Consider the following 70,573-nt stretch of genomic DNA (forward strand, 5'->3'; position numbering starts at 1 on the left):
GGAATCATATTAATATTTACCTCGTAAGATATTCAGGATTAACAGAAAAAATTCCATGTAAGACATTGAGAGCACTTCCCATCACCAGGCTTTGCACAGGAAATCCTAGGAAAGTGTGAATGATTCTGGTTCACTTGCGGGCAAACAGCCATTTCTGCACCGAGAAGTCCTGCAGTGAGGCGGACGGACTGTGCTCACTGTGCACCGAGGCTGGACAAGCGCGCCGCTGCCCGCTTCCCGGTCCAAGCCCACCCGAAGGCGCCCAGGCCGCCCAGAGCCCGCGACCCCTGCGCGGCTACGGCCGCTCCCAGCTCAGGGCGCGCAGCCCGGAGGGCGGGCCCGTTGCCTAGGAGATGCGAGCTCCGCGCTACGGACGCGCGCTTCCGGGAGAACGTGCTTGCGCAGCTCCCGACAGCCAATCAGAGGGCGGGGCGCGCGTTCAAACCGCTGGTCGGCGGCGGAGGCGTGAGCGGCGCGGGAAGGCCTGGGGCCTGCTAGGTGGGTTACGCGAGGTAGGGGTTGTGGCCTGGGGCGGTGCGTCGGTGCGGGCGGCGGCGGCGGGGCGGGGGCCGAGCGGCTCGGGAGTCCAGGCGGGGCGGGGCAGGGGTCCCACAGGGGGACGGGGCGGGGGTCCCGCAGGAGGGACAAGGGGCGGGACCGGGCCTCGCCCTTCGCGCCGCTGCCTCCGCCGGGGCCGCCTTCGGGGCGCGTCGCTGTCCCGGTCCCGGCGTGACCGCTGAGAACCGGTCCCGGAGTCTGGGCACCATTTCCCTCCGGTCTCACAGCGACCCCCCCCCCCCCCGCCAAAACAAAGAGCCATCTCGCTCCGTGTAAGTAGCAGCAGGTTTTCAGTTGCGGTTGAAGGTCCGCAATCTCTCTCTTTTTTTTTTTTTTTTTTTTTTTGCGGTGCGCGGGCCTCTCACTGTTGCGGCCTCTCCCGTTGCGGAGCACAGGCTCCGGACGCGCAGGCTCACAGGCCATGGCTCACGGGCCCAGCGGCTCCGCGGCACGTGGGATCCTCCCGGACCGGGGCACGAACCCGCGTCCGCTGCATCGGCAGGCGGACTCTCAACCACGGCGCCACCAGGGAAGCCTCGCAATCTTTTCTTGACTTTGTATTTGCTTCCGTAACAGGAAGATTCCCTGCTTTTAGTTAAAAGGTGACGGGAGATGCTTAGGTCCTGGCGAAGTTTCCGGTAATGATTGTTAGTGATTTAGAACTTTCAAAGGCTTCCTTGAAAGTGAACCTCTGTTATTTTGTTCCTCCAGAGCCGTAATCTCTGGGGTCGACCTTAAAAATACAACAGCCAGTTGCTGGATTAGCGGGAAGAGTCTATGTGGGAGCAGCAGAGAACTGCAGCTCAGGGCGAGCTCGCTGGAGCAGAAAGGGTGGACCAGCCCAGAGCAGAGGAGAGGGGCTTGTCTGTCCCGGCACCTCCCAGGTAGTGTGGGCTCCGTGAGACCACCCATGGAGTCACAGGAATATTTTGTTTCATATAAAAGTTATATTTGTGCTATACTGTAGCCTATGAAGTGTGCAATAGTATTGTGTCTAAAAAAACAATGTATATACCTTCATTTAAAACACTTTAATGGTAAAAATGCTAACCATCATCAGAGCCTTCAGTGCGTCCTAGTAGTACCATCAGAGACCGCGGATCACAGATCACCATAACAAGTAGGGCGCTAATGAAAAAGTTTGAAATATCGTGAGAATTGCCAAAACGTGACGCAACATGAAGTGAGCCGATACAGTTGGGAAAGAGGCTCTGATTTGCTGATGCAGGGTTGCCGCAAATCTTTAGTTTGTAAAAAGCGCAGTATCTGTGGGGCAGCAAAGCGCCTAAGACAGGTCTGCCTGTGTGGAGAAAAGGAGGGAATTGAACGACAGTCCAAGTGGTGACCACCTCCCAGTGGCCGAGCTGCGTATTTTCTCATTGGCTGGGCGGTTGCTATAGGCGACGAGGAAACCTTTCGTTTTGCTCTGGGATGTGAAGTAGCTTCTTCCTGTAGAGTCTGTAAAACATGGCAAGGGATAAAGCATGAGAGCTGCTCTTTAGATCCCCCAGTTCTATTTTAAATTAGGTTTCCTTTATTTACTTTCACAATGAAATATGTGTCAACGATCAGGTGTCATTTTACAAGTTAGAACCAGGCATGCAAATGTAAAGACTTGTTTACATCAGTGTAACCAGTTTGATTCGGCCTTGACTAGAAGCCAGACCTCTGAGCTGTCAGTGCAGTTCTCTTTTCTCTTAAACATGAATGCTGGATCGCTACTGTTGACACACAGTTACATACGTTCCTGTCTACTTTGCTGTCTAACTGCTAGAGGGCAGGCTGTCTACTTAACTAATCCTGCATAATTTTTCTCAGCACAAGCAGTTAATGTACAGCACTTATCATATTTATTGTCTCTGCTACTTGCTTGGGAATAATCTGTCTGTGACACCTCTCAAACTCATCCCCCCGAGGCACTCTTGCGTGTAACGTGCTTCCGCTGATGCAGAAGTGCTTCACTCGGGTCTTCAACTTTGGTGCTGGGGTGTCCCCATTAGTCCCCCTTCCTGCTCCCCACGCTGGGGGTACTTAAAAAAAACCCTTTGCTGACATGTTCTCTTCTCTAGCATTTACCATCTTAACCGCGTTTAAGTGGACACCCTTAGATATATTCATATTCGTGTGTGGTCGTCACTAGCATCCATCGCCATAGCTCTGTCACCTCGTAAATCTGAAACTCTGTACCTGTTAAACGCTAACTCTCTGTTCTCCCCTCCCCCAGATCCTGGCAACTTTCTGTCTTTGTTATTTTAACTACTCTATGTACTTGATATAAGTGATATCATATGTTATTTGTCTTTTTGTGACTGGCTTATTTCACTTAGCATAATGTCCTCGAGGTTCATCCATATTGTAGCATATTGCAGAATTTCCTTACTTTTAAAAGATGAATAATATTACCACATTTTGGTAAGCCATTCGTTGGTCAGTGGACACTTGGGTTGCTTCCCCATTTTAGCTATTGTGGATAATGCTGCTGTGAACATGAGCATAAAAATATCTCTTCGAGACCCTGCTTTCATTTCTTTTGGGTATATACCCAGAAGTGGAATTGCTAGGTCATGTGGTAATTTTAATTTTTTGAGGACTGTCCATCTGTTTTCCATAGTGGCTGTACCATTTTGCATCAGCAGTACACAAGGGTACCAGTTTCTTCACATCCTTGTCAACACTTGTTTTTTTTTATCATAGTAGCCATTCTAATGAGCTAGTGATGTGGCATCTCATTATAGTTTTCATTTGCTTTTACCTAATGATTAGTGATGTTGAGCATCTTTTTATGTGCTTCTTGGCCATTCTTATGTCTTTTTTAAAAATAATTAATTTTTGGCTGTGTTGGGTCTTCGTTTCTGCGCGAGGGCTTTCTCTAGTTGTGGCAAGCGGGGGCCACTCACTGTCGCGGCCTCTCTTGTTGCGGAGCACAGGCTCCAGACGCGCAGGCTCAGTAGTTGTGGCTCACGGGCCCAGTTGCTCGTGGCACGTGGGATCTTCGTTCCCTGACCAGGGCTCGAACCCGTGCCCCCTGCAGTGGTAGTGAAGTCCTAACCACTGTGCCACCAGGGAAGCCCCATTCTTATGTCTTTGACGTGTGCTTTTTTTTTTTCTTTTTTCTTTTTTTGGCTGTGCCACGCAGCATGTGGGACCTTCGTTCCCTGACCAGGGCTCGAACCCGTGCCCCCTGCAGTGGAAGCGCGGAGTCCTAACCACCGGACCGCCAGGGAAGCCCCCAACATGTGCCTTTTACACCGTTAAAGTCACCGGGCACATTTGGCCTGATAGAAATGTTATCTGTGCACTCCTTCTAGACTAAGGGAATGAAAACGGAGGTCTTGCCTTTGAAAATCCATAGTATCCATCAGAGGGCCTGGCACCTCATGGGAGCTCCGCCGAGCAATGATTGGAAGTAATGACTGTAGGCTCTTTGAGGTCAGAGGTTTGTCTGAAGCTGCATGGGAGCAATATCTGAGCTGGAGATCGTAGCCTACTCTGATGTATTGCTCTGAGCAGTTACTTCCACCGTGGAAGGTCCTCATGTTTGTACGGCCTATTCGTCTTCTGTGCCATCTAAATTTTATTTATTTATCTATTTAATTTTAGCAGATAATTTTGGAAACTGATGCAGAAGGAATGGCCGGAAGTTAAATGAACGTCCGAAGAAGAGCTTAAAGTTTCTTCAGCAACACGCTTTCTAAAAATAACTTGCTGCCACAATGTCAGTTAACACCGCACATAGTAGAAATGACAGCAATATCCTTGGTATCCCTTCTTCCCCAAAGAGTTCATCGCTGCCTGTCCTCCCCCACGGTAGCAGGCGGAAGCTGCATTCAAAGTCGGAATGTGAAAATGATGATCCGTTATTGATATCCGCAAGTAAAACCAGAGACATAAATAGCACTTATGTTATCTCTGCCTGTAAAAAAACGGAAGATACAGACCTTCCCCCTAACCCCGTGGGAAGGTTAACGCTTCAGAGGAGAGTGACAAGGAGCCAAGAATCCTCTCTGCTTGGTCGTGAGTCGGGAGACACAACTGCAAAAACAGCAGAAACGTGTCTTGTGTTACAACGTCGGGCTAAGACAGGTTCCGTGGAAAAGTGGAAAGCAGCGCAGAATGTGGGAGGTAAAGGAGAAAACAATTGTGCTTCACCAGAAACTAGTGTAAATGTAAAGACTGTAAATAATGATAGAAACTTTCTTGTCACACCTTCTGTACCTTTAGCTGCAGACCCAAAAGACCCTGAAGTGAAGGCTGGCGGAAAATACAAAGAAACGCTTTCTGCTGTCAGTGGGGCAGACGAAAATGTCGCCCTGAAGTCCCTAAGTGATAGACCACCCGCTGGTTCCCAGAGTCAGGCTGAAGCTGTTAGATCAGGATGCTTGGCAACAAAACCTATTCAGAGCAAGTTGGATATCAGGGTATCAGCAACAGGAAGCTTACATCACAGAAGTGCTGGGAAGGATGGTGCTAAACCTGCACCTAAATTTGAAAGCTTAGAGAAAAGAACACCTTCGAAGTGTGTTACAGAGCACAGATCGACTCCAAAGCGTGGCGTTCCTCAGTTTAAGAGCCCATCTGCATCAGTTCTGAAAAACAGGATGCCTACCCTTCAAGTTAAACAAAGGCCAAAAAGTTCTCTTCTCGCAAATAAAAGGGAACGGTCACGAGAAAATATATTCCTTCTTGAAGAAGAAACTGCACTTCAGAGAACCTCTACAGAAACAGACCCCCTAAAAGTGGAAAACAGTCAAGTGACGGTGGCAGTCAGAGTCAGGCCTTTCAGCACGCGGTACGTTCCCCTTTCTGTCTAAGGCCAGGCTGGTGGCGTGGAGCTTGTCCAGTTCCTCTCTGCCTTTGGGAAGTCAGCGTGTTCATGCATTTTCAAACTGGCTGGTGATTCTTTTATACAGACAGAACTTCTCGGTTCAGTTGTAGTATGTGGATTATTTTTGATTATTGGCTGTAAAATTAAAAAATCGAAATCACCGTATTTTGCAGACGTAAGTTTCTCTGGATGTACTGCTTTTTAAAAGTCTGAATGACTTCAGTCTAACGCACTCTGTTTTCAAATCTGTAATGTATGGTGGGATCTCTGCCTTCCCCTTGAAAAGAGCTACAACAGGTCACTCGTTCCCCAAAGAGGCCCCTCCAAAACCCTTTCCAGAGTGGTGGTCACCCCCTCATCATCTCTGCTGTGTGGTGGTTATATGCTCGCTCATTTATTAGATTTGATTTTGATGGCAAAAAAAAAATCTCTCCCCAAAAGTGCTTGTGGGTGAGACCCTCTCAGACGGTGTGTTGTGCTGGCAAAGATGTGACCCACCCGGTGCGAGTGTGGCACCTGGTTATCTTTACGTACTTGGAGAGAGGACTGTGAACACTCCACGGAGTCAATAGTGTTTCACTCTGTTGTGGACCTAAGTGAGTTAGAGGAGGGTACGGTGACCCAGCAGTGCAGACGGACCTCTGGTTTGAACCTAAACGGCCAGCAGTTAAGGCAAGTTCCACAGGGCCGTGAGCCTTTTAGCTGAAAATGTGGGGTCAGTGATAAGGGGAGAGAGCTCAGTACCGAAGAGCCTTGAGACTGTGTGGGGCAGAGGGGCAGAGGGACAAGCCCAGGATGGGTGGCTGCCCTGGAGAGGATGGAGCGAGGGGCCACGTGCCGACTCCAGGCCCAGCAGGCGCCCGCAGCAGGGCTGCGGTGGAGGAGAGGGAGGTGGTTTCCTCGGTCGTTTCTGATCTAAAGCAGAGCTGGGGCCAGACCAGGCCTGATAATGCTTTTCTGCAGCTCTGGAGCCGGTGAACGATTTCCTGCTCAGTCTTAGGTGGAAGAAGGATGAACCCAAAGAGAGAATTTAAAGGAGGAGGGACCTTTGGATTCATAGAAACGTAACTAGTAGCCCAGAGACGCCTATGGTTCAGACTTGTATCTAACTGAGTTTGTTGAAATTGTGTTTCTTACCAGCTTTACATAGATTTGTACCTCCAAAATTTCTTTATAATATATTCAAACAAGTTTCCAGGTTTGAACTGCTGAGACAGGTAGATTATAGCAGGCAGGATGAGAAAAGGGAGAGCTTAAGAGAAAAAAGGAAAAAGACGGAAAATCCTGTAAAAGTCGGGGGCGCTTTTCCAGACAAGCGATCCGGAACCCGTTCTCCCTTTGAACAGTGGCGCGGCAGCTGCAGGAAATAGAGTTTGGAGACCCGCTGTCATCACGTGTGCTGGTCTGCAGTTTCCACATAAACCCGAAGAATCGTCTTGCCCTGGAGGAATGTTGCATTTAACTAGTTTGAGGTCCTTATTATATTCTGTGGGAATAACACTCAGGATGATTACAGTAACGATATTCTTCTCTGTGCTTCTTTTTCAAGAGAGAAGAGTGAAGGAACATCCCAGGTCGTCTTCCTGAACGGGGAAGAAATAGCTGTGGAACATCCCAGCATGAGACAGGCGTACCGTTTCGTTTACGATCTTTCCTTCTGGTCCGTTGACGAGTGTCATCCCCGCTTCGCGAGCCAGACGGCCGTGTACGAGGCCCTGGCAGCTCCGCTCCTGGGACAGGCCTTCGAAGGCTTCAACACCTGCCTCTTCGCTTACGGTCAGACTGGCTCTGGAAAGTCCTATACGTAAGTTGTCGCATAAATCCGATTTTCCAGAAATGTTTACATTTTTTGTGGGAAGCAGCATAGTTTGATAGAATATAGTTTCGCAGCTGCACAGCTCTGGGCTCAAATCTCACCATTTTACATACTAGTTCTGCAAACTTGGGCAAGTTACTTCGTCTCTGGGTTTCTGTTTACGTGTGAGATATTGTTTCGTTGGCCCCATTTTACTATAAATTCTTTCTTGTGTAAACTGAAGTCCAGAGAGGTTAATTGGAAGTATTGTTGTGAGAATTACAAGCAAGTCACCTGATCAACGGTATGGTAATAATACCTGTCCTGGAAGGAAAGACTCAAATTTTGATAGTAGCTAACGCTTATTAAATTTTTACTATATTCCAAGCTCTGTGCTAAAGGTTCTGAATTAGATAGTTCTTATTTATTACCATTTTACAGAAGAGGAAATAGAGGTTTACTTTCTCCCCAAAGAATTTAAAAACCTAATTAGTTTTACTTCCTCCCTATTCATAATGTATTTTCCAGGATGATGGGATTTAGTGAAGAACCAGGAATAATTCCAAGATTCTGTGAAGGTCTTTTTGCTGAAATAGCCAAAAAACAAACCCAGGAGGTATGTTCTCATAGTATCCGTAAGCCTTCTTATTAGACTAGAAAACGGTCAAATCAAGTTAAAGTCAGAGTTGTGGCCACTAAGGAACTACTCAGCAGAAGATGTTACAATTTCTGGTCGCTCTCCTGTAGCACAGTGGTATGGGGGACGGGGGCTCCAGACTCAGAGGCGGTTCCTCCTGCTGGACAGGGATGGAGGGTCCTCTCTTCCGCCTTCTCTGCCCAATCACCTCTGTGGGTGTGGGGTGCACGTGGCGCGGTAGTTACGCCCCGTCGTGCGTGTCTGCCGTGGGGCGGCGGCACGGCCTTCCCTAAGGACGGCAGGCGTCGGCATTAGGATGGCAACAGTAGGAGAGAGAGGAGTGACCTGCAGATTCAGGCCGGAGTGGAGGTCACAGCCTCGCTCGTGCCCCGCGCCGCCCCAGGGCTGGCCCTCTCACCTGGTCCTAGCGTGGCCACCTGTTGGCCGGGCAGCCTGTTAGACCAGTTTTCCCAAAACTTGCTTGAGGGTAAGAGCCCCTAGGAATGTGTGTGTGCGTGTACTTGCTGAAAAGCTTCTGGAGATTCTGATTCAGTTGGTTTAGAGGGTAGCCTGGGAGTTTATAATTTTCATACTGTTCCTCTAGTGATTCTTATGATAAGGGGACTTGGGAAAATATTGTGCTGTACTTGGGAGCACGGAGTCGAAGGACCCGGTGCCTGTAGTGAAGAGAGTGTGGTGGAGAAACGGGCCAGTACACAGTCGAGTACAGTCAGTGAGATGCTCAATAAAGTGAAGTAAATACAAGGTTAGGGTGGGAGCGGCGGCCGTGGGAACGTGCAAGCCGGGGGCCCGGGGTCCTTAGAGGAGGCGTGGCCGTGGGTTAGGCCCCCCTGTTGAGCATCCGTTTCGTTTAAAGGTGGTGGAAGCCAGGGAGGGAGGGCAGGCGAAGGCGAGGGGTCTCGGGCGTGATCGCGGGCGTGGGGTGCTCCGGTTGTGGGGAACGACTTTGTCGGTGAGAGGAGCACGTGGAGCGGTGAAGAGCGTGGACGTCGGCGATGGCTGGAGCTGGAGCCCAGCTTCCGTCACGTCGCTGGAGGCGTGACCTCGAGCACCGTGCTTCCCGTCTCTGAGCGCTGCAGCGCAGAGGCCGGGCAGGAGGGGGTGCCCGCCTCGGTTTGCTGTGAGCGGGGGAGGTTTTGAACAGCGCCCGGCACGTAGGGAGCCCTGCGAAGCGACTGTGGTTTTGTCAGTTTGGGTTTAGTCAGGGTGGTGGAAGATAACAGCATGCGGGGGGGGTCACGCCACAGACGCCAGGCGCCTCGAAGGAGCAGACAAAGTACGCTCCTCTGCGACGGGACCCCCCCACCTTTCGCAGCTCCCCTCCCACGGCGTGTTCCTCTCCAAGGCCCCCTGGAAGCCCCATAACACAGTACGCTGTTTTATATATGACAGACATTAATGCATTTTGTTGAATTCTGAGCCCCAATACCGGTATCCACAGCCCTTGTAAATAAGCTGTACTTGCATGGGTTCACTTGTACCTGATCTCTTCCCGGGAGTGCTTTGTTCCTCTCCGGGGACGCTAACTGTCTCCTTCTGTCTGTGTTACTCAAGTGCTGCGTTGCATCTCCAGTTAGACTGTGAGTTCTCTGAGGGTGAAGCCTGTCCAGTTCACCTCAGGTTCTCCCACGGCACCTGGAAGAGTGCTGTGTGCCTTATAGGCCCAATAAATATTTGGTGAATTGAACCTACATCTCTTTGATCTCCCTTGAAGCTTCTAGTTTCGTTAGTGCTGGGTGTTTGCTGACTCACTTTGGGCCTGTGGATGAAATTTATTTCTCTAACAAGGAAACGTGCCCTAACTCAAAAAAGCTACATGGAAGCAAATTTTCCCTTTTTGGCTTTTATACCTTGTCTTTCAGAGTCAGAAGGAGGAGAAGCTCAGCTCCACTGAGTCTGGTGATTGTTTTGTGCCGCAATCAGGAAGAAAAGCTCTGATTAGGATCCTCACTTAGCAGATCGAATGTGTTCTCGCCCGCAGGGTCCGGCCCGCTGCGCTCCCCACGCCTCACGCCCTTTTCTCCTCCTTCCCCAGCCTCTCTGGCACCCGCATCTCCCCTTTCTGATTGGCCGTTTTATTTATGGTCATGATTTCTCATTTGGGTTCTTAACTTTCTGTTGCTCTATTTCTGTTACCTGTTGGAGGGTGTGTTACGTTTCTCTGAGATGGAAACTCGCGGGCCGGAACCTTGCCGTATACTTCTGTATATCCGTCTCATATAGTCCAAAGCCACGCATGTACAAGGTGAATTGAATTAGGTGAATTTCCTAGAAGATAGTAAGAAACGCAAGGACTTTTGTTGTTGAAATTAGAAATTTTCCTGTATTAAGATAAAATTCACATAACGTAGAATTGACCATCTTAAAATGTAAAATTCAGTGGCATTTGCTACATTTATAATGTTGTGCAGCCACCACCTCTATCTGGGTCTAAAAAAATTTTCATCACCCTCAAAGGAGACCATCCATGTACCATTAAGTAGTTACAACCCACTTCCCTCCCCTGAGCCCCTACTTTCTGTCTCTGGCTTTACCTTTTCTGGACGTTTCCTGTAAGTGGAAGGAATGTCACGCAGCATGAGGTCCATCCGTGTTACAGCATGTGTTGACACTTCATTCCTTCCTACGGCTGAGTAATACGCCATTGCATACAGTGCCCCATCTTTATCGATTGATGGGCATTTAGGCTGTTTCCATCTTTTGGCTATTGTAATACTGTTGCTATTACAATACACAGTTGTACGGTTGTGTACAATTTTTATTTGAGTAATTTAAAAAAATATTTATTTATTTGGCTATGTCAGGTCTTAGTTGCGGCACGCGGGATCTTTCCCTGCGACGCGTGGACTCTCTGTTGTGCGCACGGGCTTCTCTCTCGGTGTGGCGTGTGGGCTCCAGAGCGTGCAGGCTCAGTAGTTGTGGCGTTGGCTTAGCTGCCCCGTGGCAACTAAGTAGGATCTTAGTTCCCCGACCAGAGATCGAACCCATGTCCCCTGCATTGGAAGGCGGATTTTTAACCACTGAACCACCAGGGAAGTCCCTATTTGAGTAATTTTTTTTTTTTTTTTTTTTTTTTGCGGTACGCGGGCCTCTCACCGCTGTGGCCTCTCCCGTTGCGGAGCACAAGCTCCGGACGCGCAGGCTCAGCGGCCATGGCCCACGGGCCCAGCCGCTCTGCGGCATGTGGGATCTTCCCGAACCGGGGCACAAACCCGTGTCCTCTGCATCGGCAGGCGGACTCTCAACCACTGCGCCACCAGGGAAGCCCTATTTGAGTAATTTTTAATTTGAATTTATTTCTAATTCTTTTGGGTAGATAGGAGTGAAATTGCTGGGTTATACAGTAATTCTGTGCTTAACATTTGAGGACCTGCCCACTGTTTTTCAGGACATTTGCACCATTTAACATTCCCACCAGCAGCACTGGAGGGTTCCGATTTCTCCACATCCTCATCAGCATTTGATGTTTTCCGTTTCCTTGATTACAGCCATCCTAGTGGGTGTGAAGTGGTTTCTGACCGTGGCTTTGATTTGCATTTCCCTACTGACTTGTGATGTTGGACACCTTTCCATGTGCTTGTTGACTTACTTGTGTATCTTTTTTGCAGAAATGTCTGTTCAGTCCTTTGCCTGTTTTTTAATTGGTTGTTTGTCTTTCTGTTGTTGAATTGTAAGAGTTCTTTATATATTCTGGTTACTAGACTGTTATCAGATATGATTTGTAAAAAATGCAAGAACTTTTCAAATAAATTGTATGCTGTGTTTCTGTTCCTGCTAGGTCAGCTATCACCTTGAAATGAGCTTCTTTGAAGTATATAATGAAAAAATTCACGACCTTCTGGTTTGTAAAGGTGAAAATGGGCAGAGAAAGCAAACAGTAAGATTGAAAAAATTATTTGTTTTTAATTTCTGTTTTTATTGATGCATATGATTATATTGGTTCTCAAGATGATATATAGCTTAATTACTAAAATGCATATGATAGCAAATGCTTGAGATCTACAGTCTAACCACATTGCTATTTACTAAATAAGCTGAACATTATTGTTAGTGGACATTAAACTAGTTGTTAACTGTAAACTCATTTTACTTAAGCAAGTATTGTGTAGAAGTTAAAGATAAAACATTCCAAGATTTAGTTGGACCACTTATGTCAAATACCAAATTCCTAAAAGTCTGCAAAGCCAAAAAAGAATAAATTTTTAAAAACTGTATTGTTATTGTAGAATATGTATTTCACACAATTATTTAGCAAATTGATATCTTATAGCTAATATTTTCTGTGAAGTAGAAAGTTTCACAAAGGCATAAACGTTTTTTTTTTTTTTTCATAAACTTTTTAAACAACCGCTATTAGAATTAAAAATTTCTGACTTTGAAAAGGGCTGTGGAGAGCGAGAAGCTAAAATCTGAAGAGGCCACTTGACTTGCTCAGGGCCATACAGTTTGCTTTTGGCAACATCAAGAGACTCATACAAAACTTGGCATTTCCTTCTCTGACTTCTACGTGTTTTTAAATTTCTGCTCACAAAGTTTAAAATGTACGATGTAAAACGGAAAAGAATGTTAACTGTCTGAAATTTATTGCACGTATTTTAGAAAGCTATTTAAAAGCATATAAACAATAGCTATGGCAGAACTTAGGAATAGAAAACTAGTAAGATATTTGATGTTATGGTATATTGTCAAATACTGTGCAGAGGTGAACAGTCTGTGGTCTTGAGGCAGTTTCCTAGTGCCTTACAGATGTGTTTCTTTGAGGACCTTTAGATTTATTTCCGGGTAGAGACAAATCTCTTTACTGTAGACTCGAAATATAGGAAAAAAAGGTCATTTGAAATTCTGTTTTATATGAAGTGTTTGCCTTGCTGTTAATGCGGCTCATGTTTGCCCACAGCTGAGAGTGCGGGAGCACCCGGCCTCCGGCCCCTACGTCGAGGGCCTGTCCACGTGAGTGTGTGCGGCCAGGGCCCGTGGCCGCTGTGCTCTCGGCGGCCTCCCCAGCCGCCAAACGCTGCGTCACTGCTTAGGCTTCTCCCCTTAATATTATCCAGTTAAATGTCCCTCCTCTTTCCACACAGAGTGTCAGCTGCTTGTTATATTTGTTTATATCTCTCACGGCACCTGTGAAGTGCCTTGCGTAGAGCATAATTCTACTGTGTGTGAAATATTTGACTTTCCTCCCTTTCCCCTGCTAACCCATTAAGTTAAGCTTTTCCTCTCGAGCTGCTTTTTTTATCTGTTACTTTAAGCTGAGGAGGCGAGAAGGTGCTGAGCTCAATGTTTAGAGTTAGAAATATGCTGAGAGTCATTTATTTGGCTTTCAATTCCAAATGCTTTCTTTTTATATGTGTGTGTATATATATATTTTATAAATTTGTTTATTTTACTTATTTATTTTTGGCTGTGTTGGGTCTTCGTTGCTGAGCGCGGGCTTCTCATTGTGGTGGCCTCTCTTGTTGCGGAGCACGGGCTCTAGGAGCAGCAGGCTTCAGTAGTTGTGGCACATGGGCTTCAGAAGTTGCAGCACATGGGCTCAGTAGTTGTGGCACATGGGCTTAGTTGCTCCGTGGCACGTGGGATCTTCCCGGACCAGGGCTCGAACCCGTGTCCCCTGCATTGGCAGGCGGATTCTTAACCATTGCGCCACTTGGGAAGTCCCAAATGCTTTCTTAAAGGAAAAGAAAAGTGGCTGGAAAAAATTCAGCTCCATTTAGTAAATCTGGGATTGTGCTGAGACCCATACACACCCGCACTACCACACCCATATATATGTGTACCTCTACATATACCTGTACCTCTACCTATGCCTAACCGCACCCATATATACAGGTACCTATACCTATGCCTTTGCCTATACATATGGGTTAAAGTTTATCTTTTGGTCTCACGATTTAGACTTGGATAAGTACAATGTTAAGACGCTAAGGTGCTTCATTATGTTAAGAAAAATCGTACTTCTTAAAATTTGTTAAAATGAAAACGTTTTATTGTCTATGTTTTAGAACGGAGAAAATGAAAGATTCTGTAAGAATCAGTATAATAATACCTATGGATGATTCCACTGTGGTATTCATGGAGTAATTATGTAGTTGAAAGGTGGCTGATGTTTTATAAGAGCAGGAGTGCGATCATGAGGAAAACTGATTTTGTCCTTTGCTTTTGTGAAATAGGAATGTTGTCAGCTCTTACTCTGATATCCAGGTAAGGTCCGTTGTAATGATCTTCTCTGCACTAGATAGAAAGATCAGAGTCAAAAATATTCATAAGAATATTTCCCCTTACTTGCTCTTTGCATAAATAAATAGTTTATAAGGAACTGATTTTGTTTGTGTAAACTTTAAGCAAAAGAATTACTGTTATAAACTAAAACTTTAAATTGATCTTCATGTCAGTTTAGAGTTATAGAAATAGCCTTTTAAAGGTATTATTTCCTCATTCAAATTTCTATGACAGAAAAAAATAGACAATGGGAATGCAAATTCTTAAATAAGCATGTATTAATATTCTTATTTTATAAACTGATTATAAAGGTGTGTATACATGTGCTCACTTTACTTTGTGGTTCTTTACTTGGCTCCAGTGAGCCCCTGTCTGCAGACCTGACCTCCTCTCCTTTCCCACTAGATTTGGCTGGAACTGGGAAATAAGAGGAAGGCAACTGCGGCCACTGGCATGAATGATAAAAGCTCCCGCTCTCACTCTGTGTTCACCCTCGTGATGACCCAGACCAAGGTACTGTGTTGTGGATTAATTTCTTAGGTAAGATATAGTCACTATATTCGAGTTTCATGTTTTCCTTCTTTTCTCCTTTATTTTTAAATTTTTATCATCTTTATTGGAGTACAATTGCTTTACAATGTTGTGTCAGTTTCTGCTTTACGACAAAGTGAATCAGTTATACATATACACATGTCCCCATATCCCCTCCCTCTTGCGTCTCCCTCCGTCCCACCCTCCCTATCCCACCCCTCTAGGTGGTCACAAAGCACCGAGCTGACCTCCCTGTGCTATGCGGCTGCTTCCCACTAGCCATCTGTTTTACGTTTGGGAGTGTGTATATGTCCATGCCACTCTCTTACTTCTTTAAATCAAAGGTAAAAGTCCAGTCATATAAATATATAACATAATTGGATTTAAGGACATATACACAGTAATGCTGAGTGGCATATACAGGAGTATGTTTTTCTCACTGTTTTAAAAATCAATAACATGATTATTAACTTATCATGTATTGATATTGTCATATCAATACATGATAATATATTAACAGTACATGATAATTGTACAGTATTTGAAAAAACATATCAGAAAGTAAAAGATTTTAAATAATTCAGCCGTAGGGCTCCACTGCTCAAATGAAACCCCTCTAAAGAGTTTGGTATATAATCTTTCAGTTGTTTTACAATCACACGTAAACAAATTTACAAAATGTGCAACAATTTTATACTATTAAAATTACTTGCAAAATATTATTATTCACAGCTACATAATTTTCCTTTGACTGTTAAAATTCCTCAAATTTTTCTCGGCTGTTGGACATTTGTGTTGCTTTTAAATGCTTTGCTGCTTCAGGGATGGGGTGAATAGCACCTTTGTACATTAAGCCTTTTTTCTGTCTGTGGCCGTTTCCTTAATATAATTGTGTAGTTATGGGTTTAGCCCTTTAAAGTCACTCCTTTTATTTTGCATAGTCTGAGCACTGCTCAATATGTTCTTATAAATTGTCACAGATTCAAGAAGGGAGAGCTTCAAAAATAAGTGAGTGGTTTGTAATCTTGTCTAACTTTCCGTTTTGCAGACTTATGTTGATGGCAAGTTGTAAAAGAACTTACGATGTGTGATTTTAATGTCCTTTTGTCCCAGACAGAATTTGTGGAAGGGGAAGAGCTGGATCACAGAATTCGGAGCCGCATAAACCTGGTGGACCTGGCGGGCAGTGAGCGCTGTTCTGAGACCCAGACGAGCGGGGAGCGGCTGAAGGTGAGGGTGAGCCCTCACGCTGGGGAGCTCAGTCCTGGGCGCTGTTCTTAGGAGATTACTGGCTAAGCACGTAATCTTTTTCTTTCTTTAATAAATTCATTTATTTATTTTTGGCTGCGTTGGGTCTTCGTTGCTGCGCACGGGCTTTCTCTAGTTGCGGCGAGCGGGGGCCACTCTTCGTTGTGGTGCGCGGGCTTCTCACTGCGGTGGCTTCTCGTTGCGGAGCACGGGCTCTAGAGCGCAGGCTCAGTAGTTGTGGCTCGTGGGCTCTAGAGCACAGGCTCAGTAGTTGGGGTACGCAGGCTCAGTAGTTGTGGCTCGTGGGCTCTAGGGCACAGGCTCAGTAGTTGTGGCACACGGACTCAGTTGTTCCGCGGCATGTGGGATCTTCCTGGACCGGGGCTTGGACCCGTGTTCCCCGCACTGGCAGGCGGTATTCCTAACCACTGCGCCACCAGGGAAGTCCCTAAGTATGTAATCTTAACCAGGAATAACCTCTCTGTCCCTGCACTTTATAGAGTGTGTTGCTGAGGCTTAAAGAGGAACCTGTAGTTCTTGGTTACGATTGCTTCTCAGAGTCAGTTAGTAAATTTTGAGTCTGAAGAAAGTTGGTAGTTTATGGAAGAAAGTATTTCCTCAGTAATTATATGAAGGAAGAAATATATTTTGTGAAGTACATTTATTGCTGAGCAGTTCCTTTCAATTAAAATGTTTGATCTTGTCCGCAGGAAGGCGTGAGTATTAACAAGTCCCTGCTGACCCTGGGAAAGGTCATATCCGCGCTCTCCGAGCAAGCCAGCGGGAGGAGAACATTCATTCCTTACCGCGAGTCTGTCCTCACATGGCAAGTAGCTTTGGGAGTTTAAGGACTTGTACAAAATAGAGTGAGTACTGTGGGCGAAAAGGGCACAGACTGACTTCATGTGACTGGGACACAGCAGTGGTGAGCGGTACGGATTCCTGGACTTGATCTCAGCTGTGCCTCCTACAAACTGTGGGACTTTGGGCAAATCACTTAATAGTCCTCCAGCCTGTTTCCTCATCTGTAAAGTGGGGATAATATCAATACCTGTCTTTTAGGCTTGTAATGAGGGTTAAATGATGAATGAACTATTCTTAGTGCCGGATGTTTGAGCATATATGGTATCACCAAACACATTACTCTGTGTGTGAAGTGAAGTTTAGCACACACTGGCTGGCGTGTAAGTGTTCAAAGAGTGTTTTCATTAATGAACATGTATTTAACTTCAGATGTATTCCGTTCAGATGTATTCCGTTCAGATGTATTCCATTCAGATTACATCTGTATTGATTTAATACCCAGTTCTGATAGGGACTGCGTCACTGCTGACAGCAGTGTATTGTTATATTTGACTTATTATATTATGATTGCTGCCTAAAACCTGTAAGGGAACAATCTGATTTGTTTGATGCCTTTTGAAAATTAAGAATAAGTTTTGAAAGTTAGGAATAATTCACTCTGCATTCATAAATATAGAGTTTTTCGTCTCCTGATCTTTTTCCTTCTAAAATAAGGCTTTTGCATATAATAGAAAACAGAATTTGTGTTTATATGTTCATCCATCATTTTCTGCACTTTTGAACAGCTGCTTTGAAGGGCTCTGGTGACCCTGGAAATACGAGGGTGACCAGACACACGGTCCCGCCCCAAAACTAGCTCACAGTCTAGTATGGGGAGAGGGATTTCACTAAATATTGGAGAGGTAGCCATATTTTAAAATCTTTGCACAGACTGTCGCCTCACAGAACAGTATAAAAAGTGTGAGACGAGGGACTTTCCCCGGCGGCCCAGTGGTTAGGACTCGGCGCCCTCACTGCCGAGGGCCTGGTTCAGTCCCTGGTCGGGGAACTAAAATTCCACGAGCTGTGCGGCCAGAATAAATAAATAAAAAGTGTGAGATGAAATAAAGTGCTCAGAGATCTAAAAATAGCTGCGAATACCAAAAAATTGTCACTGGTGTTTGAGTGAGGAGCGTAATACTGCATTACATGCCCCGCGAGTCTGCGGCGTAGTCTCTAGGAAGGTGTCGCGAGGTCGTTGGAGAAGCAAAGTCTCATTGTGACTGTCTCCCTTGAAGGCTGCTGAAGGAAAGTCTGAGCGGGAACTCCAAAACGTCCATGATCGCCACGGTCAGCCCGGCGGCCAGCAGCGTGGAGGAGACGCTGAGCACGCTGAGGTACGCCACGCAGGCCCGGATGATAGTCAACGCCGCCAGGGTCAACGAGGACGTGAGCGCCAGGTTAATCAGAGGTCAGCAGTTCCCTGCAGACTTCAAGATTATCTTGCAAGAGTTTAGTGTCAGAGATTGGTTTCAGTGATGAAAATACGCGGTTTAAGGCAGTTAAAGATTTTTCTCTCACATCTGTGTTAATCGCTCCACACTGGTGAGGAGGGCGGACGGAAGGACGGCGGGAGAGAGAACCGTGGGGAGCAGTCAGGAAAAGCTGGGAAACGGGGCGGGTGAGGGGCACAGAGCCAGCGTAGGAGACCCCCCGTGGGCTGAGTCGTGCGCCTGCGCCGCCCAGGGACATCAACGTCCTTTACTGTCCCTCTCGCGGCCTTTCCGCCCTCGTCCGTCTGTCGCCTCTGCGTGCGCTTAGCTCGCTGACCCAGAGGCTGTCCGAGCCGGGCCTCTAGCGCGGGCCCCGCTTCGTCGGCGCCGAGCCCTCCCCCTGCCTGCCTGCCCGGGGCCCTTGCAGAGGCAGGTGGGCGCCGCAGGTGGGGGCCGGAGGAGGGTGGGCTTGCCGCCTCCTGCCCCTGTGTGGGTCTCCTGTGTGGGTCCCCTCTCGTTTACAAATGGGACCATTTTCATTAAAACTAAGTATTCTGGATTCCAGCTGGAACATCTGTCATCTTTATCTAGCAGGTCTCTTGTGAGTACGGTTTGCCCGGGGCAGTCCTGGTTCATGGCTGTCATCCCAGCGTGAAGAATGGTGCCCCCGGCCCTTCTCACAGGTGTCCCTCTTTGGACGATACGTTACGTGGCCATACTGCTTATGAGGGAGGGAAATTCATTAGTAGGGGAGCAGTGTTTCAGGTAAAGGTCAGGTAGAGATTTGTAGGTAAAGTAAACTTTCTGCAAGTATTCCGTTTTACTTAGTATTTAAAACTTCAAATAAAATAGAAGATTGGAGGGTTATGTCTAGTGTGGGAATTACTATGTATCCAATGTTATTAATCATGCATCTTTCTACAAACACTTAGACTTGAAAGCAGAAATTGAAAAGTTAAAAGCTGCTCAAAGAAACAGTCAGAACGTTGACCCTGAGCGATATAGGCTCTGTCGGCAAGAAATAACATCCTTGAGAATGAAGCTGTATCAGCAGGAGAGAGACATGGCAGAAATGCAAAGGTGGGCTCAGCTCACTCCTTAGATGCTGTGGGTGTGGCCTGGAATCACTGGGCTGGCTTGGGGCGAGGTTCCGGGGAGGGGGATGGAGTACCGGAGTCTCTGCCTTTATCCCTGCCTTTACCCCTGCCTTTATCCCTGCCTTCCCTGTGAATAGAGCAGCTTATCCCCAGGCCATTACGTTTTAAATATTTGCAAGTGGTTTCCTCATCTCAATTGGTTGTCTCTTGATTCTCAGCCTTATAAATCTGGATATTTTTAACTCTTTTAAACTCTCATTTGTCTTTGGTAAGAATGTGGAAAGAAAAACTTGAACAAGCTGAAAAAAGAAAACTTCAAGTAACAGAGGAGTTACAGGTATCGTTTCAACTCTCTAAACTGATTTGAAAATTTGCAAAGAAATATGATAGTAAATACACAGATGTAATTTCTCAAATTCCAGGCTAAGGAACTTGTTTTATCCTGTAGGAAGTGGGAACTCATTGAAAGTGTCTGACCAGGGAGTTGACGTTTTGAGAATTAGTTCAGAGTTACTTTGGTGTAGGGTGGAAGCAGGACTGAAACCCAGAGGAACTGTTGGCAGGGTGGTTAGAAGGCTGCCTCAGCGGTCCAGGCGGGAGGCGCTCCGGGTCTGAGCCAAGGTGACGGCAGGGGAGACGAGCGGCAGGGCCTGACCTGCTGTGGACGTCGGCGGCTGAGATCAGGCACACCTGCTGATGCTGGGTTGGGCCGCGAGTGGACCGACGGTGGTGTCAGGACAGAGGGCCAGCGTCTGCCCGGGAGTCTGAGGGGTGTGGCGGCCACACCGACGGGGAAGCCGCAAGGAGAGGGTCCAAGAGACCGTTCATTAACTGAGTCCCACATACCGTGACTTTAATGTTTTAGGTGGATCTTACAGTTTCATGCTTGTGATTAAAGTTAATTTTTTTTTTTCTGACTTCTGCTAGAAAGCAGGAATTACATTTCAAATGGACAACCGTTTGCCAAACCTGGTCAATCTCAACGAAGACCCTCAGCTGTCGGAGATACTGTTATACATGATAAAAGAGGGAACAACTACGGTCGGAAAGTATAAACCAAACTCGAGCCGTGACATTCAGCTGTCGGGGGTGCTGATCGCCGACGAGCACTGGTACCTTCCTCCCCAGTAGTTTTCCAGACCTTGATGCCTTGCGGTTTCCTTCGCGTGAGGCAGTCACTCACACTGATTCTTTGGTATAAGTCTTCGAATGCATCTTTCAGCCAGGAAAAACAGACAATCTGAGTGTTTTGTAAGGGTGGCAGGTCAGGTACTCTCAATGTGAGATATGAGGTAGTATCGCTCTATCAGAAGTTATCCCTCAGCCAATAGATCTAAACTTCTATCCGTCATCTGCGGCAGGATTTTTGATTGGATGAACAAATTTTAAAATTCGTTCGTTCATATGAATTGAATGATACTGTGTTGTTAGGGTGGTAGTGCGTGTAAACTGTTGTAGCTCCACGGTGTGTTTTCATGATGTAGCCATGCTGATGCTCTCTCGTTTTTCCGCTGTAGCGTATCCTGTTGTATGAGTTTCCCTGTCCGCTTGGTTGGTAGACGTTTGGGTGGCTTCTCCTGTTTTGCTCCCACAGCACTGCTGTGAGCGCTCTTGGACGCATCTCCTGGTACAAACGGGCAGAGCTTCTCTGGAGCAGGTTTCATAAGCTGAGTCAGGGCCCTCGGGGCGGCTGCTGGGAACCTGGGCGGCCAGGCCTTTCTGTTTGCCCCACTGCGCGCTGCGTGAGTGTGACGATTTTTCTGTTACCCTGTAATGATCATTTTAGAGTTTGGGAATCACTCTTAAGTTGTGTATCTAGGAGCAGAGATATCGGGCTATAGAATATGTGCATATTCACCTTTATGAGGTAATTTCAGATTGTTTTCCAGAACGATTGGCAAGTCTGCCGCCATTGGCACTGAGGTACCTGTCGCTCCATATCCTTGCCAACCCTTAGTACTGTCAGGTGGATGTGAAATGGCATCTCGTTGGGGGGACTCGTTTTGCATTTCCTTGGCTAATCCTATTCATCTATTTGGCCATTTTTGTTTGCTCTTCTGTAACTTGGCTGTTCATGTCTTTTGTCCATTTTTCGATTGTATTTTTTTTTTCATATTTTGTAGGAGTTTTTTAATATATTTTGATGGCCCAGCTTTTGTGAGTTTCATGTGTTGTAAATATCTTTTTTTCCAGTGTGCGGCTCATCGTTTCACTCTCTTATGGTACCTTTTGATGATCAAAGTTCTTAGTATATAGTACATGAGTCAATCTTTTCCTTTATGGTTGTCAATTTTTGTGTCTTGTTTAAGAAATCATTTCTACACTGAGGTCATAGAGACAGTCACCTAAATTATCTTCTAAATGTTTTGAAATTTTGCCTTCACATTTAAGTCCTTAAGTTGTATGGAATTTTTTGTTTGGTGTGAAGTAGGGATCTAAATTCATTTATTTTCCACATGAATAACCAATTCTACCAGTACCATATATTAAATAACATATAACTTTTTTTGTGATCTGCAGTGTTCATACAAAAAATTTCCAAAAATACAGAGTGCGTTTTCTCACTACCATCGCACAGCCTTAGGCACGGAGCTCCACGGTGTCTTTGTACTGGCGCGGCGCGGCGCGGCTCCTGGATCCTCACGTCCTCTTGCTCTTCTGTTAATTAACCATTTTCTGTAACAAGTAAATCCAGAATTATTTACACTTGTAGCAAAGATACAGAACATGCCCCCAAAGAGTTGAGAGTCCACTTGCCTGCCACTTGCCTGGCACTTGGTGTTTCCCCTTTTAGTGCACGGATGGGTGCTTGTCTCACTCTCTGGACTGTGAACTTCCTGAGAGCAGGTTTCGCGTCTGTCTTCACTGATGACATACCTGTCACGTGGGGGCTCTGGACAAAGGAGCCCCAGTGCCCATCATTGTATATTAACATTAGCTGGGTCTTAGCTACTTAGTGCTTAAAAGTAAAGAAAGAGAAGGAAAGTTCACCTCTAGCTTTGAGCCCTGAAGAGAAGCTGCTTAGAGGGCCCTGGCCTTGACGAGTGATGGAGATAAGGGAGAGGATGTCTTATGTTGACGGAACGATTCAGGTGAAGGAGAGAAGCTGACGTTAAGGCAAATCCAGGTGGGGTCTTATGGAAAATAGTGGTGGATCAGGGGGTTGGTGGTTGAAGCCAGATGGGGGCTGGGAGGGGGCCGAATGCTAAGGCCAAGGGCTTTTGATGGCAGAGCAGATAGAACTGGGAGAGAGGAGGCGTCAGAACAAGCAGACCTTGTTTAAACCTTTACGGGGTTAGGACACTAGGCTGGCGGGAGGGTGAGCTGTTCTTCCCAAGTCCTCTGCTCTAGGTGCTCAAGTTCAACTGTCGTTCTTTAACTGCAGATCTCGGAGCCTTGTCTGGAGCTAGAGGTTTTGTTTGGGGCTCAGCTTTTGCTACAGTTTTCTCTTTCTTTCTGTCCAGTTAATCCAAAGATAATTGGATTGTGGAGTTTCTTTCCCATTTTCTGAATAAAAAGACTCAAAAGGATATATAGCATTTATGGCTGATTTTCAACAGTATCATTTTATCATCGGAGTTCAGTTAATTAGATGTCCAAGGAGTGTGCTTTTATCTCCATGCTTTTCCTTCCTCTTTTCATGGGAGGAGAATGTTGTTTGTCCCATTATTAAAACTCGTAAATAAAACCAGAAACTTAGAAAAGTAAAACATAAAAATACTTAAAACTCTTCCATTCATAAATAAGCCACCGTCGGTATTTTAGTGTATTTTCCTTTAATGTTTGTGTTTGGTTTTTTTTTTTCCATTTCTGGGGAAGAGGGGTTGGTTTTTTTTTTTAAGTGGTTTTAATCAAAATACATACTATGAAAATTTTTCCCACCACAGGTAGATAGAATTGCTAGAGAAGCCAGGCTTTTTCACCAAACCTTCAAAATCTAATTGAAGGAAGATAAGAGAGTTCTAAGTCACTGTGGTCACAAATGGATACGAACCTTAACACTAAGGGAGTAACCCAAGGAGGATTATCTGTATTGCCTTTTTCTTACTTGTTAGTCTGTCCTGTAATCGTAACAGCGTGCACCCTGTCTTCACAGCACTGTCAACAATTGTGATGGGACAGTGAGTATCACCCCGGCTGGGGAAGCAAAGACGTACGTAAACGGAAGGCTTATTCTGGAACCCACGGTATTACACCACGTAAGTTGGCTGCTGCTAAGATGTGAGAAGTTGCTTGGCTTTGGGCAAAAGTGAATCTAGTTTTTCTGGGCCCGGTTCTCTCCTCGGTAGGATGAGTCGTGAACGGGACGAACGACTTTCTGGCTCTAACACGTTCTCTTACGTCACGAATTGCCTGCCTTGCGCAGAGACCGCAGGCCTGTTATGGTGGGTGGACCAGCGCCCAAGGAGCTGTCCACCAGCAGCAGCGTTATGTGTCCCGGCAAGAGCTGGGCTTTGGAATCAGGCCAGACAGGGTCGAAGCCCTGGCCCGGCCACTTGCCATATGATCTTTGAAAAGTTATTAAGCTCAGGGTGGTTGCATGTCACCCACGTCAGGACACTTTTGAGGCACTTTAATAATTATATTAGGAGAACTGGCATGAACTATTCTGTTGCAGGCAAAGCAAGCCATGTGGTCACTTGGTATATATCCCGTCTTTCGGGAGGGGTAAGGGAGGAGTGGGTGAAAGCATTCACGCCTAGTTCTTAATACAGCGTCTGCAGACAGTGAGCTCGGTGTGCGCTTATCACTGTTACTGTTAAGCTCTGTGCTCTCTTAGTTTCCTCATCCCTGCAATGGGCGTGATAACATGCATAGCCGTGAGACGTCAGCGAGATGATGTGCGTGTAGAGTGTCAGGTGCGGTTCTCGGCCTGTAGGAAGCATCTCATAAATGTTTATCATTAGTGACACCAGACCGTATTGAATTGTTGCACATCAGGATTTGTCCCACGGAGTGTTTGGTGCAGACTCACCTCAGGGAGTCAATTGTTTGTGTGTTTCAGGGTGATCGCGTGATCCTTGGTGGCGATCATTATTTTAGATTCAATCATCCAGTAGAAGTCCAGAAAGGGGGAAGACCGCCCAGTAGAGATACTCTTGTGAGTGAGGGTCCAAGAGACTTTGAATTTGCAAAAAACGACTTGCTCTTGGCACAGAGATTACAGTAAGTATTTCTGTTGGTCTGAGACAGTAAGTACACGGGAGGGGGCTCTGGAGAGCCTCGGTCAGGTTGCCCTGACTGCACTTGGTAACTCTGCGGCTGCCGATTTCTAGTGCCGCGATCTTTCCTCTGCTGTGTGCATTCACTCAACAAACAAACTTAGCTCCTACGCTGGAGGAGTTCGTCTTCTCGTGGGGCTGACGGACAGACAGACCGAGTGCCCTGACAGAGCCCTGCACCGTGTGGAGCTCCTGGGGTGACTCCTGCCCCGACCAAGGGTCAGGGAAGGTCTCCTGAGGAGATGTCCCCTGGGAGGGAGTCGGCCAGGGGAAGCCTGGGGAGTGGACCCCTATTTACTTTTCTTCTCTTGCCCCAGTTTTAGCTGAGGCAGTACTGTAGGAGTTCCGATTTAAGCAGGATCCCTGTAAAGTAAATGGCAAGTAACACAGAAATAAAACGCTAAAGCATTTGGACTTTATCTTAAAGGTTACGGAGTCATAAGAGAACTTTAAGGAGGCGTGAGGCAGACACGATGGGGATCACGTTTGCAGACGGTGACTGTGGCCCGGGTCTGGGGGGTGGAGGGCGGGGCAGCCGGGCCCCGGGCTGCAGCGCTGGGGGCTGGGGGGTGAGACGGGCATCTCGGGGTCACGGGGAGAGGAGTGTCCGCCCAGAGGATGGAGGCGGGGGTGGGAAGGGTGACCGGGTGGGCCATGCGAACCCTGCTTTGTCCCCTTTTCTGAAGGCTGAGCTTGCTTTGCCCTCTTTTTTTTAAGTTGTGGTACAACATATATAGCATAAAAGTCACCTTTTTAGCCATTTTTAAGTGCGCAGTTCACTGGTGTTAAGTACATTCACAGTGTTGTGCAGCCGCAACCATGTTCTGTCTCCAGAACTTTCTCATCACCCAACTGGGCCTCCGTACCCACTGAGCAACGGCTACCCTCTCCTCCCAGGCCCTGGTAGCTGTTAGGTCCTCTTTCTTTTGACATTCTTTTTATTTTTTAAAATTTTTGGTTGCGTTGGGTCTTCGTTACTAGAGGAAGCACGGGCTTCCTCTAGTCGGGGAGCAGGGAGCGGGGGCCACTCTTCGCTGCGGTGCGCGGGCTTCTCACTGCTGTGGCCTCTCCCATTGTGGAGCATGGGCTCTAGGCGCACGGGCTTCAGTAGTTGTGGCACGCGGGCTCAGTAGTTGTGGCTTGCAGGCTCCAGAGCGCAGGCTCAGTAGTTGTGGTGCACGGGCTTAGTGGCTCCGCGGCACGTGGGATCCTCCCGGACCAGGGCTTGAACCCGTGTCCCCTGCCTTGGCAGGCGGACTCTCAACCGCTGCGCCACCAGGGAAGCCCTGACATTCTTATTCTAATTCAGTAAAATTGGGTACGGAAATTTTATGCAGTACAATTGTTAGAGCGTTGAGTTTTGTTGAGAAGAAAGAAGCTTTTAGTTTTCTGTAATCACCAATCCTTTTGCCCCCATACAGTGAAAGGTAATTTAATATTTTGACTTCTCAAAATGTCTAAGTGTTACCTGAAAACTGGGTTCACCTCTTGGTGGGTGTCGAGCCAAAAGACACAACCAGGCCACAGATGAGGAGAAGGAAGGATTTATTACTTGAGGCAAGTGAGGAAAACACAGGGAACTTTCCCCAAGCCGTGCTTCCCCAGCAGTAAGACTGGGGCGGTTTTAAGCTAAGGGCGCACGTGTGTTCCTGAAGGGGCCGGAGCAGGGGAGAAGCCAGCATAGAATCAGGGCAAAGATCGACAGAGTCCCGGCTTCAGCGGACTGAAGTCACGGGGGTCACAGAAGGTCAACGTCTGCATCCCTGAGGTTCCCGTTGACCTGGCGGCCGAGCCTCAGGCCGATCTCACCGTTGACTCAGAGCGGCCAGTCCTCGCGGCTGGTGTCTCGTCTTTGCTGCTGTTGCTTCTCTTGCCCGGTAACAGTTGTTCTTCTGCTCCCTTGCGATCGCTGGTTTCCGAGGCCTGTTCCCGGGCAAGCGCCGTGTCCAGGCTCAGGTCACAGAGCGGCTCAGGCCAAGCACGGCTTCTCTTCTGTCAGGAACAAGCCCCGCCTGGTCCTCTCTCTGGGGGCCCCCCCCGCCCTGTCTGCTTACAAAATTATTATAGATGATTGGAAAAATATGGTACAATCTCTGCTTTATCGGCTCATGTATCATGCTTTTAGAGGCATTTCAATATATTCCTAATCTATGACCTAAACATGAATTGAAAGATAATGATATGAAATAATTTTTGCCCTAGCCATTGTTAGTTTAACATAGAATGCCCATATTTTGTGTTTACTACAATGTTAACTATAATATTTACTGCAGTGTTCACTGTAACATAATTTTTATGTCATAAATATATATTTTATATTTTTATGTAAGTTAAAACATTTTTATAATAACTTAAGCATTAGAAAAACATTTGCTTAAATATTGAGCATCTGCAATAGTAATTAAGTTAGAAAGAAGCAAATTTTCACCCTTTTATGTTTTCTTTGTGTAAACAATTCTAGAGCTAATAAACATTTCAGAATGCTGTTGACAGAATGTCAGAAATGAAGTTTTGAGATTTGAACTTTTGTTTAATTTAAAACATCTTAATATGATTAAGAACTATTATAGCATATGAAGAATTCTTGACAGAGTACCCTGTAACTATTGAATATTTTGCTACTTGTAGACTTGAAGCAGAAATAAAGGAGGCGCAGTTGAAAGCAAAGGAAGAAATGATGCAGGGAATCCAGATCGTGAAAGAAATGGCTCAGCAAGAGCTTTCCTCCCAAAAAGCTGCGTACGAAAGCAAAATAAAGGTCCTGGAAGCGGAACTGGTAAGAGGCAGAGCTGTTTTCTTTCTCTGCGGGTGCATGCCGTGTAAACTTACGTTTCTAGCAGGGCCCTGGGGGGGCGTCAGAGGGGAGATCAAGGCTGCTACGGGGTGGGGGGGGGAAGCAGGGAGGCCCTGTCCCCAGCCCTCGGGCCGTGGCTCTCCTGCGTGCTGGCCGCCCTGCTTCCCAGAAGCCCGTCTGGAGGGCAGTGCTCTGAAAGGTTTGACTGGTGGTGGTGATTTCCGTTGGGTTAATCAGCCTGGATGGGCTGGAGAAGCACTGGGGCACCTTTTCTGCCTGTGAGTCAGTGTCCTGTGCGTTGATTTTTGAAAAGGGACTTTTGTACCTTTGTGGTATCATTTTTGAAGAATTGCTCTGTATCTTTACCCTATTTATTTTTTATTATTGTCCTTCAAAGGAAGAAGAATGTCAAAGAAAGAAGATACAGGAAATAAATAACCAAAAGGCTAATTCCAAAATTGAGGAACTAGAAGAGGCAAAGCGGCGTTTTGAACAGGAAATATATGTCAACAAAAAGCGGTTAGAAATGGAGACTTTGGCTACAAAACAGGTAATTTCCTTTTGTAGCTAGTCTGAGCTATCTTGAGGAAAAGCTGGATTTTTCTTTTTTTTTAAAGAGCTTATGGTCTCTTGATGGCGATGGCCAGATCCAGGTCTGCAGGTGAGAAGGGTCTTGCTGCCCGAAAGCCTCCGTCCTCCCGACGTGCTCAGCCATTATCACACAGATCTCTTCTAAGGGTCAGAGCTGTTGTTTCCGGCGAGCTGCAGCCGCGTGTTCCCCTTCCCGGCGTGCACAGCGACGCCGTGGTCCGTCATGGCGAACGGCGTGCGGCGTGAGGTGATGGCAGGGCGTGGTGTGTAGAAGGAGGGGCGGCCCCGCTCTTGGCGCGCTCACGTCGCGGTGCCGGGGCGGGCAGAGCGGCAAGCAGGCCGCGTGCCCGCGGGAGCCCTCGGGGAGCCGCCGGCAGCCCGGGCGGCGCAGGCGCTGACTTCCCTCGTCGCCCTGAGCGCGGGGGCCTCCGTCACGGGCGGCTCACCGTGGCGCTTCCGGTGCCGCCCCAGCAGCCTCAGCGCCGCCTGGAAGACGCACGTCGCAGTCCGTCCAGAACTGCCCGGTCGCGTCCTCTGGGCCGGGGCCGCATTCCCTTCTGGCCAGCCCTGCACGGGGGCCCTGAGTCCCGGAGGGAGAGCCCCTGCGTCCGTCTCTGCTGCGACTTCTTACATCGTCGAGTTTTACTCTCAAATGGCAGTTTTCCTTCTTTTCTTCCTAAGTTTACGGTGGGGCTGGGGGTAGAGGAAGATACTCGCAGTAACCCCGGAGTACCGGTACCGTAAAAGGGTGAGAATGCATGCATTAGCCGACTCTAGAGCACCGAGGGGCTAGGGAACCAAGCCCGGAGAGGTTTAAGAGAAAAACAGACGTGTTTAAATCTGGAAAACAGCTATCATTCGTGGGCTGTTATAAGGCTTATTTGTATCAAGTGAGGTTTTTAGGTGTATTTTTTTTGTGTGTGTGTGTGTGTGGTTTTTTTTTTTTTTCCGGTACGCGGGCCTCTCACTGTCGTGGCCTCTCCCGTTGCGGAGCGCAGGCTCCGGACGCGCAGGCGCAGCGGCCATGACTCACGGGCCCAGCCGCTCCGCGACACGTGGGATCTTCCCGGACCGGGGCTCGAACCCGCGTCCCCTGCATCGGCAGGCGGACTCTCAACCACTGCGCCACCAGCGAAGCCCTAGGTGTATTTTTAATTTAACTTTTTAATTTAGTCAACAAATTCTTGAGTAGTTTTTTTCCTTTTTTTGTTTTTTTTTTCCTGAAGGTTTTTATGCTCTTATCAATGGGGAGAAAAAGATTAATCTATGTTATCAAAAATTCCTAATGATTTTGTTGTGGGGAAAAAATCATTTTATAAAGATACATTGTAAATCATTTTTTAAAAAGCCTTTATGCTTAATAAAACTCATACTGTGAAATGAGAATTATGTAGTGCATTACCATTGTCAGTCTGGTTTTGTAATTTCTCTCTTTGCACGCTCTTGTGTATGGCTCCACGTGACTGAATATCAATTAGGCTTTAGAAGACCACAGGATCCGCCATGCAAGAATTCTGGAAGCTTTAGAAACCGAGAAACAAAGGATTGCTAAGGAAGTACAAATTCTACAGCAAAATCAGAGTAATAGGGATAAAACTTTCACAAGTGAGTATAGGACGGTTTTAGCAGGTATTTTCTAAAGTTCTGTATGTTATTTCATACAAGTAGTAAAATGTTAAATATCTTTGTATATTCAAAAAGTTTTTTCTAGATGTTGCTGACTTCTCTGGATCTAGATAAATTTGTATGAATGATTATTTTTAGGATATTCACTTTTTAGAATATTTAGTTATATAAGCAAATAGTTAACAGAGAATTCCAAGTATTATTTTAATGTGTATTATGCTTTTTAAAATGTCTTACTCTAATCCTTAATTCTTATTTTATAAGAATTATTAATCTGAGTTGTGCTTAATCATTGCATACTTCGTTTTCTTTCTCACTTGAAAGTTGTTATTTTTTTGTGCGTTTCCACATTCCCGTGTGGAGCACAGCATTTTCTTCAAATATTTATGTATTTATTTGGCCGTGCCGGGCGGCTTGTGCCATCTTAGTTCCCGACCAGGGATCCAACCCCGGCCCCGGCAGTGAAAGCACCGTGCCCTAACCACTGGACCGCCAGGGGACTCCCCAAACACAGGGTGTTTAATGTAAACATTTTCTTTTTTTAATTATGGAAAGTTTCAAATAAGCTGTGAAAGCAGAGAGACTCTTACAGTAAACTCTTCCATACTTAGCATCCATCTTCAACCACTACCCGCACACGTTCAGCTGTGTGCCAGCCGTGCTCAGCCCCCCTCTGCCCCCCTGGGCTGTTCTGAAGCAAATCCCAGACACCCTATCACTTGATCTGTAACTACTTCGCTATGTATCTCCAAGTTAGAGAAGAACGCTCTTTCCTCTCTTTCTCTGTCACTCGTTGAAGCATAGCTCTGATATTATTATTACACCTAAAAGTAGTAATAATAATTTCTTACACATCAAATATCTGGTCCCTATTCACATTTTGTGGACTATTTCATAATTTTAAAATATATTTGGTTAGTTTGAATCAGGATACAAATGTGCTCCACACCCTGTGTTTGCTTGTTGTGCCTTTTAAGCCTCTCTGAATCGGTCAGCCGGCTCTTCCTTTTCCTCTCTCTCTGTCCCCTCGTAATTCACGTATTGAAGAAGCCGGCTTGTCTACCTGTAGAGTTTCGCAGATTCTGGGTTTGCTGACTGTATGTCCAGGCTGTTGCTTAGCTGGTCCCTGTGCCTCTACATACCCTGCAAGGAACCCGTCATCCAGGTTCAGTGTTGTAGCAAGAATACTCGGTAGTTGTGCCGTATACTTTCCATAACTTCTGTTTTTAAATTACCTTGAAACGGTTTACATCTGTTGTGAGAGATAAGAACATTGTATTAATACATGTTTTTATTCCTCTTAGGTCCTAAAACAGTACCATGCAATGAATACATGATTTTTTTTATCCACATGAACCATGAATTTCACTCGTCCAAAAAAATGTTTTTAATGGAATGCTGGTTATAAGTTTGACCGAACAATATAGAAAATGTTTATGATAAAATCTTAAATTTGAATTAGGAACGTGGAATTGTGGACTGAAAGTGTTTTTATGTCCTGATATATCTCTGTTTCTGTCTATGTTTATCTATCTATCTACCTTTTTGTTTTTTGGTTTTTTTGTGGTACGCGGGCCTCTCACTGTCGCGGCCTCTCCCGTTGCGGAGCGCAGGCTCCGGACGCGCAGGCGCAGCGGCCACGGCTCACGGGCCCAGCCGCTCCGCGGCACGTGGGATCTTCCCGGACCGGGGCTCGAACCCGTGTCCCCTGCATCGGCAGGCGGACTCTCAACCGCTGCGCCCCCAGGGAAGCCCTATCTATCTATTTTTAAAATTTCAGGCAAAATAAAAAAGGACTGTGGTTCTATTTAAGTTAAGGCTGTGGTATACTTTACCTAATACTTTAAATAAATTAGAAGTTAGGAAGAAAAGAAATTAGAAAAAAAATCTTTAAAAATATTAGAAGGAACAGCAGCATCTTTGGCATTTCCCTTGTTTACAAAACCCGTATCCTCTCTCTATGAACTTCAGTTTTCTTCCGTGCCTCCACAGGTGAAAGACCTCATTTTGTATGAAAAATATTTTATTTCACCAGTGAGGCTTGAAGAAAAGTTACTGAGTTATCACCTTCACCTTCTGTGATGTATCGTTAGAACCATTCGTTTTAAGTCAGTGTGGTTTTTTTTTTTTGCCTCCTACCGCCGTGGCCTCTCCCGTTGCGGAGCACAGGCTCCGGACGCGCAGGCTCAGCGGCCACGGCTCACGGGCCCAGCCGCTCCGCGGCACGTGGGATCCTCCCGGACCGGGGCGCGAACCCGCGTCCCCTGCCTCGGCAGGCGGACTCTCAACCGCCGCGCCCCCAGGGGAGCCCTGAAGTCAGTTGTTTTTCAGGACGTGTTGGGCCTGGTGGTGTGCTAGCGCTCACACATGTGTTCTGAATCTTCTGCGTGTGCTCTCTGCTAGTTCAGCCCAGTTGGAGCTCCATGAAACTCTCCGTGATGATTCAGGAAGCCAATACCATCAGCAACAAGTTAAAACAGAATTATGTTTTTGCCAGGTGAGTGATTGTCTTATTTGTAAAGTAATTCGTTGTTTTAAACTAGTCACGCTTCACGCTTGGTGTGATTTTTTTCTGTTTTTGTTTCTCTGAGGACAGGGTATCGCACATGCCTGTCCGGGAGCAGGTGGGTGTCGTGGTTCCCAGGGGCACGTCCAGATTCCCCTCTCAGAGCTCACTCCGGAGTGAACAAGGCTTTCAGCAATTCACATACTTGCGTATTTTATAAACAGACTAATTTTAGATGCTTTAGGAATTCACTAATTTTCTTTTGAGTTGAGAATTCATAAGTATTCCACATTTTAAAAGGAATATACAATATTAGAACTTTTAAGAAATTATTATATAAGAAGTTATTTAAATATAGTATATACTAGACATGATTATTAGTATAACAAAAATACTTAACTATGGAGAGATTTAATCAGTGGTCTGAATTTTTATGGGAGTCATTCTGATTCGGAAAACTATAGGTTATGTATGTTTTAGGAGAAGCATGTTTTTTACTTTGGTTTTTCTTTCAGACATGTATCAGATAAAGGAAGTAGTTCTGACACTTGTATTCAGATTCGTAACCCGCAGCTAGGGGTCTCAACAGTCTGGAGTCTGGAAAAGTTTGAGTCTAAGCTTGCGGCAATGAAAGAACTTTACGAGGTTTGGAATATTATTAAAATCTCTATAAACTTTTTGAAATAAAAATATTATATGTAAAAACTTACAGGATTCTGCCACATTATAGCCTTAATGCTTGAATTGTGTAGTGGAAAAATGAAAAGAAATGAAATAGTTAACTCAATCTAGAAAAGAATAAACCTAAACCAAAGGAGAGTAAATGAAGGAATCATTAAAAATAAAAGTAATAATTGACAAATTAGAATTAATAAACTCAGGCTTTGGCTCTTTGAAAAGATGAACATGTGATTTTAGGAATGGACATAACATTTAAATAAAGATCTCAAGCATTTTAAAATTATACTACATTTTTATGTAAATAAGTTTAATAAGTAAGCTAATAAGTTTAATAATTTTCTAGAAAGTAAAGATTTTTCTAGAAAAAGAAATTATGAAAGTTGATTTAATAGGTGACTGATAAGCAATAAATTGGAAAGTTTGTCAATGAACAGCCTGAAAAAAAAAATTGGTAAAAAAAAAAGATGCTGATCCCAGTCAATGTCATAGGTAAGCACTTTTGAACCCCCAAAAAACAGACAGATCCTGTTACATTTAAACTATTCTAGAACCTAGCAAAGAATAGAAAGTGTCACAGTTACGATGCTAGAATAACTGATTACAATCTAAACAAACAAAACCCACAAAAACTGAAAAGATGATTCAAAAGAGAATTACAAACCAATCTTAATATGAACACAGCTATAAAAATCCTGAAAGAAATGTTAGTAAGTCAAACCCGAGGTTGTATTTAGAGAATACTTACACCAGGATTAAGTAGGGTTAATTCCAGGAATGGAATGCAAGGTATATTCACAATAGAAAATACAGAAAGGCTGAAGGGAGTCATACAAAAGCACTGACAGTGTTTACCTCTAAATGATGGGTTTGCAAGTGGTTAAAATTTTTTTCTTTGTGTTTATATGTATTAATAATTTCCAGATTTTCTACAATGAATGTGAATTGCTTGTGTAATTAGAAAAAAAACTGTATTGAGGTCATTTGATAATTCTTGCCTTGACATGTACATTAAAATCTGATGGGTGAGTTACCTCACATTCCTACTTTGAACCGTTTGTTGCAATATTCTTTACTTATTTTTGCATTTAGTTATACTATTCCCGAATCAATCTCTATTTATTTTGCTAACACTTTAATTGGTATTGCTTTAGATATTTAAATTAAAATATAGATTATTATCATGATCAATGTATTCAACCAGGAAGTGATTGAATCTTTTTTTATTAGAAATAATTCATAATAATTTATTCCACAGTTAATACTGACCAGATATTGCTTTAAGCATTTTATAGTTATTGGTTAATGTATTCATTTCCAAAAACAGTGATTCATTAAATTAATATTTTGTGTCAAAGCTAATTCAAATTTGTCTTATTTTTTTTAACCATTTTACTGGAGTGTAATTGCTTTACAATGGTGTGTTAGTTTCTGCTTTATGACAAAGTGAATCAGCTATACATATACATATATCCCCATATCTCTTCCCTCTTGCATCTCCCTCCCTCCCACCCTCCCTAACCCACCCCTCTAGCTATCGATTTTACATTTGGTAGTGTGTATATGTCCATGCCACTCTCTCACTTTGTCCCGGTTTACCCTTCCCCCTCCCCGTGTCCTCAAGTCCATTCTCTAGTAGGTCTGTGTCTTTATTCCTGTCCTGCCCCTAGGTTCTTCATGACCATTTTTTTTAAGATTCCATATATATGTGTTAGCATACGGTATCTGTTTTTCTCTTTCTGACTTACTTCACTCTGTGTGACAGACTCCAGGTCCATCCACCTCATTATAAATAACTCAGTTTCATTTCTTTTTATGGCTGAGTAATATTCCATTGTATATATGTGCCACATCTTCTTTATCCATTCATCTGTTGATGGACACTTAGGTTGCTTCCATGTCCTGGCTATTGTAAATAGAGCTGCAGTGAACATTGTGGTACATGACTCTTTTTGAATTATGGTTTTCTCAGGGTATATGCCCAGTAGTGGGATTGCTGGGTCGTATGGTAGTTCTATTTGTAGTTTTTTAAGGAACCTCCATACTGTTCTCCGTAGCGGCTGTATCAATTTACATTCCCACCAACAGTGCAGGAGGGTTCCCTGGTCTCCACACCCTCTCCAGCATTTATTGTTTGTAGATCTTCTGATGACGGGCATTCTGACCCGTGTCAGGTGACACCTCATTGCAGTGTTGGTCTGCGTTTCTCTAATGATTACTGATGCCGAGCGTCCTTTCACGTGTTTGCTGGCCGTCTGTGTGTCTCCTTCGGAGAAATGTCTGTGTAGGTCCCCTTAATGTCGTCAGATTATTCTTTTATTTTTCTCCTGAGGATGCTATCGTTTTTGTTTTCTCTATGTTTTCTAAATCACGTTTATTATTTCTGAATTATTTAATGATTTCTGTTGCTTTTATTAGTATATCTCTTTTAATATAATTCCTAGTGTCATGTGATTTTTAAAAATTTTATCAGGAATGCGATTTTTTTACTTTTCACATTATCTAGATAATCTCTAATTTTGTGAATTTTATAAACGCAGCAAAGTGAACGTTTTCCCCCTAGTTGCTTAACGTTTTTAACCCACAATTACTAGAAACTATGTGTCTAATTTTCTTTAGAGCCATTGTAGTAACAAGGGTGAAGATGTGTTTTGCGACCCTGAAGATGAATGGGAACCCGACATCACAAATGTTCCAGTGTCTTCGTTTTCCAGAAGGAGGTGAGGACATTTGTGTCACTGGCTTTCTTCCTTGTGAAAAGAACGATCTCTTGTCATGGTGGAGATATCTGGGAAGGGAACCCCGAATGTCACTGATCAAATTACAGCACTTAGGGCATTCGATTGTTTATATTCAGTTAGAATACGAAGACATATCCTCAGTATTTTACCGTATACGTTTTAAGAGCAACTTAGACTGGCATAAATCTAATTTCCTATAAAGATGAACCGTGTTTATTACTTTACCCTTTCTCAAAACCCTGGCATACCCTGTGATATTTTCTTGTAAGTTATAGAGTGTGAAATGCCGTTAGGTTAGTATGAGCCCCGCAGAACGCAGTCACGGTGATCGAGGACTTCTGTGCGCGACAAATGTTGCTCATTAACCAGAACATACAAGGCTCTCTGGCAGCGGGTGCTGCTCCTGCTGACGCCCGAGGCTCAGGTCACAGAGAGGCGGGCGCTGTAGCAGCAAGGCCTTGGCCCTGGAGCTCGGTCAGCCCCTGGTTTGGCTTGTGAACAGGACTGCTGGCCGCCACGTCCTGAGGATACGAGGATAAGCACAGAATATCCCCCGCCCTCCGGGACCTGGCGTGGAGGAAAGTTGGGGTGGGGCAAGCCGAGGAAGACCTGACCCGAGGCTGGGCGGGGGCTGCGGAGGAGGGTAGGTCTAGGGGCGTCCGCGAGGCCGGATCACGGGCCTCGGGGGCTGGTGCGGGGGGCGGTGATGCGGGGCTGCGGGCGGGTCCTGGCCGAGCGACTAGCGGAGGGTGGGGTTCCCTGAGGGGGACCGGACGGTAGGGAGGCTGTTTTGGACGCGGCGAGTTTGAGGTTCCCGGGGGTCAGCCAGGTGTACACGGAGGTCTGAGACCTTGTCGAAGGGATTCGGGAATTTTCAGGATGTAAAGGTCAGCGGCGTCTCGTCCGGCAGAAGCATCACCATAGACAGAACATGTGCTGACTGCGTGCTGAGCAGAGTCTCATTTACCGCGGGACCGCTGCTGTCCTTACCCCCGTTTTACAGGCGAAGTAACTAAGCGTTTAAAGAGATAAGGGTCTTGTCCAGAGTCACCAGCCTCTCTGATGCAGAGGGAAGAGCGGCGAGTTTCTGGTTAAATGTAGTTTGAACTTCATCGCCTTCAGCGCAGCTGAGTCCGTTTGCGTTTCTGAACCTTTTTAGGCCTCTCTTGGTTTTGACCATGCTTATTTTAAACTCATTTGTATACACTCTCCTCACAGAGGTGGAACTAGTTAATCACCTGTGACTTTTGCTTTATTCCCTGCATTCTAGCTGCTAAGCTAGAGTAAGAAATAGCCAAGACGTCGTGTTCATGTTATACGTCAGGTACACGGCAGCTCGTATCTCAAGCTGAAAGAAACACAGAGCGTGTGCTTGAAACAGACTCTGGGCTCCTTGAGTGCATCCGTGGCAGGCTCGTGCTGTGCGGAGTCACAGGTCCCGCCGAGTCCTGAGGCCGCGTCCTGGCCCCATGTGGCCGGGGGCCCGGGGCAGGACGTTGCGAGGCTTCAGTTTTCTCATCTGGGAGCTGGAGACAGGACAGGGTGGTCCGGGAGGAGTAGCCGCTTCTCCGGTGGCCGCTGTGGCCCCTGATACGGGGCCGGTGGCGGTGATGGTGCAGCGTCGCCGTGAGGGTTTGAGAGGCAACCTGTCCGTGGCTGTTCTGTAAATGGCAGCTCTTGTTATCGGGCACCTAATATGTATTGAATAACATGAAATCTTGGGATACGGAGGGGATATGATTTCTGATCCGATTTCAGTGAAAAGATAAGTGATAGCTTCAGGTGATTTGTCCCGAGGACTTCAAGACAGAGGTGGGCTCTGGCGCTAAAATGAGCTAACTCGCCCTGGAGTGGAATCGGGCAGATGGGGCCTGGGACACTGACACCAGCCCAGAGAGGCATCGGCCTCCCAGAATTCACACCAGACCTACAGATTCAGGAGAGTGTGGCTTATACATGCCTCTAGATTTAAAAATTACTGATTTCTTATTGTTTTATTATAAACAGGTATGAGTTTTGTGTACTTAGACGTGTGGATCAAATATGAGCATTAAGAATTAACATTAAAGTTTTATCCTATTGAAGGTTAGCAATTTACATCTTAAATCCTGCTGGCTTTTAGGTTAATAATTAGGGAATCAACAGAAACTTAAATTGTTACTGAAAAATCAAAACAACATTTTCTAAGATTTCGAAATCAAGTGTTTTCGTTTGGCAGAGATGTTTTTGAAAACTTCTATAATTTAAAAGTATCATTTTTTAAAAAACATGGATCGCTCTTGGTCAGGAGCCTTGTGTATGAAGTTTCAGCCTTGTAAGAATGTTTATGACAGAACTGCAGACTCGGAGAATGCCTGACGGTAATGGACTCTTAGTCATGGAGCTTCTAGGCAGTGATGTGCTGAAATAGACCGGCTTGGTGGCCTATGAACTGTGATATGTGCTGTTGACAGTTAAAAGTAAAATTTCCCCCGATGTTCAGTAAAAATTCTTTGAAAGGAATGTGACAAGCAGTTTTTAATTTGAGTTTAACCATTGTTTAATTCCAGTCGTGTTGAAAGAATAAGTTTTCCTAGTTCAGGCTTATTGGGATAATAGTGTATGCTTTCCTTTCGCTACTAAGTTAAAAAACTGTGACCTGTGAGAATTGATATTTTCTCTCCCTGTTGTCGGTCATAATTCTGTGTTTCTCTCGTAGGAATTCATAGGGAAATCTTACATTTGAAACATTTAGGCGACTACAGATAGAATGCTTTTGTTTAACCATCTTTTCAACAAATAGCGTTTTTCTGTGAGTGGCCAGCAGTAGAGAGGGTCCTGTTAAGGAGAAGAGTTCAAAGGTCCCGCCGGACTGGGGTCTGGGGCCCCGGCCTGACATGTGGGGGCTGGAGCCGGGGTTTGGAACGTTGGCCCACGGGTGGTGATGCGGCGGCAGGCGCTCCTTCCCGTCACACCCCAGGGGCAGACGCGAGTGTTTTCGCCCCCGGGCGAGGGGAGAGGCAGCAGGAAGGGCCCCCGAACGTCGAACGGTGGGGCCGCCTCCTGCCTTGTGCGGCTGCTGCGCTTCCCGGGGCCGTGCTCTTCGCCCTGTGCAGCACAGATTTACTTGAATTGATTGACCTGGGTCATTTCCCCGCTGAAAACCCTTCCCAGGATAACTTGCTCAGGATCGATCCGCGCCCCCTTAGCTGGCATGTGAGGTCGGCCCCAGGCTCGCCCCGGGGGCCCTCCCGGCTCTGGGGCCGAGTCCTCCCCGGCCCCAGTGCCTCCGCAGCCCTCCCTCCGGGCCCTCATGACTTCCTGTGGCCCCTAAGCTCCGTGAGCCCAGAAGCCCTTTTGCCGCGTCTTAAGCACGGTACCCGGAGCCTGTGGACAGTAGGGCAGCCGGCCCTCGAGCCGCGCGGGTTTTCAGCGGCAAACACGACGGGGTCGGGGCTGGCCGAGCCTGCGGGTGCGGGGGAGCCTCGTGCGCCGAGGGCTGACTGTGCGCCCCGGTCCCCGCCTCGCTCTGGGTCAGCTGTGCGTTTGTTCTATTCAGCAAGTTAACTGTACCTGAAAATAGTAAATTCCTGTTCGATGAACCAAGTTAATTTAACCCTTGATGAAAATACTTCCGTGGAAAACATTCTCGTGGGCGTCCATTCTCTTCGGAGAATTGAAAACTGTCCTTCGCATTTTCCCGCGCGGAGTATAACTGCTAAGCTTAGGGTTTCTGTTTTTGCAGGAGCAGGGGTCTGATGAAGAACAGGAGGGTTTCCAGCTGTCTGCACGGCCTAGAGGCCCCCGCCGTCCAGGAGCTGCATTCTCCACGCTCCTCAGGTACTGTTTTCATCGGACTTTGTTGTTTACTGAGAACAGCACCAAGTCTCGTCTCTGCCACTGTCTTGTTTCCTGTTCTTGTGCAAATCATTGCATCTCCCGGAAGCTTCCGTTTCCTCTGTAAACAGGGCGGACCCGAGACCCCTCCCACTTCTGAAACTGTGCTCTGGGCTGTATTCCAGGCCTTTAGCTGAGTGACTAGTTCAAATGTGGAAGACGTGTGTTTGTTCAAAAATGTATGAGGATATTGTTTTCTTCTAAGTGAACAAAAGGCAAAGTGTAGAAGATTACGTATTACAGGATATTGTATGTGTGAGGAGGGGAAAAACGATGTATACAAACATGCTTATAAATGAATGTGCTCTTGCTGAAAGTGCTGGTTTGCCCCGGGCACTTGGGGGACGGGGCGGGATGGGAAGGAAGACGTCCTTTTCACAGCACATCCGTCGCTTTTTGCTGAATTTTATAAAATATGCATGATTTGTCTAAAGCCACTTGAATTTTTAAAAGTTTAAAAGAAAAAGTTATAGGAATTATTCCACTGAATAGTTATTTTATGCCAATGTTGACTGTTCATTTTCATAAGAAGAGGGGATACACTGTAATGTATATGTGTCAGTACCTGTAATAACTAAAATCACTGCCTGGTAACAACAGACTACTGCACAGCAATAGGAAAGAACCACTGATTCCTAGAGCCGCCCAGATGAACCCCCAAACTCTACGTTGAGTGAAAGAAACTAGATAACGAGTACATTCCATTCGATTCTGTTTATAGGAAGTTCAAAAATAGGCAGAGCTAGTCTAGCGTGGCAGAAGCCGAGTAGTTCAGGTAGCATGGTGGGTCATGAGGGAGCGGGCCCGCTGGAAGGTGGTGGTGGGCGTGCTGCGTGGGTTGGTCTGAGCGCGGGTTACGCGAGGGGCGCGTTTGTAAAGGCAAGCTGTACACTTGGGGTGTGCACAGCTTACACTTTACAGAATGTCACTTGGGCCTGAGTAAGTGGAGTTTTAAAATTGCTCTGCAATGTAACAGTCTATTTCGCTGGCGGTGTCAGCGGAATATGGGTAGCCACGAAAGATTCTGTCTCATCTTTGCCTTTAACATAAAGACACTAGGGTTTCTTTTTTTTAATCATAAAATGATCTTTTAGGAAGGTAATTTTTATCCTACTACTTGTTTAATATAGACTTTTATGTTTACCGGCAAAATAAAAGTTTCTATATCTGTGGTAGCAACTTATTTATTCAGTGTTATTTGAGAGTAAGATGTTTTACAAAGGTACCTTTTCCAGATAACGAAACCTGTTTCGAGGGTCGTTTTTTGTGTTTTTTAATTGAAGTGTAGTTGATTTACAACATGCTGTTAGTTTCAGGTGTGCAAGGGTCTTTGTTTGTTTGTTTTTTGCGGTACGCGGGCCTCTCACTGCTGTGGCCTCTCGCATCGCGGAGCGCAGGCTCCGGACGCGCAGGCTCAGCGGCCACGGCTCACGGGCCCAGCCGCTCCGCGGCACGTGGGATCCTCCCGGACCGGGGCGCGAACCCGCGTCCCCAGCATCGGCAGGCGGACTCCCAACCGCTGCACCACCAGGGAAGCCCTTGAAACTAGATTTTTACAAGTCTTTCTGACATGCTGCTGCTGGATTTGGGGATGCATTCATACCGGCTTCTCACTGAGCAGGCATTAGTTCCGTGCTTAACTGTCCCTGGTGACGGGAGGGGCGTCGCGGTCATTGTCACCCTGTAGTGACAGAGCTTTGGGCTGGCAGCTGTTTTCTCTTCCCAAATCAAGCTCCTCTCTCGGCTCTCGAAGCTTAATAGTCCCCACCTGGTGCCTTTATTTCACTCTGCTTTTTAGTTTGCTGTTTCGAAGGGCTTATGGAGTAGAGCAGAAGGCTAATGGTGCAATTAAATGAGAGCCCTACGCACAGGTCAGCATTCCGGGATAACCTTATTTCCAGAGGCGCCAAATGAGCTCTTACATGTTTTTCCGTTTACCTCTGGTTTGGGCGGTGCTTCGGAAATGATGCTGAGAGTCTGTCTTCCCAAGATGTGATAGATTAACTGTAGACAGCTGTTTGGCTTTCACCCCTTTTGGTTGTAGGATACCTAGAGCAGGGGCTGTTACAGGAAGAGCCGCCGAGAGATCTTCCTTCTAATGTCGTTTGCTCTATTTCTGCCTGCTTTTCCAGCTTATAAATTAATTAAGCTTATTTTACTTATATTTAATGTGTTTATATTATTTTATTTTATGCAACTGCCATTGTTTTCACCAATTCACAGTTCCTTAGGTGTTACCAAAAAGTAAATGAAGAAGGAGGTTAAGCCAATGGTTAAGTGGGATATTTGGATTCCCTGTGACCTGTGTCTGTAGCTGCTAAGCTATGGACGGATGCTGTTGATTGAGGGGTTGCTTCTTCTGTGGAATTGTGTTTTCGCTTGGTGTGTGGAAATAAGGGTGTCTTGAAGTGGGAATAGCCTACTTGGAATGTGTGACCAGTGTTCTGGAGCCGCTTGCACTGGTGGGTTTGTTTGCAGGTATCGTCCCTGGAAACGAGGCTTAAGGTGGCTGTTTTCTGTCGACACAGGCTTAGTGGGGAAGTCGAGCCCCGTGTTCCCAGATTCCGCAGAATCCTTTTTTCCCGGAGTTTGCAAGGAATTGATTGGCTCATCGTTAGCGCTTCTGGGACAGAGTGATGATGAAGAGAGCGGTGTGGCGGACAGCTTGATTAGTAATTTCCTTAAAATCCACGACGGGATCCTCGCCGTGTCCAGAGCTCATGAAGAACAGGACGAAGACGGTCAGAGCAGCTGTAAGCAGCCCCTGCCCACCCGCCCGCGAGGGCCGCGGTTCCCCGCTCGGTCCCGCGTGCCCGGCGTTGCGGCGTCTTCACGCGGATCAGACGTGAGCCCTCGTGCTCGGGGGTCCCTTCTTCTCATCGCTCTTCTCCTTCTTCCCAAGTGTTCTCTGCTCGCGCGAACCAGTCGCTCGCGGTGCGGGTGGCCGGCGCCTTCGGGCGGCTCGTGGCGCTGACGCAACACGGGCTGAGTGGCGTCCCCCCCGGGGCCGGCGCGGGGGCTTCGCCGGCCGAGCTGAGACGGGCAGTGAGGAAGCTGGGCGGCTGCTTGCAGCTGTTTCTGCAGGTAACGGGGTCTCGGGTTATCGCTGGGAGATCCCCCTGCGCAGCACGTGTTTATCGACACTCTCCTGTTCGCATCTTGCCCCGGATTCGACCCTTAGGATTTTCAGAAGCGCTCTCGGTGCTGAGATCCCAAGACTGTGGATGTTGGATGATTGATTGACGGCTCCGAGACTCCCCAGGGCTCTCTGCGCGCCGGGCGCTACAAACGTTAACTCCTTCGGTCCTCACCGCAGCCCCGGGTGGGGGCACTGGTGTTGTCACCCTTTTATCAGTGAGGAAGTGGAGGCCACGGAGGCTGTGTCCGCCGTTCACAGCTAGTAGGTCGTAGACTTGGGCCCACGTCGCCGTGGACCCAGCGTGTGCCCCGGCCCCCCACCCCCCCGGGCCGTACTGCCCGCCACAGGGGCTGCTGGGAAGGGGCTCGGGGTCTCGCTCTGGTTACGGGTGGGGCTTCGGTGCGGGGTGAGTTAGTCACAAGCCTGCTGGCACAGGGGCAGGGAAAGTAACCTTGTTTCCCTGTTTACCTTAAGTCAGATAGAATGAGGCTTGGCTGTAGGAAGAGGTAAGGTGAAAGCGTCCTTTCTCTCATAAAATTTGGAGGCGGGCTTGGTGGCTGCCTCGGGACCCCGGTTCCTTCCGTGCGGCTCTCGGCTGGGCCCCGAGCGTGGCCCCGGGCTCTGTGCCTGCCGTGTCCAGGGCTCCAGGGAAGGTCTGCACAGGATGGAAAAAGGGGCCTTCTTTTACGAAGGTTTCTGGAAATCGCCACATGACACTTCTGTTCATGTATCTTTGGCCAGAACGTCATCACGTGACCACACGTAGCTGCAGGTGTCCCTGGGAAGTGCATTTTCATTCTGGCGGCCGTGTGACCAGGGAGGACTGGAAGAGGAGGACGTGGGGGCTGATGCTGGAGAGACCCCGTATCTGCTGATGCCCAGACCTCCTCCGAGAGGCTCCGCACGTACGAGGGGCCGAGGCAGAAGCCCAGAGGGACAGGCTTTGTAGCAAAATGTTCTAGAAACTTGGACAGATCCTATAGCGCCTCCCAAGACTTTCCAGTCCTCCGGCTCTAGTGGATGCTTAGTTGCGTCAGATGCCTCCTGGGAGGCTCTCTTTATTGACCGACTGAACTTACCGGTCCAGTGTTGAAACTAGACGTGTGGTTTCCATTGTCCATTATTCCCCCCCAGGAGGTCTTTGGGGGGCCCCCCGAGACCTGGCCACACACCCCTGCTGTTATAGCTCCTCTGAGGACAGCCCTGTGCGCTACCCGTTGTGCTGTTCGACGCACCGTGTCGGTGTGGGCGGTGAGCGCTCTCGGCGGGCGGGCAGGACGCGGTGTCCTTTCTCACGACGGCTCGCTGTGTGATCGATGCTCGGCTGGGTCCTTGTTGTTGAATTAATTGTAAGCTGATGTTGGACGAAGGGTCGCTCTGGATTTAGGTCGCGAGGAAACAGAGTGACCATCATGAGGGGCGTGGGCTGCAGACCGGCGGGGACGGGGGGCGGAGGCGGGGGGCTCGGACAGCACAGGCCCGGAGGGCGCGGGCCGCAGGGTCACCCCTGCTCGCCTGGGCTCCAGCCGCGTGGTCGCGGGAGGGCTGGGAGACTCGGGCAGCCTCAGATCCTGGACGCGGTGCAGGACAGGGAAAACCCAACCCGGCCCGCCGTGGGCGTTTGGAAGTCCGGTGTGCAGACCGGGGCCGGGTTAGGTGTGCGTGTGTCCTTGCACAGACTTGGTGAGTCTCCCGTTGCCCACCGAGAAAGTGAAGCAGCAGTGCCAACCTGGCGAGGCTGCTGTGGCGGCCAGTGAGTTGGCTGGTGTTACGAGAAAGGACCGCAGAGGAACTGGGGTGCAGCGCCCTCCTGTCTCTCCCGCTCGAGGAAGAGCGCTTTGACCGTAACTTAGGGCTGCGGCCCGCTGCCCTGTGAGAAATGCTTCCCATAAGGAATCGGGATGGAGAGGACAGGTGACCTGGAGGGAGGTCAGCTGAGCTCAGGAGACGCCGAAGTTCAGCTGGCAAAACTGGATTTAGGAACTAGCCTCTGCTTACGTGTAGCTCGAGCATCCTTACCTTGCAGTGATGCAGGCGGCATATTCCAGGAGGCAGAGCCGGGAGGGGTGCCTGAGCCGCCCTCCCTGCTCCTCGGGGGACGTGGGGAGCCTCTCATCTGCAGGGTTTCAGGCCTTCCCTCCCTTTTCCCTTCCCCTCCCCACCCCCCTTAAGAGGAAGTGTCCTGGCTCCAGATCTGTCAGGCGGGGGGCCCTCGGCCGCCATCTCACGCCTGGCTGCTGCCCGCTCCCCTCCCATCTCCCATTGGTGCGGAAGCTCTCTGAGGGCAGCCTGCGTCCTGGTCGTGTCACCACCGCCAGAAGCTATGGGACCGCGCGCTGTCCGGTCCCCGTCAGACTTTGATGAGACGCGGTCGCCATGCCGAGGAACGTGCAGCGTCCACTCTCTTCACACTGGTCTCCTTGGTCTTAGCTCCCCTGGCAGCCTCGTGCGTCCGGTACCCTGGTCCATTTCTGTCTTACAGGGGTGCTCTTCAGATATTTCATCAATGGTGAAAGAGGCGCGAAGGCAAGTGATCCACGTTGTACACCAAGCCGTCGAGTGCGCGGGGCGGCTCGCGGCTCTCAGCGGGGACCAGCTGCGCTCCCTGGAGGGCGGTGACGGCGCGGCTGCCAGCCTCCAGGTAACTCGGCGGCGCTCGTGGGGGAGACTTCACCTCGGGGGACAGCGGGGGCTTCTGACGGCGGCGCCGCTAAGCAGGATAAGTGTGTGTTTTTCAAAGCGGCACGTGCTGTCCTGGTCTAGCAGGAGACTGAAAGCTGCTACAGTCTGAGTGGTTAAAGGTACCTGGTGGTTTGGGGTCCTCACCGTGCCTCCCGCATCTTTGGCTTGATGGTAGCCCGGTGCTCAGCCAGCCAACGTGTGAAGAATTTCATTACATTTGCATGTAATTCTAGAAAACGTGTATCTACGTGCTTTAATTATTCATGCTACTGAAAACATAATATTGTATTAAAACGTTCTAGCAACATGGTGTCCTAAGAGGATGAACATTCTTTAACATGTAATATGTGGGATACAAAATTACAGACTGGCTAAGTTTTTTTCCTTATGCACCATTAGTTCTTATTCTAGCTTTTGTTGAATTAATCAAGTTGGAAAGTATTACAGTCCTAAATTAAGCAGAAAATATAACTTAATTATTTGGTAATTTAAAAAGAATATAGAACTTGATTTGCCGGTTAACGCTTAAAAACTTTTTCTAGGATGATTTCATGGGTGCTGTTTGTGATGGTGTAAGCTTGGGAATGGAGAGTCTCCTAGATTCTGGACTAGAAAAAGCAAAAGAACTTGAGCGTGAGCTCCGAAGGCAGAGTCCCCAAGATGAGGTAAGACAACAGGGGAATGTCCTGTATAGCACCGGACAGGATGTAAAGTTGGTTTTTAAAAACAGTTTAACTCAGTCAGTGATTGAGGTTTTTATAAATTTATGTATTTTAGTTTGTGTTGGATTGTTTTTTACTGAAAAGGCTGTTGACGTCATCACTCATGGTGACATTTCCCAAGTTACACCTGAGTCACTGCGGCCCCTTTTGTGGTTAGTGCTTTGCAGGCCCTGCCACGGCGGCCGGGGGATAAACTCTGAGTGGACGGAGCGGGTCAGGGACCCCTCGTGGCCACTTTCCGCTTCTCCTTTTCTTCCTCGTCTTTGTTCGGGACTCTCTGCTCTTCCACTTGAGAATAGAAACTACCATTTATCCATCCACGGTCTTGCACAAGGGGAGTTCACATCAGTGGTCTCGTATCGAGATACAGGACCACGGGAGACGTGGGTGGCCTCCTGGGACAGGCCTGCCCCTACCTCCTCCAGCTAATTCACGTCACAGCACAGAGCCAGTGCTGGCTCACGGGGCGGCTGTGGGGACAGGCTGGACCTTGCCGTTGGAGGACCTGCGCGTGTGACCCGGCTCTGTCACCTTCCGGCAGTTGTCTACGCAGCCACTCGGTGCTCTGACCCTGTTTCTTCACCTCCTGTGTGATAACACCCGTGGCACAGGTTGTGAGCCGCTTGCGTATTAAATAACTCCCGGTAGCAGGTCCTGGACCAGGTGTTGACGCGGAGAAGAGGCGACCCTCACTCGCCACCTTGGCGTGGGCGGTGGTCACTGCCCGTCCCGTGGCTTCACTGAGCCGGGGCGCCTCGTCGCCCTGAGTCAGGGTCTGGCGCTCTACCCGCTTGGCTCCCAAAGTCAGCCGGCCCCGCGGAGGCCACCGGTCACGCGCCAGTCTTCTCTGCCGGGAGTTTGTATTAGTGAGTCGGGGATTCGGAAGGTGAAAGTTCAAACCTCGTGGCGGTGGATTGCAGGCTGGGCTGTTCTGGAATCCTGTCATAACGCCTGTTGTCAGAACCACGTCTGAAGGGGCTCCCCGGGGATGCCCGGGCTCCTGAGGTCACCCACGTGGGTGAAGATCTCCGCGCGTGTTGTGATCTTGGACAGGCAGCCGCGTGGGGGACTGTCGGCCCCACCCCCCTGGGGGGCTGTTTACAGGAAGGTGGGGAAAGCGAGAGTGCTTTTTTCCTCTTAGGGAGACCTTAGCTTTGGTGTATTTCTAGCTCCCTTAGCTGAGGGGAAGCTTCTCGTGTGAGCCAGAGGGGCTCCCCGTCCTTCCGTCAGGTGATGGGGCTTTATCTCTGCCCGGAGAGAAAGCTCATAGAGCTGGGAGACGCTGAACGCTGAGTCGCTTCCCCAGGTCCCGTGTGGCCTCGAGCAGCCGCCAGAGCCTCGGTCGCGCCACTTACAAGGTGAGGTCGGACCGCGCTCACTTCCTAAAGCTGCTCTGAGCATCCTACGAGATGAAGAACAGCGTACAGGAAATCCCGGCCGTAGACACTCTGCTCGCACTTTCCTATCTCACTTCGTGTCTTGTTTTGTTTTTCAAATAAACACGTTCCAGAGGAGCTCACGTTATCACCGACTCGGGGTCTGTGTGTCTAATTGTGTCCAGGGGACACGAGGCTGGTTTGGGTTCCTTGATGGGGCTCTGCGGGCAGGGCGCTCTGCCAGCGCAGCTGACGCCGGGGCCTGGCCGTGCCCTGCGGCAGTGGCGGCGACCTTCATCACTAACACTTTACTTATCGCTGTTTGCAAAGTGGAATTTCTGCTGCCAAGGAGTGCAGAAGGCTGCAGAGTCGGTGGGTGAGCAGTGCGGGGGACTAGTGCGTGTGGGTGTGCTTAGCGGCTGCGGAAGCAGGTGCGGCTGTTGGCGCCGGTCTTTTTTATTTTAATGAATACTGTTTTTTTGGAATTGTATTTTATTTATCTTTTTATACAGCAGGTTCTTATTAGTCATCCATTTCATACACATCAGTGTCTGCATGTCGCTTCCAATCGCCCAATTCATCCCACCACCACCACCGCCACCACCCGCCCCGCGGCTCTCCCCCCTCGGTGTCCACACGTTCGTTCTCCACATCTGTGTCTCAATTTCTGCCCTGCAAACCGGTTCATCCCGCCATTTTTCTAGATGTCACGTATATGCGTTAATATACGATACTTGCTTTTCTCTTTCTGACTGACTTCGCTCTGTGTGACAGTCTCTAGGTCCATCCACGTCTCAACAAATGACCCAGTTTCGTTCCTTTTTATGGCTGAGTAATACTCCACTGTATGTATGTGCCGCATCTTCTGTATCCGTTCGTCTGTTGACGGGGCGCTGGTCTTGTTTTGAGGACATAAACGGCTAAAGGGTGAGGCCCCTCGTCACGGAATTGACGGGATCTGCATCTCCGAGTGGGCCTCTGCCGCCACCTCTCCTCTCCTCTCCTCTCCTCTCCTCTCCTCTCCGCAGTAGAGGCCCCAGCTGTGTGCTCGCGGCCGGGGTTTAGTTTATCGTATTCTTAAACGTTAAACTCATCAGAACCCACAGAATGAGAACAGAATATCTGAAGAAATACAAAATAGCCTCAGACATAAGGCATTGGAGTTGTCTTTTCAAGCTGGAGTCAAGGGGGAAAAAACAGAATTTGGTGGTCTTTTTTTTTTTACCACGGAGAGGAAATCTGAGTTCGACCCAGGGAAGGGCTCTGTGGGAAGAGCCAGTTACGTGCTTCAGCAGCTCGCGCGGCGGAAACGCTGCGGGAAGCGCCCCGGGACAGAACCAAGCAGCACGGCAGCAGCTTAGAATGGGAGGAGGGGGAGGGGGGGGGAGGGGGTCCCACGCGGGTGCTGACCTAGGCCTCCGGGTCTGGTTCCGTGCTGTAAAGTGAGGACAGGTGCGTCCGCAGCACGGGGCTGTGGGGGAGAGTCACCTGAGCGTCAGGCGGTAAAGCATGTGCAAGTGAACTGGCTCAGAGAGACAGACAGACGGAACGTGCCGTGTGAGCTCGTCTGCGTGTGGACTCTAGGGAACCCGAGCTCACGGAGACAGAGGTGGGTGGAGGGGCGGGGAGAGTGGGCCTGGTGGCCGGCGGTGCAGACCTGCAGCTGTCAGAAGATAAACGGGTCCCGGGGGCGTGACGTGCTCGGTGGTGGTTGACAGCACTGTGGTGTGTGTTTGAACGCCGTGGAGAGGATAGATCCTGAAAGTTCTCAAGAAGCAAAATCGTGTAACTGTGTGAGGCGACAGATGTTAACTAGACTTGCGGTGATCATTTTACAGTACATACAGGTATTGAATCTTGCTGTACACCTGGAACTAATACCGTGTCGTATGTCAGTTTATCTCAGTGAGACTGGCAAATGCATATAAAGTTCTGAGAGTGTAATTTTTTCTGGACACATGAGTTGTCTCACCCCCTTCCAAAGGAAGTTTTGGAAATTTCTTTTCTGTAAATATTTAAGTAGGCAAATGCTGTTACTCTAGCAAACATCAGAGGGTACCCACATTTAATGTAGAAACTGTGTGTGATTTCTTTAGAAAGGAATTCCACTTATATGATTTAGACACTCCAGTCTCGTCACTACTAGGCGAGAACTCTTTTCCCTGGCAGATCCCATGGAGTTCCAGGGTTTTTATACTTCTGAATAGTTATTTGTATAACAGAATATTTTAACTTTCTCTGTAGGTCACCAAACAGATGAAAGCTAATGCCATAGGATTGATTGAATCTCTTGAAAACGTCTTTGCTGAGTGGAAAACAGTAAGAAAAGCATTAAATTGTTTTTAGGTTTAATCTTGTTGCGTGTACTCCATTTGGTTCCAGCGTGGATGTGTTTATTTCAGTTTCTGTCTTTAGCCAATGACTCCTCTGTGCGCATTTAGTTAGAAGCAGGTACAGTAGCTCTCAAGCTTCTTCCACCTGGCGTCCTAGCTTCCTAGGTTTAGTGATGGATAAAATAGTGTACAGAAACTGAGTAGTAGTCATGTATTTTATCTGTTTCTTCCTGCTGCTGGTTCAGTAACTGTCAGCTTCTGCTTGAATAGTCAACATAGGCTAAAAAATTGTGTTTAATAATCAGTATGCTCAAAGATTTTAAAATACAGGCAAATTAGATAAATTATTTTATTCTCATGTCACAGGTAAATAGAAAAATATTATAAGCTAAGTATATAATCAGTGTGTTACAAAGGAGAGAAATTTCTGTGGCTTGAGAATGTTTGTTTAAGTAAAATAAATGGGAGATATAAAGTTGAACTCTTAGAAGTTAAATAAATTTATCTTTTATCATGTTGGATAATAAATGGTAGGTACTGCTGTTTTATTTCATTCTCATATAATAGGATATTGGACTTTGATTTTAAATTACTTTCAAAATGTTATTTCTTTTGAAAACAGTAATTGTTAATATTGTGGTCTTGCTCGTATCGGTAGAAGTGACGCACTGGTGAGGAGATCCAACTCATTGTCTTTCTTGAAGATAAAATTCTGGCAACTAAAATCATTTTGAATAAGCCTTACTGCCATGTAGCCTCTTGTGTATTTTTTAAACTATGAACTTTATTTACACAGAAAAGCTTCAGAACTCAAGTACGAGAAGAAAATTCTGGATACCAAGATCTGAAGAAGATGCTTAATTTTGCCCCAGAATTCTTGAAGTTAAAACATTGCTTAGAGCAAACTATTCAAATTATTATCTCTGCGCTGAGAGGTACATACTGCAAATGGCATTTATGGTTGATCAGAATTTGGCGGTCTGAGGAGTCTCAGGCGTCTCCTCGGTTCTGGTCCGACGCATAGTCACCGGGGCCTGCTCAGCACCCCTTCCCCGACATTAACTTTACCTGTAGGAACGTGTGGGGTTGAATTTCCGCTTAACATCTGTAAGTTCCTCTGCCTCAATGACTAGATCCTAGGAGGCAGGCTGCTTATTTAGCAGATAAGCTGAATAATCTTAAGTGGTTTGAAATTGGCTTGAGGGGTCCCTTTGGCTTAAGGGGCGTCTCGCGTCCGTCACGGCGCTCACTACCTGGGGAGGGACGCCGAGGGTGACCGCCTCTCCCTTCTCCTTGCGCAGGGCCCCGCGGCCACGTGGCACTCCTCCAGGACTGTGTCCAGAGTCTCTGCAGCTCCGCCAGGGGTCTCCACGGCGACCGCGCCCGCCACGGGGAGCTGGAAGCTCGAGCGACCTCACTCCTCTTGGGTTTTGAATTCGAAGAGAGACCTGCTTTGCTGGCGCCCTGGGAAGCTTGTGATTGGGACCCCAGGGCGGCGGGACAACAGCAGCCTGAGCCGGACAGGCCCGGCCCCCGGAGGCCCCGAGCTGCACCCAGGCGGGCGTATGAGCTCCCGGGCCCGGCCCCGGCGGGCTCAGAGCAGGGTGTGCCGCCCGCCCGGGAGGGCGCTGGTCCGGGCTCTCCCACCGCCGGAGGGCCGAGGGAGCGCTTCCCAGACAGCTAGGCTGTGGGGGGCCTCCTGCTGGCTGCGGACACACAAACGCAGGGGCTCCTGATTTCAGAGGCCCGCGTGTGCGCCCGCAGGTTTCCCAGCAGACGGTTTAAAGCAGGTGTTTACCACGTTGGAACTCTGTGGCAATAGGACGGGATTAGGAGCTCAAAGCCGAGCGAGCGGCCCTTCCTCTGGTTTTCCGTCGCCTTGAATTGTAAGTGTTCATCCTTGACGCTGACGTGCGGTCTCTGGTTGGCTCACTGGCCTGTCGGTAAAGGGTTTTTGTGGCGCTTGTAAGTTAGTTTCCTGTGCCTGAGTCTGTGCTCCCTGCAAGTAGCAACGGTGAGTTTTATGGTGAGACTGCTAAACGAAGCCCAGCCAGAGCAGCTTAACTGGCACTGGTAAATCTAAAGCTCTTTGCTTGAAGGGCCAACTGGCTGCTATTTTGAGTAGTGAGTTCAGGACACAGTTTCCTGTTTCCTTCCAAATTATAAGTAGCTTCCCAAGTATAGTATAGTTCATGTTAGCAGTGCGGCTTGCCGGCATCCCGGTTTGCTTCATTATCTGTTGGGGGTCACGTTAGGGGCTATGCGAGTACCACTGCAGCCAGTTAGCACTGCCGGAAGCACCCTTGACGGCTGGGTGAGGTTGGGGGGCCAGGGGCGGGGTCTTTGCGTGATAACCGTTGGTGGGCGGACGAGCAGTGAGAGCTTGTACGTGATTTGGCGAAGATGAAAGGTCCTTGCTGTATCTCACAGCTTAGAAACCTTCTACCTGCGGTCAGGTGATGAGGATGATACTGTACTCCAGGCGTCTTCCTCTAGGAAACAGTTTGCCGTTTTTGACGGCAGAAGCGTATGTGCACTGAAGAGATACACAGGGGCCTCGCTTGGGTGACGCCAGGCATTTCTGGAGAAGAATGATTTTAACCAGCCCGGTCTTTCCCTCTCTGCCCTCTGCACTCGCAGACACGCTGCGCGCTTGGCACGGCTGCCGGCGCCCCGGCTGGGTGGGATGATTTTCTCATTAGGCAGAGCTTGTTCTGACACGGTGACCACTATTTTTTTACGGTGTCGATGAACCGTGTGTTTTCAGGTGCTTTAAAATGGTGCAGCGTAACAGACGTGCTTTTGTTTTCTTTTTGTCTTTCATTTTTGGCGTTTGAGCTTGTATTTGTCACAGCTGATGCTCCACCAAGTGGCACTTTGATATGAAGGTTTACGAAGAGTAGGTGTACGGACAAGGATCCTCTTTGAAGATCCTCTGAAAGTATTATATTAGTTTGGTGGGTTTTATCTTAATTTTCAGTATTTAATCTTTACTTTTGCTTTCTAAGCCCATGACGTCATTGGTCAGAAACCTTTTTTTTATCGTCTTTGTAAAATTTTGTATATACATATATTTATATTCTGGACTGTAACACGATCTCTGAACCCAGGGTGGAAAACATTTGCTGTTAGAATCATGTGCGCCGGTAAGACGCGTTATAATAAAGGAAATGCCTTCAACGGGTCTCGCCTCGCGGTCTTGGCTCTCGCTCCTGTTTGCAAAGCGTGTCCGTCCTCCTTTCCCGTCACCGGTCGCAACACCGTCGTCACTGTGCCCACAGGGCCGCCCCCGGGGGGCGCCTGCCTCGCGTAGACGGTCACCGTTTCAGAGGCGGTCTCACTCCTCACCCGCCTTCCCCACGCCTCCGTCACCTGGCCGGGGCGGCGGCAGAGGCCACGTGCAAACCCGCAGGACGGCGGGGTTGGGGCCTGACCTGCGGGGCCGGGCTGAGCGGGGCGCCGAGCTGGGGGCTAGGCCGGGAGCGTCCTCACAAGGACGTCAGGAGAGGCCTGGCCCCTGAGCGAGGCCCTTGGCTCGTTTGAAGCTGGGAAGTGACCTCAGATCTGGATTCTCGGAGCGTCCCTCCGGGGCGGGGGTAGAGCGTGGGTTGGAGCGGCTGGGGCTGATCTCCAGGACGCCTGGACCAGGGTCGCGGGTGCCGCTGGAGACGGTGAGTGGGTCCTAGACACGTTCACGGCGGGGGGTGGGGGGGGTGGAAACGGACCAGACTCGGTGGCCTGACGAAGGGAGGACCGGGGACGGAGGGAAGAGCCTGCTGTCCGGACATTGGGCTTGAGCAGCCCGGTGGTGTGGGTACCGCCGACGGGCTGGGAAGCTCCAGAGGAGGGGGCGCGGGGCGTGGGCTCGTTCACCACGGCTGCCGTGACGGGTACCACACGGCCGGCAGCCGACGCGGCGGGAACTTGGTGTCCCCCAGCCTGGCGGCCAGAGTCCCCGTGCAGGTGTCAGCGGGCTTGCTTCCTCCTGAGGCTGGAAGGGAGGCTGTGGCCCGGGCGCCCTGCGCCCCCCTGCCCTCCCCGGGCTGGTGCGGGTCCGTCTCCAGACGTCTCCCTTTTATCAGGACAACAGTCATATTGGATTGGGCCTCCCGTAGTCTTCTCATGTTTAACTCGATTCAAATCTCTGTAGGGACCCTCTCTCCAAACAGGGTCACATTCTCAGGTGCTGGAGGGTAGGATTTCAGCATACAAATGTGGCGGGGGGGACACAGCTCAACCCATAAGAGGAGCTGTAATGAACTTAGTTTTAGGTCCGTCGATCTGAGTTCTCTGGACATATCCAAGGCGTGGTGTCCCATAGGAAGCTGAAAATACGAGTCTGAAACCTGAGCGGGGTTATGGGTCTTTTCTATCTTCCTACTGCGGCGCGTCTTTCCGTTTTTCATAGAAACCTCATCGCTCCAATCAGTAGGCGTGTTGCCTGATGGGAGTTTAGTGACTCATTTAATTCTTACAGTGGCTTTAGCACGTAAACATAAGCACTCGGCCCCATTTTACAGAAGAACGAACCAAAAATTCTGAGAATTGGAACTATTTGTCCAAAATCACACAGGGAGAAATGATTAGAATTAGGCCTCAGATACAAGTTTATAAACTCCAAATATCACACTTCTTTGTCAATCTCAGTAGATGGAGGGGTAGAGGGAGGAAGAGAGGGTTGGATGGACGGATGGACGGACGGACGGATAAGTGGGTGGGTGGGTGGACGGATGGACGGGTGAGTGGGTGGGTGGATGATGACAAGAGCTCACGTTTGTTGAGAACTTACTGTGGGCAGTTACTGAACTAAAGCAGTGTACATGCCGCTGCTCATGTAACCATCGGACGACTCAAGGTGGGAGATGCTGTTGTGATCCTTGCCAAGATGAAGGAAGCGAGGCTTGGGGTGGGGGGTGATTCTCCTGGGGTTATAGGTTTAGGAAGTGGGCGGAGCCTAGGTTAGAACCCAGACCTGTTTCAGAATTTTTAGTCTCTGCTAATTAATGCAGTTCTCTGAGAGTGCAGGTGCCACTGCGACATTCAAATCCTCCCTGGTTTCATTTGAGTCTATAATTAGTCAGTGAGCATTTTTTTTTTAAGACTGTAGGTGGGCAGGATGACACCTACTCGCTGTGCGAAGCCCCTCCCTTTCTCTGCCCCTCTGAGAGCTGCCTTGCTGCCATCCTGGGTGCCATCATGAGGACCATAAACTTTAAGGCCTTCACGTCTTAAATGTCTTCTCATTTTTTATCTGCCCGAGCCGTGACATTCTCCCTGGCAAGCTCAGTTTTCTTCAGATCAACTTTTTAATTGAAGCGTGACAACTACATAAAATGCACAAATCACGTGTCCTACAAGAATTTTCACTCTGTGAAGACATCAGTGCAGCCACGACCTAGGTAAAGGAGCAGAATGTTACAGACACCCGGTGGCCCTCCTCACGCCCGCTCCTGTCATTGCCCCTGAAAGGTGACCCCCTGCCCTACTTGTAACACCATCGTTTTGCCTGTTTGAGCCTCATACAGGTGGCGTTAACACCTGTGAGTCCCTTAGGGTCTCACTTCTGCTCGGTGTTACGTTTGTGACCAGCAGCTGTTCGTCCATTTTCACTGCTGTATAGTATTCCCCTGTGTGACCATATCACAACTTAACGTATGTGTGGGTAAGTTGCAAGCTGACCACCCACCCCCTCCCACCCGTCTGCCATACCCTCGGGCCTGTAACCTTTCAGTGCCTTCCCCCTGCCATGGCTTTGGCTAAGAGGACATTCGCAGGAGTGATACACAGTCTTGGAAAAGTGCTTTGAAGTTGGGGCTTAGTACCTCGTGTACTGCTGCTGTCACCACAAGACAGGTACATGCAGGGAAGTCCCAGACGTGAACATTCTTGAACCTGACTTTTGGTGCACACATCTACAGTTTCCTGAATGGCTCAATATTTAAAATTGAGGGCTTCCCTGGTGGCGCAGTGGTTAAGAATCCACCTGCCAGTGCAGGGGACACGGGTTTGAACCCTGGTCTGGGAAGATCCCACGTGCCGCGGAGCAACTAAGCCTGTGCGCCACAACTACTGGGCCTGTGCTCTAGAGCCCATGAGCCACAGCTACTGAGCCTGTGCGCCTAGAGCCCGTGTTGCACGACAAGAGAAGCCACTGCAACGAGAAGCCCGCGCACCACCACGAAGAGCAGCCCCCGCTCGCAGCAACTGGAGAAAGCCCGTGCGCAGCAGCGAAGACCCGAGGCCGCCAAAAATAAATAAATATAAATAAAAATTGAAAAGAAGGAAGGTCCTCATGCAATTTCCTTGAACAATTTTGTTTTGAAAATATATTATATTCCCCCACGTAAAAGTAGCATCTGTATGCCTTTGGTTTCATTCAAGCGTCTAGAAAGACGAATGTTAACTGCAGACACACAGACAATCCCGGCAGAGGTGGTTAAGCGTGGGCTCCTTACCTGTGTGTGCGGCTGCCCGCTCTCCTGCAGACGGGAGGCCTGGTGAGGCTGGTGGGAACAGGGTCCCCTGGAGTCCAAGTGGGGCTTCTCTTCGCCCCTACAGGCTCCACCAAGCCCACCTGGGCTCGTGCTCTCGGGGGGGGGGTGCCCTTGTTGGGGCCGACCAGCACCAGTGTGGTCCCCTGACCGGCCGCCACCTCTCCCTCCTCCTGGGAGCGGGGGCCTCCCCGGAGCATCGCTCTTACAGATCCGCAGGGCGCGCTGCGGCCCCGTCGTCTATTCGTGTGATGCACCATCAGGGCGAGGCGCACAAGAGGGCCCAGCTGGTCCGTCTGTGAATTGTGGGATCCAGGAGTTCAGGTCAGGAGCGTAACGCAGATTTCAGGTTGGATTGATGAGGCCGTGAGTCGTATTTTATGATACAAAGTTTACCTCTGATTTAGAAAGTAATTTAATGTGGGTGACAGCTCAGGTTCAGGCTGAGAGGTGGCCGCAGTAGGTATCCATACCTCTTGGAAGATGTATTTCAGGAATAAATTACCGTTCTTGGTACTTGCATTTCATTTTGCAATATGTCATCAGGGGCACCAGAAAATTGGCCTGCGAGGAAAGTTTTGCACATAAAGCAAAACGGGCTCATTCTGCTGTTCGCCAGGTAAATAAATGTGGGGCGAGCGTGGCCTCTGGAGGACTCCGTCCCTCACCATCTGTTTCGGGTGGCTGGAGCTGCGTCCTCAGAGGGCCTTGCTCTTGACCTCATGTTCAGATAACAAAGCAGCGGTTGCAGTGCATAAATTGTTAACAGCTTCTATAAGACTTTGGACTTCAGGAGAACTCTCGTGTTTAGGCAGAGGAACAGGGTACGTACAGGAAGTGCAACGACAGGAGCCAATCAGTGGTTCAAATAAATCAGGGGATGTGTAGCTACCTTTGCTGCTCAGGAGAGAAGAGGCTCTGTTCTGTCCCGTGGACGTCCCTGAGCAGCTTCTGACTAGACACGGAAAGAGTTTTCTGGTGGCTCTCAAAAAGAGTCGTCCACAATGATCAGTGCTTAGTATATACTCATCCATTATCTCATAGTTCTCACAACAGCCTTATGAGTTCGGCTATTATTATTATTATATCTATCTTAAAGTTGAGAAAAGGAAAGCACAGAGAGGTTGAGTGACTTGCCCAAGGTCACACAGCTGGTAAATGATGAACACATCTGGATACAGCCATTCTGCTCTGCACCACGGAGAGCGGCTCACCCGTGGTTGTACGTCAGCATCACCTGGGGGCCTCTTAAAAAATATTAACCCCTGAGCCCTGACTCCCAGAGATTTTGATTTAATTGGCACGGAGTGGGGACGTCTATAAATGTTTTTTTTAAAAAATTTTATTGAGGTATAGTTGATGTACAGTATTATATAAGTTATAGATGTACAGTATAGTGATTCACAATTTTAAAGGTTATACTCTATTTACAGTTATTCTAAAATATCAGCTATATTCCCCGTGTTGTACACTGTATCCTTGTAGCTTATTTATTTTATACATAGTAGCTTGTACCTCTTACTCCCCTACCCCTATATTGTCCCCACCTTCCCTCTCCCCACTGGTAAAACCACTAGTTTGTTCCCGGATCTGTGACTCTGCTGCTTTTTTGTTATAGCCAGTGGTTTGTTGCATTTTTTAGATTCCACATGTAAGTGGTATCGTACAGTATTTGTCCTTCTCTGATTTATTTCACTTAGCATAATGCCCTCCAAGTCCATCCAAGAATACATTTTTAAAGCTTTGTAGATATTTTCTGCTGTGCAGGTAAAGATAAGAACCACTAATTTAGTGGTTCTTTCAATAAATGTTCCTTATTTTCATCACGATAGTTTAATGCAACTGCACCAAAAAAGGGCAGAGCTCACTTTTCAATGAGCTCTGGGGAAGTAAAGCAGTTAGAGGGCCCTGGGCTAAGGAGGTACCACCTGGGCCGCGGGACCCTCATTGGCCCGATGACACCCGGGGTGAAGTTGTCCTGTAGCAGCCTCAGCACCACTGTTGCCGTGGAGACGCCAGGCCTGCGGCCACACAGGCCCTGAAACTCACGGCCCCTTCTCAGAATAGAAAGGGCTTACTTTTGAACCTCACAGTGGCACTTCCCTGGCGGTCCAGTGGTCAGGAGTCGCCGCTTCCACGGCAGGGGGCACAGGTTTGATCCCTAGTCGGGGAACTAAGATCCCACACGTGTGCAGCCTGGCTGGCAAAGAAATAATAAACCTCACACCAGTCTTTTCAAAAAGATTTTAAAAATTACTCCTTATCTCGAAGGCAGTGGGTATCTTGTTGCAACTGAGGTGACATCCACATTCCTTCCAGTGCCGATGGACGGATCCTGGTCTCTGGTCATCTCAGGAAGCTGGGACGGGCTCTTGGGCTGGGCCACCCCTGTGAGGCTCCCTCCCCTCTGGGGCCCCGCCCATCGGCCCCTGCGCAGGGAAGCGATGCCGCTGCTCCTGGCCCGGCTCTTGCTGGCTGAGGCCTCCAATCTGCACCTCGGGCCACAGCTCATGCAAAGAAAATCAGGAAACATCCATTCCTCCGAGGGTTTTCTATGTAGCGCAGATCGAGAATACAAATGGACATCTCAGTATTGCACGTTCTTCGGAGTCCATTAATGTTTCTAATGTAGCTCAAGCACGTGAAGTCATCTGAAACTGACCATGAAACTGTTCGGTGCTAATACAGTTGTAGGTGGTTCTGAATAACACTTGAGTTTAGCGCAAAGCTTTTGACCCTAATAACATTTAAATGCTGAATGGGACTATAAAATTTATATGTATAATTTTAGAAACTGAAACCAATGAACTTTTAAAAATGTGATTGCATAAATCTAAAATGAATCCTAATTTCATAACAGCGACCTGTTTGTTATACATTTTCTATCACAGATCTGTGTATATTGTATCAGATAATGACGGGGCTGTGGAGAAAATCAAATCGATTCAAGGGGGTGGAAAGTGCCGGCCTGGTGGGCGAGGGGTTGTGCTCTCTGCCAGGTGGTTAAGGAAGGCCTCACTGGGGTGGAGATGTGTGAGCAGAGACCCCAGGACATGCTGAAGCCGAGCAAGTCCCGGGGCAGTGAGGGGCCCTGGGGACCCGAGGTTGGGTGAGCCCAGGCGGGGCGGGGGAGAAGAGTGTGGTCCGTTGGGGGGAGGGAGGGAAGGAAAGAGGGAAGGAGGGAAGGAGGGAGGGAAGGAGGGAAGGAAGGAGGACAGCAGGAAGGCTGGAAGGCAGGCAGGCAGGAAGGAGACGGGACGTGGGGAGAGAGCCCCCGTCCCCGCGCAGCCCCGAGGGGTGGAGAGAGGCCCTTTGGTCCGCTTGCAGGACGGAGGGAGGCCGAGGTAAAGTCACGGTGCCCAGCGCCGGGGCGCTGTCAGCACCAGGAGACGTGTGCTACCGCCACCAGCGCTCGCTTTCCACTGCCCCGCACACGCAGACACACACAGACACACGGACATGCGCACACAGACACGCGCGCAGCTTCCGCTGCGGGTAGCCCGTCACGTGGCTGCCTCCCGGGCTGGTCCCTGCCAAGAGCCGTGGGGCAGCGGGGCGCAGGGCTGCCCGGCCCACGCCCCCGCCCGCCCCCTGGGGAGCTCCCGGCGCAGCCCTCGGCCCCGCGGCTCGCGGAGGAGCGGGGCCTGCAGACCGGGCACGCGGGCGGGGAGGGTCTCATCTGTGAGTTTCTGGACTCCCTCAGCCCGTGGAGCCGCGGATGCTTCCGAATCGCGTTCCAGAGCAGACGGGGGGGGGCGGCGCGTGGAGGGGGCCCTGGCCCCTCGGCTGAGCAGGGCCTCCGGTTCCCTCGCGAGTGGCCACGGCAGAGGTGGCCGCCGCTTGGAGCAGGGTCGCCCTTCAGCTGTGCGCGCTCTGCCCCCGTCCCCCGAGCGCGCGGCCGTTGTCTGTCCCCCGAGGGGCGCCCCGCGCTCCTTGGCACGTGCGGAGCCTCCGTGCTCGGGGAGGTGACCGGGGTCGGGCGTGGACTCAGAGAGGCCTCTGGTCCCCCGGCTCAGGGCGGTGAGACCGCACGGTCACCGCCGCGGGCAGAGCAGAGCCCTCGGTTGCGGGGTCTTTACGTCGATTCACGGGCTTTGCTGACTGGCTGGAGAGCACAGCGCGCTTCGCGCTCAGCCAATCGCCTGCCGGGGCTGCGGACCCAGGTGACCTTCCGGCCCCTGCTCTTTCCCCGCATCACGCCAAGAAGCCCGAATTTCCTGCCGCAAACCCCAGAGGGCGGCGCTTTACCGGGTCCAGGAGAGACAGAAGGGGGACCCAGGGCCTGAGAGCCTGGCGAGGCTGCCCACGGAAATGACGGGGCCTCTTCTTAGCCTCTCACCGCCTCCGACAGCCCTGCTCGCGGAGGGCCCCCCGCGCACGGCCCTTAAACGCGGCAGACCCCGGCCGCTCCTCCGCACGGGGGGCCCGTCGGCCTCACCTCCGCCTGCACGAGAAGGCGGACAGGCCCCGTGGCCGCCACCGGGCAGGGCTGAGCCCCGTGCTCGGGTGGGAAGCCCCGGGCAGCCCTGCCTCGGGGGTGGGGGTGCCGCGGAGCAGGATTCGGAAGCAATGCTGCATGTAAGCGTCGCACAGCTGCCTCCGGCGCTTCCACCCCCGGGAGTCACGGCTCGCTCGTTGCCTGTTTTCACCGCGGTGGAAACGGTGACCGCTTTCTGGGCGCCACGGGTCCCGTGCACCCGTCAGGAGCCCTGGGAACGTCAGCTGTGAACCAACGTGGACAAAATAAAAAAGAACGATTGTCACCCTTCAAGTTTTAAAAATCGAAAACCGCACGGCGGCTCTGAACGAGTTGCATAGCCGTCGAGCTCCCTCCCAGCAAATCTGTTTACGACCCGGCATCCATGGGGGGCCTTGCCCCGCGGAGTCTGATGGGGGGCGGTCAGGTGGCCGAGGGAGGGGAGCCCTCGGTCTCAGCTTCCCCCGTCGTGTAGTGAACAGCTCGCTAGTTGTTTTCCTGTCTGTCCGGCATCCCTGGTGCGTGTGCTGAACTGCTTCCTCCTGGCTCTAGGCCGTGTGGTCCGGATGGGTGACCACAGGGATGGACACGTGACCCGTGCCTGCCCAAGGGGTCGGGGGTGGCGGGAGAGAGAAGGAAAGGGCAGAGGCCTGAGGATATCGGATCCAGCCGTGTCTGAGCAGGGCTTCCTCCTCTGGACTTCTCAGTTCCACGAAGCAACTGTGCTTCCGTCACTCAGAACCCAAAGGGCCCTAACGAACCTCCGGGGGGCAGGTGGGCAGCCCAGGAGGCTCAAGCTGACGCACGCGCGTGGCCACCAGGCGGGCGGAGAGGAGCCCAGCTCCGGAATGGAGCGGCCCCGGGCCTGGCCCCCGCGCACGGCGCCGCAGCTGGGCTCCATCAGCCTCCAGCGTGGGGCTCTGGCAGTTTGGGGGTGTCCTCTCTGAACGGTCCCCTGATGCCTGAGCCATCATCCCAGGAGGGAGAGGGCTGCGGGCAGAGCAGTGTCCTCCTCGGGTCCGGGACAGTGAGCACGGCGGCCAGGTCAGCGTGGGACAGGAAGGGGGCCACGTCTCGTCTCCGGAAAGGGTTTGGGTTGGGGAGTGCTCTGCGGGGGCCGGGGGGTCCCTTCTGACCTCTAGCGCCCCCCTCAGCCACTGTGGAACCCAGGGCCACACGCAGGCCTTGACCTCTCCAGGCCTGGCTTCCCGATGTCCAGGTCAGCCCGCAGGTGCCGTTGGCCAGAGCCGTGGGGGTGCAGGGCGTCCCGAGCCCCCCAGGCTGATTGGCACGAGTACGGCTTCCACCAGCTCCAGGAGGTGACCCGCCGGCCGGCACTCGGCTGGGGACCAGACGACCTCCCGGGCTCTGGGAGGACAGAGGAACGTTTCCATTACCCTGTCTGGTGCAAGATGCACCTTAAATGCCTCCCCTTGACGTCTGCTGAGGTGCAAACGTGCTCCTGGGCCCTTGGTCTTTGTCCTGCAACAGGGCTGGGCCTCCTGCAGCCCGTCATTAGGAGGGATGCTTTCCCACTCATTTGCTTTAGGTCATCGCAAGGACGCTTTCGGGTTGATAAGAATTACTCCCATCCAGGTCCGAAACCTTGACCACACGCCTCTTGCAAAGGCATTGCTACTTTGGCGTTGAGGAGTTGTTGAACTTTCATATGTTTTATGCCCGTGGCCCGATGCTCAGCAAATGCTGCCGGGAAATACATACAAAACGTCAAGTCTAATTAAAGTTCGTGTGATATTTCCAAGAAACACTGTCAGTGAGCGAAGCTACCATGTGTCTGGTGACACCTGGATACATTTGGACCTTGGTCTCGTGATCTGTTGACTGGGAGAGCCAGAAACACATGAGCCCTTCCCAAAGGTTCATGCCCTATTTTACATATGCTTAGAATTTTCTAGTTTAGCCTCTTTGCCTCCAAAGTATACATGCAATTATCAGAAAGTTCACTGGTTTCTGTAACAGTAACTGTTCTTGTTTCTGCCTTTCTTGTTTTGTTTTTGCTTTGCTTCTCATCACGGAAGGATTTAGAATAAGCACAATGGCGCTTATGCAGTTGACTCAACAGATAGGAGGCTGACGTCTCAGTGACTGGTTTCCTTGCCTTTCTCTTTAGAGGCACTTGAAGTATTGGGGCTGACACTTTTTAATCTGCCAGCCCCCAAACATAATCCTGGTAGTAATTGTTGGAAAATGCACACACTGTGATGTAATAGATTTTTTTTACTCACTAGGTATTTTCTAAATCCTCACAGCAGGAACGGTCTCCTTTAAAGTTCCTAGTGATTTGTGCAAAGAGCCTTGGCTCCTGGATGTCCCTTGAGCCATAAGCACGGGGTCTTATGGAAGCATCTGGGGAAGAGGTCTTTGCAGGGATTTTTGGCACAAAAGAAGCCCTTTACACGAGAAAGCACACACAAAGGGAACCAGAGAACTCCGGAGGTTTGCCTTTGCTTTCTGGTCTATACAGCTAACTTCAGAATAGATTTGTGTAGAGGAAAGGCAGGGCCCCAGTTAATGAGGCAGCTTTAGGGTAACCAGTGCTGTTTCCGGTGTAGGCCTGGAGTGCCCGGCCGTCTCTTCCCCGACACTTCCCCGGCTCCTGAAGTGATTCTTCAAGAAGCGCCCCCTCCAGCTTCCCAAGTTCAAAAGCTGGGCAGGTTTCTGAAGAGAGACTGTGCCCCCAGGCGCTGTGATCACGGTGGCGGGAGGGGGGCGGCTCCGCATATCTCTCCCTAAGTGGCCTCACCTAGTGCTGGCATTTCCACCATCAGTGACGCTTTTGGGTCAGAACTTAGGCGAAGCCCTAAAGTGAAAAGACTCAGGCATCCAGGATGGGATTTAATCTTGTTTTATCTTATTTGATAGAATCCGAGAGCTTTCTAAGTCGTCAAGTTTTGCACAGAAGCGAAGGGTAAATAAGCAGATGCCGAAGTCTAAGCTTGTCTTCAATTTTGTCCTATTCCGTCTCAATCCTCCCCAGACCTTTTGCTTCTTGATGGCGACCCCCCCCCCCCCCGCCCCAGCCGCAAGCGTTCACGTTTCTCTGAGCGCTAGTGTCTCTTGTGCTTTTGCTCCAGGGACCCGGCACCTGGCTGTGAACCAGCAGAGGCCCCCTCGGCCTCGCACTCGGGCGAAGGGGCAAAGGGAAAAAGCAGGCTGGGTCGTCAGTCATCAGAGACGGTGTAAGAGAAGGAAGGCGTCGGTAACCTGAGTTCTGGTTCCAGCTCTGCGTCTTTCCGTGTGATCCCGGGCAAATCGCTGGTCCTCTTGGCGCCCTCCGCAAACGCCCCCTCATTGCAAGGGCCTCTGAGACGGGCCTGTGGAGGCCGCTCGCGGAGACCACTGCTTGTGAGCTGCGGGGCTGCACGAATCGCCAGGGGTCTTGCTAAAACCGGACTTGCCGAGTTATATTCCACTGTGTATGTACCACATCTTCTCTATCCAGTCCTCTGCTGATGGACACGCTTAGGTTGCTTCCGTGTCTTCGCTATCGTGCGGAGCGCTGCCGTGAACACTGGCGTGCGTGTAAAAAAGAGTGAAATGATGCCTTTTGCAGCAACACGGATGGACCTGGAGATGATCGTACGGAGTGAAGGAAGTCAGACAGAGGCAAATGCCGTATGATATCACTTACATGTGGAATCTAAAAAATAATACAAATCAACTTATTTACAAAACAGAAGCAGACTCACAGACATAGAAGACAGACTTGTGGTTGACAAGGGGGACGGAGGGAGGGGGAGGGAAGAACTGGGAGTTTGGGGTGAGCAGATGCAAACTGGTATATGCAGAACGGATAAACAACAAGGTCCTACTGCATAGCACAGGGAACTGTATTCAGTACCTCGTGATAAACCATAATGGAAAAGAATACAAAAAAAAGAATGCATACATATGTGTAACTGAATCACTTTTCTGTGCGGCAGAAATTAACACAACATCGTAAATCAACTATATTTCAATAAAAAAATAAAGTAAAATAAATAAATAATAAAAAATAATACAAATGAACTTATTAACAAAACAGAAACAGACTCACAGACACAGACAACAAACGTATGGTTCCCAAAGGGGAAGGGAGAAGGGGGCATAACTTAGGAGTTTGGGATTAACAGATACACACCACTCTATATAAAACAGATAAGCAACAAGGACCTACTGTACAGCACAGGGAACGGTACTCAGTATCTTGTAATAACCTATGATGGAAAAGAATCTGAAGCTGTACACCTGAAGCTACCACGATATTGTAAATCAACTAGACTTAAATAAAATAAACAGGAAAAAAATCTGACCTTCTGCCCGGCCTGCGAGCTTAGGGCCGTCCTCCTCTTGTCCCAAGGAGGCACGAATTCACCATTTCTACTCGATAGTTCATGGAGACCTGTTGAAACAGGAGGAGATGTGAATTTTCTCTAAGATCCTCCCTAGATTTCCATAGTCCGTGCCACATTGCTCTGGAAAGCGTGGGTTCCACCCGCTCTGACCCAGAGCAAGAAACACGTGCAGTGCCGGTAACCCCAGGCTGTCAGAGAATCTCCAGGTGTCTCCCTCTCCGCCCTTTACTGAATGTTTTAAAAACAAAGTTCCCGGGCTTCCCTGGTGGTGCAGTGGTTGGGGGTCCGCCTGCCGATGCAGGGGACGCGGGTTCGTGCCCCGGTCCGGGAAGATCCCACGTGCCGCGGAGCGGCTGGGCCCGTGAGCCGCGTCCAGAGCCTGTGCTCCGCAACGGGAGAGGCCACAACAGTGAGAGGCCCGCGTACTGCAAAAAAACAAAAAAAACAAAAAAAACAAAAAAAAACCAAAACAAAGTTCCCAGCGTATTTACACTGAGCTTCGGAGGCACGTGAGAATTTGCAGGGGGCAGAGCCCACGTGGCCTGGGTTGTGTCTGCTTTTCTTTTTTTTTAAGTCAAGGACTTCCACCATCTTTATTTTCTGAGGCAATATTATCCAAAATTCCCCAGGCGCAAAATTACGTCATGTTTGGATTCCGTAAATGTTGGCCAAGTTCTATAAGTGAGAGAGTTGAGGGCAAACATCTCTCCTTTGCTTTGACTTGTAGTGTGTAGGGGTGTCTAGGTTGATCCGCTGAGATGTGGTCACAGCTGCAGTGCAAACTGGGCTCAGGTGGAGATACAAAGGGTGCAACTCTAGTCAACCTGAAAATACATGAATGAGGCTGCAGTTCAAATGGTAGATCAGCTTATCTACCAACAGCAGTCTTGGGCCAGTGAGTTTATTCGACTTAAGAATTATCAGGTCCGCTGAAAGAACCTGTTGCTCTCAGGTCAGACGGCAACTGGTAAGCGTAATAGGTGTATAGATTCAGGCTTTTCAGCTTGGGAATTAGGAAGTACCAATAGAGCATAGTGATGTGGGGTATTGATCCTGGAGAAAGACTGCTGGTTCCATCAGTTCTCCATCATGTGGACTCTGCGAAAATTGCTTAACTTCTCTGTGTGTTAGTTTCCTCATCTGTGCCATGGAGATGATGACAGCGCTCCCTTAAGAGCATCTTATGAGGATTAGATGAGATCACGGGTTTCAAGGGATGAACACATGGGCACGTTCAATGAATGTCAGCTTTTGCTCTCGTGGCTGTTGCTCTAAGGCCTAACAAACGTAGAACCTGCCCGACCTTAAAGGCTACAGTTTGCTAACACCTGAGGGTGGTCCCAAGAGCGGCCTGCGTCTGTTTTACCGTATTTAACCCGCACAGCCTTGGTGCCGCAGCGGAACTTTTGTTATCACCGCCTCCGTTCTGCAGATGAGGAGACTGAGGCTGGTGCGGTGCGGGGACGTCCCGGCCGGGGTTCGTGCTCGTCGGTCGACCAGGCCTGTGCGTCCTCAGCTGCAGGCCCTCAGCAGGTGGCGGCGTGGGTGCAAGGGGAGCGGCGTCTTTCTGGAACAGCAGAACTGTTTTCTCCGTGCCTTCCGTTGCCAGGCGCTTTTCCTCAGCTGTCCAGGGATGAGCTGTTTTCCCTCCGCTTTCCTCTGGCTTCCCGTCCGTTTGGATGGCGCTCCATGTAACGACGGTCCCTTGTCACCCAGGAGGGGCGGCATCTCGGTGGCAAAGGACGTGTTCCCGATACGTAATCCATCTGTGCGTTCATCACGCACCACAAGGGCTTCGGAGACCACGGGGGCCGTATAAATATGCTGCCGTTACTCACCCACTTTATCCTCTTAACGGGCCCCCCGGCAGGTCTCAGTGCAGCGGGAGGGCTCAGGTGGCCAGAGCGGCCACACGACCTCCTCCCTGGGTGAGAGGCCCGGCCCCTCTTCCCCACGTGCCCCACCACGGGACAGGCTGCCCAGGAAATCCCTACGGCGGACCGTGCTTGTGACAAAAACGTTGCTGAGAGCAGGGGGACCCTCACCCACAGGCGAGCCGCGAGGCCCGGGCTCTGTAGCAAATGGAAGATTTCGGGGTCAACCTTCCGGAGCTGCTGGGAGTCTTGCTAAGCTTACGGCCCCCATGTCGTGCCTTCCCAGAGTGAAGTACATTCTCTAAAGCTCAGATTTTTTGCATCTGCTTATGCAAATATTATGAAGCTCATTTGTAAAAACGTAAGAAAAATTGAGAAAGGGAGGAAAATAAATATCCTCCGTGCACGGAAGTAATAACTGCTCTAAAGTTGTAGTTTTACTGTTTTTGGTGCACGCGCACAGACACACACACGCGAGGTTTTACCAGCGTGCTGCATCTTGTTTTTCTCCTTTAATATTTTATATTTCATGAATTCTTTCCTGTTTATTAAGTTTTTTATGTAATAAACGCACCTAAATTTTATTACTTAAAAAAAATTTTCTTGGAATATAGTTGCCTTACAATGCTGTGTTAGTTTCAGGTGTCCAGCAAAGTCAATCAGTTATACACATACATATCGACGCTTTTTTAGATTCCTTTCCCATGTAGGCCGCTACAGAGGAGTCGAGTTCCCTGTGCGGTACAGTAGGTCCTTATGAGTTACCTATTTCATAAATAGTCGTGTGTACGTGTCAATCCCAATCTCCCGATGTATCCCTCCCCCTCCCTACCCCCCGGTATCCATAAGTTTGTTTTCTACATCCGTGACTCTACTTCTGTTTTGAAAACGAGCACACTTGTGCCCTTTCTTTAGATATAAGCGGTGTAAGCGAGATCGTGTGATACTTGTTCTTCTGTGTCTGGCATTGAGCGTTTTGTGAAATGCGACTTCAGCGTCTTCGTGGGAGGTGCGCGAGCAGCTCTTTCTTCCGCGGTTGAGGCCCTGCGCGCTTGTCCCCCGGAATATTAATTTTCACTGGTGATGTAAAAAGGGCAGGTGAGCTGGCGGAGGATGAAGTGTCAGCAGAACCCGAACAAGAAGCCGGGTGGATTTTACTACATCATTTAATAAACCATTTCTCACACTAACGAGCTCCCTTCCCCCCGATGCAGGAGTAGAATAAAAATCCTAGTTAATTTAGATTTTTCCTGAGGTTTGAGGATGGCACCTGGGCGGGAAGAAAGCTACGGTGTTAAATAAGACCCCAGGAATGTTCCTCTAACTGCCCCTGTAAATCCGCAGCCTCTCCCAGCTCCGGTGCCTTGTAGCCTGGGGACAGCAGCCGGCTCCGGCTCTTCTGATTCCTGCTGAGAGAATCCAGTTCCCGCTTAAAGACCCACAAACTGCATGCATTCCTTTCACAAGCACGAATCAGAACAGGGCAGGTCGTAATTGACAGAAAATAAACCTGCAATAATTCGCGGCGCGTGAACAGCCGAAAGTCCGGAGGGGCCACGAGGCAGGCAGAGGTCAGCATTCTGGGTCGCGGAGGCCACATGCTCTGGGGGCGCCACCCTGACCTGCTGGGAGGCTCCTTTTGGGGGGGGGCTTTGGTGGGGTCCCCTCCTGTCCCTGAGCTGATTCTGTCCCAGGCTCCTAGCGGGCGGGGGCTGTGTCTGTGTGGTCACTGCGCACATTCCCCGGACAAAACCAGTCAGACTGTCGCTAAGGCAGGTTTTAATCGAATTTATGTCCTGATGAGGCCACGCGTTCACCCGGTTCGAAATCCACAAGGTACCCAATCACATCCGATCAAAAAGCCTTCTACCCATCCTGTACCCCAGCCACCCAGATTCGCAGTTTCGTATGGGTCCTTCAGTAGATGTTTTATGCATTTATACGCATATGCATATATTTAAAATTTTTCTTTTTGAATCAAATAGCGCATTCTATAGACACTCTACTTTGTTCATGTAACATTATCTCGGAAATCATCTTCAAGTCAGTTCACAAGGAGCTTCCTGGTTCCATTTTATGGCTGCATGGAATCCCCTTGTTTGAGCCATAACTTAGTTAACAAATCCCTCATTAATTGACAGTTGGGTTGTTTTGATCTTTTGCTACCACCTATGAAGCGTCAATGAACAATGGTGGAATATGTCACTTTGTACGTCTGATGGAATCACACGTGCTTTTGAATCTCACTAAATTGATTAGAAAACTTGAAAGAAATGAGCTGGATGGAGGCAAACATAGTTTCGTGATGACGGGAGCAGGAAGCCAGCGGGTTAGACCTTCTTCTACCGCAAACACAAGGGGCCTGTCCAGGTGAGTGTCTGTAGGTAGCTGCTGCAGGGGAGGGAGGCTGGGCTAAGTGCTGAGCTGTCTGCTCTCTCCCTGAGCATCTTCAGCAGGTCAAGAGCGGCTGGCTGTAAGTACCTGCATCTCCAAGACATCCTCTTTCATGCTTCCCCTCACCCAGTCCCATTGTCTTGTATTTTTACTTTATTTATTATTTATTTATTTATTTTGGGGTGCTGTGCCCCGCGCCTGGCGGCATCTTAGTTCCCCGGGCAGGGATTGAACCCAGGCCACCGCACTGAAAGCACCGAGTCCTAACCACTGGACTGCCAGGGAAGTCCATCTTGTATTTTATTTTATTTTATTTTTTGCGGTACGTGGGCCTCTCACTGCTGCGGCCTCTCCCGTCGTGGAGCACAGCCTCCGGACGTGCAGGCTCAGCGGCCACGGCTCACGGGCCCAGCCGCTCCGCGGCACGTGGGATCCTCCCGGACCGGGGCACGAACCCGCGTCCACTGCATCGGCAGGCGGGCCCTCAACCGCTGCGCCACCAGGGAAGCCTGCCATCTTGTATTTTTAAAGAACCAAGAATAGGAATCAAACATCCCAAACATGGAGGTCAAAGTCTGTCAGTCCTCTGTCTTTAGCTGCAAAAACAAACAAACACCTCAAAAACGAAAAGCCAAAAAAACATGAAACAAACGAAAACAAACAAACCAAAAACCTGGAGCGTCCTGCTCCCTTTTGGTTCCAGCTCCTCCTTTTCCCTCCTCCTCCTCCCCCCACCTGCCTCCTGACCCCTCGTCCTTTTCTCCCGTCAACACCCAATAGCCAGCCTGAACCACGTGCCTGCAGTGCCAGGCCCGGCATCCCTGCCCGCGGGGCTCCTCCCACCTGTAGGGGTGGGCGTGGCTGTGGGTGGGGGTATGGAGTGGACGGCCCCAGGGAGGCGGGCGGGAGGGTGAAGAGGAGGTCAGGGCAGCGTGGAGGTCTGGAAAGCAGGCACCGTTCCCTCCAGGAGGGGGGGGCAAGGGGTGCCCCCAGCCACAAGGAGCACAGAGGGGGTGCAGGGACGGAGCGGACGAGGGGAAGGTGAGTGGGGACAAGGTTGTAGGTCTTGAGGGTGTGAGGGGTCAGGAGATGCGCGAGCAGCCTTCAGCAACCCGCACCCTGATCGTCAGCATCCATCAACGTCAGGGCGAGACCCTCCGTCAGCAAAAATATTAGGACTCGCTGAAGGCTCAGATGGTGGTTAGCGTTTTCTAGGAGTAAAACATTTTGAAGTTAAGATATGCACTTGCGTTTTTTTTAGACATAAGGTTATTGTGCATGTAATAGATTACATACGGTATAAACATAACGTTCATATGCACCGGGAAACCAAAAACTTCACGTGGTTCCCTTTATTGTGGTATTTGCTTTACCGTGGTGGTCTGGAGCCGAACCCACAGTGTCTCCGAGGTCTACCCGTATATTTGCGCATGTATGTGTATATATGTGCATAAACATTAAATATACACCCTACTTTTCTTTACTT

General features: G+C 49.1%; 1 protein-coding gene across 1 annotated transcript; it reads left to right on the forward strand.

Annotated features, from left to right (window-relative positions):
- Nucleotides 1–4,271: 4,271 nt before the first annotated feature.
- On the forward strand, nucleotides 4,272–51,180 carry KIF14 (kinesin family member 14). Its single transcript, XM_067025754.1, has 30 exons — nucleotides 4,272–4,680; nucleotides 4,780–5,347; nucleotides 6,933–7,187; nucleotides 7,707–7,794; nucleotides 11,615–11,713; nucleotides 12,734–12,786; nucleotides 14,010–14,040; nucleotides 14,464–14,571; nucleotides 15,703–15,819; nucleotides 16,548–16,663; nucleotides 17,919–18,091; nucleotides 19,046–19,193; nucleotides 19,484–19,547; nucleotides 20,138–20,322; nucleotides 23,307–23,409; nucleotides 24,216–24,376; nucleotides 27,061–27,208; nucleotides 27,624–27,776; nucleotides 29,296–29,422; nucleotides 31,847–31,940; nucleotides 32,465–32,594; nucleotides 35,247–35,347; nucleotides 39,093–39,187; nucleotides 41,773–41,997; nucleotides 42,147–42,328; nucleotides 44,866–45,024; nucleotides 45,608–45,730; nucleotides 49,408–49,482; nucleotides 50,293–50,431; nucleotides 50,798–51,180. Exons 1-30 carry the CDS (start codon nucleotides 4,272–4,274, stop codon nucleotides 51,178–51,180), a joined length of 4,812 nt encoding a protein of 1,603 aa, XP_066881855.1.
- Nucleotides 51,181–70,573: the final 19,393 nt, after the last annotated feature.

Source organism: Kogia breviceps, chromosome 1 (assembly GCF_026419965.1).
Source record: "Kogia breviceps isolate mKogBre1 chromosome 1, mKogBre1 haplotype 1, whole genome shotgun sequence".
In the NCBI taxonomy this organism is placed as follows: domain Eukaryota; kingdom Metazoa; phylum Chordata; class Mammalia; order Artiodactyla; family Physeteridae; genus Kogia; species Kogia breviceps.

Bases quoted from the DNA above. Each gene is read 5' to 3' on its own strand.
- KIF14 (XM_067025754.1), top strand. From the start codon at position 4,272: ATGTCAGTTAACACCGCACATAGTAGAAATGACAGCAATATCCTTGGT. The intron at 14,572-15,702 runs GTACTGTGTTGT...CTTTTGTCCCAG, and splicing joins TCGTGATGACCCAGACCAAG to ACAGAATTTGTGGAAGGGGA. The intron at 45,025-45,607 runs GTAACTCGGCGG...AACTTTTTCTAG, and splicing joins GCGCGGCTGCCAGCCTCCAG to GATGATTTCATGGGTGCTGT.